Genomic DNA, 72,089 nt, shown 5'->3' with positions numbered 1-72,089 from the left:
CATGTTTGTTGGGCAATCGTTTAAAAAATATTGGCAAGATGGCATGTGATATATACATGTGCAGCAAGCAGAAGATTCACCCTGTTGCTGTTGTGCTTGGAAGCAGCCCAATATGCTTCAGATCCGGTCTGTGTAACTTTGATTCAATTTGTTATTTGGGTTTTGGATCTGAACTGTTCAATCCAAAACTCACATCTGTTAACTATAATCTGGAATCTAAAAATGGCCACCATTTCCCACTCCCTTTTTACATAAGTAAATAAAATTTGCAGGCAAAGGAGACCCTCCAGAATGGACTAAGGCTGTCAAATTTCAGGCAGGCCCATTCTGGGAACTTTTGAATTGTAATGGAATGACATCTGGGTGGCACCACACTGGCTTCCCCAGCATTAGATGATCAGATACCCCCAACTGCATAGAGTTGTACAGAATCTAATACAGTTGAATCCCAAAACATTATTTCAAACGCTCCATTTCTCAATAAATTAGGACATTCCTATGAATAAAAGGTTTTTTTAATTGCTGTAAATTCTAATAACCTCATTTATATTTAGTATGGATATGGTTGGGGAGAGGAGGGAAGAGGAAGCTGGCAAGGCTTGCTTTGATTTTTTAAAGATGATCTCTAGTCTCTTGGCTGAACTTGTCATTTTAATGACTGTCTCTTATTTGGTCAGCAGCAAGCAGTGGCTGCAGGGTGGTTGTGCTGCCCAGGTTTCATTATTGAAACTTACAAGAGTAGAGCCAAATGACATTTTCTTTCCATTTTCCCTGCCTCAGAACCCAGAGGGTCACATTCTGGGACAATGTAGAATGTTGGTGTCTAATACAAATTAAATTCCCTTCCTCTAAGCACAAGACTGTAAGGAAACCTTAAGATCCATGCCAGAGAAGAAGAAGAAGAAGAGAGAAGAAGAAGAAGAAGAAGAAGAAGAAGAAGAAGAAGAAGAAGAAGAAGAAGAAGAAGAAGGGGGGGAGGAGGAGGAGGAGGAGGAGGAGGAGAAGGAGGAGGAGGAGGAGGAGGAGGAGAAAGGAGAAGGAGAAGGAGAAGGAGAAGGAGAAGGAGAGGAAGGCGGCTTAGTTCAGTTATAATTATTGTATCTCTTTTGGGAGCTACAAGCTTTTCTTGTATGATGTGGTTCTTTTGCGCATTCTTAACATGTCATTGTTCCTTTTGGGCTTTTGTTTTGTTATTAATAGTGCATTTGAAACCTTCACACTTATTTTTGCCATTCAGTTTCCCTCTGCACTTATCCTTCTCTTCTTTCTGCCCTCTTACCTTCCTGAGCAAACTGTAATGGACTTACAGAACAAAATAAAGGGAAATCTGTATATCCAATTAATATAAAGAGCTGACCATCCTCATCCTATCCCCCAGGCCTTTCCCCCCCCCCCACAGGGAACTCATCGGAACTCAGTTCCAGCACTTCTCACATGGTTCCGGAACTTCTCGGGTGGGTGCCATTGTCATTCTAAGAGAAAGAGCTCCGGAACCTCTTTTTCTAGAAAAATAGCACTTGCCATCCTTGTTATATTCCTATGTAAAACCACAGGAGATTTTGTCACCTGGAAAACTTTGACATTTACTGCTATTGCGAGGCTAATGGGGATTGTATGAATATCTAGTTTAATCCTGAGAATTGCCAAGTGTTCTTGACTAAGATCCAGATTCCTCATTTCTTCCAACTTTTCATGATGTACTTGATAAATGTCAGCATTTAGTAAGGTGGAATGGGAAATGTGCGGATAGGTATATTGAAGTTTACGGATAGCAGCAATTTGGTCGTATTGAACCACACACCAGTCTTATTGCAAACACAGGAGGGCAAAATAGAGTAAGCCGATCACAAAGTTTGCAATGGTATTTACAAAATAAATAAATAAATCCTTCCAGTAGCACCTTAGAGACCAGCTAGGTTTGTCATTGGTATGAGCTTTCGTGTGCATGCACCCTTCTTCAGATACACAGATGGTATTTACAGGTAGATTTACACATGCCTTCAGGAATTTACACAATTTACTGGTAAAGGTCAACATATACTGGGATGTTTGCAGTTAAACCACCTACTGTTGTTTTTCCTCCCCACCCCCCCCACCCCGAAATTGTGCTGATCTTTCCAAGAAGAAAACAGAACTCACAGAATATTTTTGTCCTAATTTCTTCAGATCTCTGCATCAATATCTGATACTGGGATGTGTCTGTGACTCCAGATGTAAGCATGAACTGTATATGAATATTTTTTGTAAACACTTTTGACTAGTGAAAATCCAGACAAAAGTGAAAATCCAGACAAAGCTGTTGAGATTATCTATATCTATATCTATCTATCTATCTATCTATCTATCTATCTATCTATCTATCATCTTTCACAGGATATGTTTTATGGCACCAACTTCTCCAGAGGACATCCTGATGTGCACACCATATCCTCTGAATATTGAGGGGGCCCAGCTATAGAGCAACAAGCCATGGTAATCACTGGTGGAGGAAGGCAGATGCGGGGGGGGGGGGGGTGCAGTGCGCACCAAGTGTCAGCCGTGAGGGCGGGTGACATCACTGCACCACCGCCCCACACTCGCTGCGCAGGGAGTGGGCTGCTAGGGACGATGCTACCGTGAGCAGCTAGTGGCGCCCCCTGACGCTCACCACGCGGGTTGCAAGGCGTCTAGGGATGCTTGCCTTGTGGGCAGCTAGCCCTGCCCCCACACCGCTCTGGGTGCCAGGGCAGCTAGCGCCACCCCTGCTAGTAATACAAGATTTTAGAATCCTGGGCCAAGAGTCTCCCTGGCTCCCGATCAACACCAAATTGTTTAATCAACAGCAGTTTCCCTGAGAATTTGAACTACAACAAATCAGGGGAAGTCTAGTTGCCTTCTAGGGTGGGCAGCTTTGTGAGTGGGCCCTGAGCCACTCTTGTGAACTGGCAAATGGCAGGCCAGATCGTCTGTCTGCCACCAAATTGGCCAATGGTGGCAGGATCTTGCGGGCATTCTGCTGCGCACGGGACCAACTGCCCCATTGGTAGCACTTGGCCCCGCACCCAGGGCCAGGATATAACGCGGGCAAAATGATTTACCCTTAGGATAAACCAGTTACTTGAGTTCTAATGCCTACATGCTACAATGCTGGAGTTGAAGAAACATCAGCTGATGAGCTCTCACTACTTCCATGCAATTGGGAAAGCTAGTCAGACTGTTACTAGGCAACAACTTCGACATGCCCGCTGTTTATCTTTCCTTCCTTCTCCCTAAGTCAGAATAGAGGGTGTGTGTGTGTGTGTGTGTGTGTGTGTGTGTGTGTGTGTGTGAGAGAGAGAGAGAGAGAGAGAGAGAGAGAGAGAGAGAGAGAGGTGAGGGGGCATTTCTCTCTCTGTTTTTCTTTTTTGCCAATACGCCTTTCGGTAAAGAGAGAGCGATGTGGGACTCAGTGTGCCAACTTCAAAGTGGCTTTCCAGTAGAATGATTTGCCAGTCAGTTGCTTTCTTAGCACTCCTTAAATCATGTGGGGATGAATTCCGAAGCGACACGAGGGAATTGCTTGCTTGACTCAAGAGTTGGTCATCTGCAGACTTTGCTAAAACAAAAGCATCTTTCCCAGGCCATGAGTTATCAGGAGGTCAGACAAAGGCAACTATAAACACAGCAAGGTCAAGAATGTGTTACTGAAACTTGAACAAGAAAAAGAAAACACAGCTGAGAAGATAGCTGTTTAGCCACCACACCAATAATATTTAGTCCTTCTTGAAAATCTGGTGGATGAGATAACGCAACTGTGCCTCAACTATTTTTGACATCTCCCCCCCCCCCATCACTGTTCGAATCTGAACACATTCAAAAGAAACGACGCCTGCTTATTTCACGCAATAAGGTCAGAAAATAAGCACAAATGGCTTTTTGACCCTCTCTTTTCAAAATTGCCTTTTTGCAGTGTTATTTCTGTGGGAGATCAAAAGTAAGAACCTGGCAGCCAATTACGAACAGTGCGTAAATGTGAAATGTCAGCCCTACACATGGTGGATTCACGAGGACAACCTACAATCAAATACTTATAAGGGTTATTAGTGAGTTTTAAAGCAACTGTTATTGTGAGAGAAACAGTACCCTACATTTTTTCACTTCCTCCCTCCAATCTCCGTTATGGTCACTGTTGTTCTGCTGCTACTAACAAAGACACTTTGATTAAGATAAGATAATCTTTATTGTCATTGTCCCCTTGCAGGAACAACAATATTACTCGGTTACCACATCCACTCAGATAAAGCATTCCACATAATCCAAAATTAATACAAAACACTAAGTAAAACAGTGCAATACAATACAATATAACAAGTAAAATAAGATGACTTCAAAGTCTAATACAGTGGTACCTCTACTTACGAATAACTCTACTTACGAACGGAGCTCCGTCCGCCATCTTGGATGCGGTTTAGATAGGATTTTTTTCTACTTACGAATTTTTTCTCCCAATGCATTCCTATGGGATTCGACTTACACATTTTTTTTTGACTTACAAATGTGCGTTCGGAACACATTAAATTCGTAAGTAGAGGTACCACTGTATATAATATTGTGACTGAGATGACTGCCACTGTCTTTGGGTTATGATGTGAAAAATTGCGTTGAGAGAAGAGGAAGACCACCGAATGGCATAAGCTTCCTGTTTCTGCACAAGCTTCCCAGTCCGAAGGCAATGTTTGAAGTTCTATTCCAAATGGGATGGAAGCATGTGGAAACAGGAAGCAGGAAATAACCTGTGCTTCCTATACAACCATCACATCCACCTGAGTGCCAAAGCCACATTTAGCTGCACCAGGGATGTGCCTTTTCTGCATCCATGAAACACCCAGGTAAAGCAACCCCCCCCCCAAAAAAAAAATGGCCAAGGGGGTGACTCAGAGGTTTGCTGAAAGAGAGTCAACAACCCTTGGCAACTGGAGAGGCTCTTGACTCACCTCTCTTTCATCTGTGGAGAAGCAATTGTGTAAGCACTAGCAGGGTTATCTTTGCATGCTAGAGTTCACCATTTCATAGAAAAACAGGACGATCCATTTCAATGATTCAAGGGCACTTTCATATGGCCTGGCTGGGTCTAAATATCACTAGCAGGCCCAGCATCAGCAATACGGCAGATTGGGACATTTGTGAAGGTACCTTCCCTGTCCCCTCCCCTCGGCCTGCCACCACAGCCTTCTGCCGCCCCCCCCCTCAACTGCTTGCCTGGTTCATTGCGGTACTGTCAGGGACTGGGACCAGGGCCGGATTTCGGTTTGATGAGGCCCTAAGCTACTGAGGGTAATGGGGCCCTTTATATGTCCAGCTGTCCTTTGTCAGCAACAAGTTGTCGCTGTTTTTTTGTGTTGAATATATGCTATATGGTAATTTATGGACCTAACAGGTATCTAAAGCCATTTGCACATAACAAAATATGTATTTTATCAAAGTAATTGTTGAACTGAAATACAATTAAGAAGACGTATATTAATAGTGAAATAATTATTAAGCTCTAACTGTATGCAGGTTTTGTTTTATTTGTTTTTTATCTTATATTTTTGAAATGTACATCCAGGTGTTTTTTTCCTTTAATTTTTTTGGGGCCCCCAATAGAGTGGGGCCCTAAGCTATAGCTTGTTTAGCTTATACATAAATCCGGCACTGGACTGTCCTTAGGAGGGCTGCACTGAGGAGGAATGGTGGGAGCCTCCCCCTCCCCCTGCTCCTGATCAGGATCCTGAATCTTTCCAGGAGCAGGAGGACAATATAGATTTGGAACAGTGGTTTGCAGAGGGGCATAGTTCAGACGGCAGAAGCTGGGAAATACTGGATGGAGAAGAAGCACTGAGAGAGAGAGTTAACAGATTCACTGTCTCTGGAAAACACTCATCTGCTCAGCCCAAGGTTAAGAAGAGCAGATAAGGTGGCAGCAGAGAAAGCACACTGGTTACGAGTTCAGGTTACAAGATACGGTAGTGATGTGGGTGACTAGGGAGGAAGTGGGTGGAACCCTTAACTGGGAGCACCTTCATTCCTTGGAAATGGATTATTTGTTCTCTTGTTGTGATCATTAAAGTTTCTAACTGGTAAGAAGACTCCTTTTCCTTTGTTCTGCTTATCTACTGCCAAAAGCGGGGAGGAAGCCGATTCCCTGAAGCCTGCCAGTTACCCCGCTGTTGTATAAATCTGTGAGGTGGAGACTGATGGCTACCCAATCCTCATGAATAAGAGTAAGTGCAAGGGTACAGGCCCAGCTTGTCCCAGAAAGTTCCCCAGTGCCTAAGAAATCCAACCTCCTCCTCTAGAATTTTCTTAACATCATCTTCATCTCACCCATGCATTGAGGCTACAACGTTGGCCTGTATAGCTGGCTCTGTACATCCTGCCTGAAGGCCCTAGGTTTCAGCATCCTAGCCAGAGAAGACTTCCTTCTGCAGCATCACTGAAGAAGCCTCACCTAACAGTGGAACTTGAAGAAGAGGCCCTTTCACTGATCTTAAAGCACAGACAGGGAAGTGGGCTACTTATAGCAATAATAGTGGTAGCAACAATGTTTGTGAAACATGACAGGACTCCTGCAAAAACAGGTGCAAGGCTTGTTATCTCCAATCCTGATTAATGCAATGTTTGCATTTTATTTCATAAAACAAAAGACTTGCCTGATACCAGCATATGGATCCAGCTGAAGTTCTCAAGCCAAATCCAATCAGTGAGCTACATATGCAGTGCCACCTGCAGTTAAGAGCCGAAGAGGGACAGGAAAACCAGATAATGCCAAAGAGAACAAAGGGGGCAAAAAGCCAGGCAGTGACTCCCTTGCTCCTCCTACATAGAAAAGCAAGGGAAAGAAGAGTGGCATGTTCCTGTAGTGGCTGTCACAGCAGTAGCCACTACAGGTGTTGGAGGCTTCCATACCATTACCCACTATATTAAGGATTATAATGTGTGCACTGGTTCTCCGATGGTTTTCACAGCCAACAGTTCAAATATCTTTGCATTTAATTCAAATGCAATACTCACACTTGCTAGAATGTACAACTGATTTTTAAAACAACCCTTGTTAACAGTTCAAAGGCCCTTCCTCTTAAAATACCTTGCCTATCGGAATGCTATGCTCAAGGTTTATAGAAAAGCGTTTAATTCTTATTCAGTGACCCTCTAGCTGATTTGCAGGCGACGTGGATTTAAATTTGCCAGCACATTTCGTCTCCAACAGGACTGTGGGTTCCTGTGCCGGTCAGCTTGTGGGAATTTGCACTTGAAAGTACAAGCTTAGATGTCAGAGGCAGCCGGGGTCATTCAGAAAGTACAGAAACTTTATAAGGATTGGTGTCTCCCCTCCCTCCCTTTCTAAGTCCTTCATCTGTTCCTGCTTATAGCATGCAGAGCGATATAAAGATTGCAGAGAGCCTCCTAAATTGATCAATGTTCCTGTTCTTCCTCAAAGATAATGAATTAACAGCACTGACATGACTAACCGTGATGTGGTCTGTATTATGAGCAAACCAGCAGCAGTCCAAATCTGATGGTGACTCAGAAAGTGGGGGTGAGGAAAGATCTGAGCAAGCTTTATTCACCTACGAGCCACAACACGAAACTTGCTAGCTTGTTCATGCTCACTCTGGCTATGGCACAGTACTGGCTTTTTTTGTTTTCCTTTTTTATGAATGGAGGAGAATGTTTCAAGCTTCAGCAACCGGAAGGAAGGAGATGCAGTGGCCACAAAGCTAAAACATTTCCTCTCCCCAATTCTAGCATGTTATGAAACCCATCCAAGACAAAGTACTCAGTAAAAGTTGAGATTTAAAGAATTCCAGGAATGGTGCCAGTACATTCCTTTTCCCTCTCTCTCTCTCTCTCTCTCTCTCTCTCTCTCTCTCTCTCTCTCTCTCTCTCTCTCTCTCTCTCAAAAAGGGTCATTCTTCTTTCTCCCTATACCCCCTTAAAAAAACCCTAAGCTTTGCAGTAAAGTGATGCAGCCTTAATTACCGTACCACTTCCTTGGAAAGATTAGTGCAAGCAATGGCTATAGTTTTTTTCCACTCACTGGTATATATTTTCATAACGATAACCAGTAGACTAAATCCTGGTCACTTGCCATGTTGCGTTTTTATTATGTAGACATTAAAGGTTTCATGTACATGTGTTTGAAATGTAATGCGAGAGAGAAACAAGGATGTGTTTCATGGAAGCGTGTTATATGTGTGTTCCATGCCAAGGAACATAAACTGGCCACCTCACCTCACAGCCACCACAAAATGTGAGAAACTCTTACTGTAAGCTAGGGTTGCCATACAACCTCTTTTTCCAGGACAAGTCCTCTTTTTTAGGGGTGAAATTTCTGTCCAGGCGGATTTTTTGAATTTGCCAAAATGTCCGGGTTTTTTTCTCTGGCACCAAATTTTGTCATGTCCCTCCCTGGCACCCTCCCATGTCACTTCAGTGTGCAGCCCACCTTTGGCATGCCCTGGCACACATGCAATTATAGCTCTGTGGGGGGGGGACTACAGTTCCCAGAATTCTTTGGGAGAATGTCATGAGCTTTCAATGTGCTTTAAAGTTATGGTGTGGAGGTAACTGACCTAATCCTTTTAGTGCAATCTTCTGTATTTTTACTTGAATAATAATAATTTTATTATTTATACCCCACCCATCCTAGGGTGTCTGGTAGGAATATACTCCCTGGCTGGTGCTTTTAGGGCTACAGCCTCAATGTGACAAGGTGCATTGACAAAAGAATTATTTCAAGGATGTGTAACTTGTGGATCTCCAGATATTATCTGGAGATCCACAGGACCCTACCTGCCTGCAGACTATCTAGCAAGAGTGGTGCATGCTCTGGTTATCTCCCACTTGGACTACTGCAATGCGCTCTACGTGGGGCTACCTTTGAAGGTGACCCGGAAACTACAATTAATCCAGAATGAGGCAGCTGGACTGGTGACTGGGAGCGGCCGTCGAGACCACATAACACCGGTCTTGAAAGATCTACATTGGCTCCCAGTATGTTTCCAAGCACAATTCAAAGTGTTGGTGCTTACCTTTAAAGCCCTAAATGGCCTTGGTCCAGTATACCTGAAGGAGCGTCTCCACCTCCATCGCTCTGCCCGGACACTGAGGTCCAGCACTGAGGGCCTTCTGGCGGTTCCCTCGTTTCGAGAAGCCAAGTTGCAGGGAACTAGGCAGAGGGCCTTCTCGGTGGTGGCGCCTGCCCTGTGGAACGCCCTCCCAACAGATGTCAAAGAGGAAAACTACCAGACTTTTAGAAGACATCAGGGAGGCTTTTAATGTTTAATAGATTATTATGTTTTATTTTTCTGTTGGAGTGGCTGGGAAACCCAGCCAGATGGGCGGGGTATAAATAATAAATTATTATTATTATTATTATTATTATTATTATTATTATTATTAGACTCCAACTTCCATCAATCCCAGCCAGCATGGCCAATGGCCAAGGAGGATGGGACTTGTACTCCAGCAATCTCTGAAAGGCCACCGTCCCCCCGAATGAAATGAAAGTACTTTGTGAAGCTGGAACATGGCAGGCATGAATTCCAGATGTAAAACACAAGATGCCAAGTAAGCAGAGCAAGCCACGGGAGGAGGCAGAAGGATAAAGGAGATGGTAATAAAAACATAGTTCAACATAAACTAGATGTTCCCTGCTGCTGAAAAGTCAAGTACGTATCTGGTTTGGTTAACTGTAAAGTATAAACACTAGGGAAAGATGAGATAAAGACCAGGATTACAAACACACACAACACAGGCCTTTCCCTTGCTGACAGAACAGCTGTCACTTTCCTTGCAACATGTCCCAGCCTTTAGCACCGCTCCAATGCACAATCTACGTCAAGCCCATATGTAGAATAATCCTGAAGGGTGTGAAGAAACAAAAGCCTGTAAATGCTCTCCTTTGAAACGGCCAAGAGAAGGGAACGTAAGCCGTGAATTGTATCTTGCTTGCTGATGATCTATGGTTATTTCCCGTTATTTCCATGAACGTCTAGTAATGTTTATCTTTCTCTTTTGACAAACATGACACTCTTTCTTCCACAGCAAAGCAAACTCCTGTTCTCCAGGAGGCCAGATAGGAGTGTGACGTCTTCTGTGATGTGCGTCTCTCTGTGTGTGTGTGGGGGGGGGGGGGTAGAGAGAGAGACTTCTAGCAATGATGTCACAACTGCTTTCCTGGATCTGACCCAATGCCCATCTGGTCTAGTGCTCCAGTTCCAACAGTAGGCGGCTAGGGTTGCCGTATTTCAAGTGGTAAAAATCCAGACACAATAAGTGGGGTTTTTTTTGGGGGGGGAGGAACACACAACGTTTTTGAGCCAGGAAAATCCAGACGTGTGGCAAATAGTTGCCCCAAAGCAGCTAAGAGACAGGTCAGGGGGTTGGACTGGATGGCCCTTGTGGTCTCTTCCAACTCTATGATTCTATGATTCAGTTTGATCACACTTTTGTTCTTCACATTAACCCAATGTTTCCCAAGTTTGGGTCTCCAGCTGTTTTTTGGACTATGATTCCCATCATCCCTGACCACAGGTGTTGCTAGTAAGGCATGATGGGAGCTTTAGTCCAAAAACATCTGGAGACAACATGGCAGGGGAGAATCTGGGCTAATGTTGCTCCTGGTGTCAACCAACGTAGCCTAAGGATGTTTGCAGGGGCTACTGATCAAGCTAAAATGAAACATTTCTTACCATATGAGTGGGGCAGGGATGGGGAACTTGTGGTTCTCCAGATGTTGTGGGCTGGCAGCTCAGTTGATTATTAGCACTTTCTCTCTCTCTCTCTCTCTCTCTCTCTCTCTCTGTGTGTGTGTGTGTGTGTGTGTGTGTGTGTGTGTGTGTGTGAGAGAGAGAGAGAGAGAGAGAGAGAGAGAGAGAGAGAGAGAGAGAGAGAGAGAGAGATGGTAGTGAAGTAGTGTGTTTTTCTTTGCAGTGTTATTCAGCATAAAGTGCTTCTCCAGAATGTACCAATCAAGCGATACAGTCCTGAATCTGAGAAAGGAGCAGCCCCCAGAGCAAAGCTATTAGTGTGCCACTGGAATTCTCTCTCACACAGCTTCCTGGGTAACGTTTTGAACTTTATATATATTTTAAAGGAGCAATTAATCATAAAGCAGAGATTGAAACCAGTCCAAGTGTAATAAAAGTGTCTTAGCGGAGTCTGCTCTCAGCTCTCACGAGCACGGTTTGCAGCAGCCTGACTTCAGGCCACATGAAACTTTCTGATGTGTCAAGTTTGCAGTTCCCAGTTCCTGCAGGAATCTTAACTGCTAACATCTGTACGGAGGGGGAAGCACCAGAGCAATCTGAGTTTATATGTAACAAGTCCCTCCTTGTGTTTGACTGTAGTGGGGTGGAAGCATGGGAAAATATACAATACATGCCTGCCACTCCCCATAAAAAAACAAAACTTTATTTCTCTCTTCAATTTTCTTTTGTTGAAATTTTCACAACAAACTTTCTCCAACTTGGAATCTGCAACGCCATCCTAATGTGGGTCCCATTAACATGATGTGTGTGTGCACAACTTGAGGGCCTTCCAGTTTGAATCACAGAAGCATAGAATTGTAGAGTTGGAAGGGACCCTGAGGATCATCTAGTCCAACCCCCTGTCATGCTGGAATACGCAGCTTTCCCATGCAGGGATCGGACCTGCAACCTTGGTATTATCAGCACCACGCTGTAACCAACTGAGCTATCCAGGCACTATCCAGTTAATGCTCCACAACCAGAGTATTCATTTGCTAGCATAGGATGGGACTATATGACTGCATTTTGCTTCGATTGAGAAGCCACACTGTTTCTGCAACAATCAAATCCTGTATGTTACAGCAGGGATGGGGAACTTGTGGTTCTCCAGATGTTGTTGGACGCCTGCTCCAAATCTTCTAAAAGTGCCGTTGATTTGTTTCTGTTGGACTGGATAGGCTCGCTCCTGAGGCCCCTACCAGCAGTCCCAAAGATGGTGCAACTGGGGTGCCAAATTGAAGGAAATATTGGGGGCAGGGGCAGGTAAGCCCCAAACTGCATAATCCATCACACGATGCGACACACACACACTCCGTTTGAAAGGCAATGCCCATCAACTTGGGGGGCCTAGCCCCCTTCAAATATTTTATTGAGGAGGGGCAAAGGGACCTCAGCCCCTAAGAGTTGCCCCCTATGTGGTGCAACGTTACACGCAAAAGAACTGGTGTTAAAACACGCAGTGTTGGAGCCAAACTAAGTTAGCCACACCTCTGTCCTACTGAAATCAATGCAGCTTCCAGTTAGTAATGCATAACATCCTATTGATCTAGGTAAAGGTAAAGGGACCCCTGACCATTAGGTCCAGTCGTGACCGACTCTGGGGTTGCGGCGCTCATCTTGCATTACTGGCCGAGGGAGCCGGGGTACAGCTTCCAGGTCATGTGGCCAGCATGACAAAGCCGCTTCTGGCGAACCAGAGCAGCGCACGGAAATGCCATTTACCTTCCTGCTGTAGCGGTACCTATTTATCTACTTGCACTTTGAACTACATGCTTTTGAACTGCTAGGTTGGCAGGAGCTGGGACCAAGCAACAGGAGCTCACCCCGTCGCGGGGATTCAAAGTGCTGACCTTCTGATCGGCAAGCCCTAGGCTCAGTGGTTTAACCCACAGCGCCACCCATGTCCCTCGCCTATTGATCTAGAGAGGACTAAAATATGACTAACTTAATGAGGATTCAATTATCTTCATGCAATCACCACTATTTCCCTACAGCCACGGCAAGGAATAGGATGGCATTTCTCTATGCAGCCAATCGCAACTCATCAACAGGGAATGTATAACCGAGCATGGATCTCATGTATCAAGAGATCAACGGCAAGACTTTGGCCCCATTTGTTTGCTCCTATTTTGAAATTTTAAGAAAGGGACAACTCCTAGACATCCCATAATTTTCACACCAGAATGTCCATACGAACATAGAACCAGAGCTCATACATCACAAGGCATTAAAAATATCCATCGCACTGCAAAGAGAAGTGACTCTTCATTTATACTGACTTGACTGGCACTGACTTTTAAGCATACAGAAACCCACCACAGTTAGTTGAAATGTGCATTTTCTAACTTGGGATGGTGGTGGTGGGGGGGGGGGAATTCACAGATAATCTGTGTAGAAATTGCCTCCTTTCGCAACCTAAGCTTTCCTAATATTTAGATAGTAAGTCTGATAGTTTCTGAACTAAGGATCCACCAATCATCAAATCATGCTTCTGTTATATCGTATAATGTATCAGCCTCTTTAAATCACTGTTACAGTCCCCTTTCTCTGGGATGTTTAACTGGACCAGTATAACAGGATTTCAGTCTAAACAATGAATCCACCCTTCTGTCTACAAGTCTAATAAAGAAACTACTCAGTTTCCCACAAAGATAAGGAGATGCCTCACCTTCGCTTGTTTTGGGATCCCTCACATTAGCACATTTCTGCTGATCACTTCACATAACCTTTTGTACTCAGTCCTGAATGAACTGCGTTGTCCATTTTTGCCATCTCTGATCTGTTTTATCTTTTATTTCCTCTTTTATATCCATTTCATATTTTACCCCACTTCCTTTTCTCAGGCGTCATTTTTATTTTTAACATTCGTTAATTGTTGAAACCTCTAAGTGGTGTTTGAAACTTAGTTAGGCCCCAGATTGCTTGTTCTGTCCTTTCCCCCTCAACTTCACTGTATGCTTGGAATACTCACCGAGATGGTTAATGTCTGGGATGCTTATTTTTAAAGTGTCTTTAAAACAAATGCTGTCTTCTTAATTTGGCTCTTATATGTTTCTCTCTCTTTTTCTCCTTTAGCTTTGATTTATTTTAGGATGTGTTGAAGAAGCGCTGCTTGTCTTTCACAGCAGGTGGTTTATTCTTGTAATATACTCTTTGCACAGTTTTTGAGTAGCTTCATAATCTTGTTTTCCTCCTTCCCCGTTGATTCACTTATTTATTATTCAGTCCATAGCATTTGTAGCCAACCTTTTTCTGAAAAGAGCTCAAAGTGGGTGTACATGATTCTTCCCTCTCCTCCATTAATTTTCACAACAACCCCGTGAGGTAGGTTTGGCTGAGAGGTAGTGACTGGCCCACGGTAAACAAGTGAGCGTCATGGCCAAGCAGGGATTTGAACCCTGGTCTCCCAGGTCCTAGTCTGACACCCTAACCGCTACACCACACTGGTTGTGTTCCATGGCCGTCTAAATTGTGATCCATTAAAAGCCTATTCTTTTGAAAAGATGCCTCAAAGTTTGGCTGGTAGTAGTTTGTAGTAAGTGTTCTCGTGCCATATAACACATTAGGAGCAGTTGTTTCCCAGTCTATCTCTGACTGTCACACTCACCGTAAGTGCATTAAAGAAAAAAGAAAAAGAAAAGAATTGCCAGGGAAGACAAGTCTCAGGAAAGGGAAAATGTGGGGAGGACAAAATAGGTCCATTTCCGCACTGGGCATTTACTGTCAAATATTTGTATGCCATGCAAAGCATCACCTTGTCATGTTTTCTCTGCTCGGTTTCTGTGTTTTGCTTTTTCTTTTCTGCAGCTTGGGAAATCCCTTTTCTTTTTTTAAAAACAGAATGTAATAGCTTCACAGTTTCCCCAGGTGTAGATGGCTGTGAGATTGCTCTAGTCATTTCCGAGAGAGCTCCTCTGGGGGTCTGTTTCTTCCCTCTAGGAATCAACCCAATCACTTTTTAACTCTTCCCTTGGCAAATAGCATTGTTTTATACTAATTGCCTACAAACACACATGGCGTTGTGGGATGTGTGGGGGTGGCAATCATGGTCCTGGATGCAGCGCTTGGAAGTACTTAATACCATGATCCCAGTGAAAATCACCCCCTCAAACATTTGGAGAAAGGGGAACTTTCCATGGGTGCAGAGTGCTGAAAGTCTTAAAGCAGCAAATACTGGGTTCTGCTAAATCATCCATGCATGGAAGTACCTTGTGGCAGGAAGGCTAAAGTTGGAAGGTTGAGTAGTGCACATCCTCCTTCGCTCACCATCCATAGTCTTATACCAAGCATGGTGATTTATCTCTCTCTCCCCCACCCCACACACATAGAAATCCTACACTGCTAAGCAACAAAGCGGGCAGGTCTGATACATTCTCCAGTTGTGGCCTTGCTCATTCTTCACCCAGCTTCTAAAAGGGGGTGGGGGGTAAAGGACCCCTGGACAGTTAAGTCCAGTCAAAGGTGACTATGGGCTGCCTTGCAGCGCTCAATTTGCTTTCAGGCCGAGGGAGCCAGCGTTTGTCCACAGACAGCTTTCCGGGTCATGTGGCCAGCATGACAAAACTGCTTCTGGTGCAATGGAACACCGTGATGGAAACCAGAGTGCACGGAAATGTTGCATACCTTCCCATCACAGTGGTACCTATTTATCTACTTGCACTGGCATGCTTTCAAACTGCTAGGTTGGCAGGAGCTGGGACAGAGCGACGGGAGCTCACCCCGCCGCAGGGATTCGAACTGCCAACCTTCCGATCGGCAAGCCCAAGAGGCTCCGTGGTTTGGACCACAGTGCCATCCACTCCCTCACCCAGCTTTGATGGCCAGCAGTACCTCCCCTGTGTCTTAGAATCTGTCTCTGTCCCTTTTCTTGGTAGCAAAAACACCTCCTTTTGTGGTCACCCACTTGCCATTGAACTCACCGCTGGGGCCACCTCCCCTCCCTTTCTTCAGCACTCCCCAATATTGAAATTTCATGGGCCTGTAACTGCCTGATTAGATGTTGGCTTAAAGGAATGAGTAGCAGATGTGGCTTAAAACCAATGTCTATCTGGCACTGTAGAAAGTGACTTTCTCCCTTGCCGTTATAACTACTGCTAATTATAACTAACGCTACTGTTGAGTGCACTTAATGGGTAGCTCATGTGTGTGTGTGTATAACAAGCAAACCACAAGTGCCATCAAGCTCGCTCATGTATGCAGCTCGCGAACTAGTTTAACAATGCAAGTGGTATTAATACCGGCATACTGTGAAACAAAGGCAATTGTATATAAGAGACCAAGGGGAAATGGCACAGCTGTCCTCACTTCGGGGATATTGTCCCTGTCAACACAACAGGGAAGAAACGCTTCTGAAAATTATGCAGGGAAGTTGCTTATTCTCTTCTCTGGCATACTTCCAAAAAGGGAGGCTTTAACTTTCTGTTTCAACTTGCATGAGGTGGCTTGCATGGGCACATGGTCTTTGGGAAGAAATTGTGAAATTTATCTCCTCGCAAGCTGCTGACTGAAATGGGTGCAGCCTGCTCCTATGCTTGTTTATTCAGAGGCAAGTTCCACTTGTGCACACATTCCCATTTATTATGGCTCCCACATCCCACCACTGGCTTTAGAATCTATGTGTACACAATGTTACCCACAATACCTGAAGGAGTGTCTCCTCCCCCATCGTTCTGCCCGGACACTGAGATCTAGCGCCGAGGGCCTTCTGGCAGTTCCCTCGCTACGAGAAGCCAAGTTACAGGGGACCAGGCAGAGGGCCTTCTCGGTAGTGGCACCCACCCTGTGGAATGCCCTCCCACCAGAGGTCAAAGAGAACAACAACTACCAGACCTTTAGAAGGCATCTCAAGGCAGCCCTGTTTAGGGAAGCTTTTAATGTTTGATGGATTTCTGTATTTTAATATTTTGTTGGAAGCCGCCCAGAGTGTCTGGGGGAACCCGGCCAGATGGGCGGGGTATAAATAAATTATTATTATTATTATTATTATTATTATTATTATTATTATTATTAAGAGCCATGCTGTAGCTTCTTGAGAAATGCTGTTGTTCTTAGAATTTTGTCAGGCATAGCTCTAGTGGCTTTAGCCCAAACGTAGCAGAGTTTTCCTGCACAGCGCAGAAGCTAGTTGAGGTGGAAATGACTAGTCGGCTAGACACAGAATAACTATTTACAGGTTTTATTAAAAGAAAATAAAACCAGCAGAGTTTCTGCATACAAAGCAAAGCAAAATAAATCCTTACTCTCTCTCTCTCTCTCCCGAACCATACACAGCACTCCTACTCCTAACACCCACAAGAAACAACTGTGCGAGCATTCCTAGATAACAGAGTTCAGTGCTGGTCATTAACCAATGAGAGAGTTGTTGCCAGGCCAGGCAGACCTTGGCTTTCTGCCAAGAGTAAATTGACACTGCCTTGAGTTAATTGTGTGAAGCAAAAATCTGTAAGTTTCCCATGAGAACCAATTATCAGAAACCGAACAGTTGTTCGATGCGTTTTCCCTTCAAACCAGCTCCAATCTGCAAGGAAAACTTAAGCCACGTTCACTTCACAGTTTAGCTGAGGTGTGTACATTTGAGGCAGGCATTGCAAAGTGCGGGTGACAACAGACTGTCCAACAGTTGGAGAGCCCAAACTGGGACGAGCATCTTCCAGCATGTGTTCCTGGGGCAAGTCATGTGACCCGTGCCTCGCATTCACCCCCAAAAGTGCTTTATTCTGCAGCAAAAGCACAGTGTGAGAAGAGAGAGAGACAGAGAGAGAGAGAGAGAGAGAGAGAGAGAGAGAGAGATTGCAGCGCCCAAAATGGCCACCACAATCTCATGTAAAAAAACTGGGTGTCCTTTTTCAGTGCCACTTGGCCGATATACAGCTGCATATGCACAGATAACAGCTTCATGCAGGAAAACGAAAAAGGTAACACACATTTGCTCCCTCTCTGGTGTTTACTACAATGTGCAAATGCACCTTGAAAAGCAGCAGGGGACAAAAAAACTTGCTGTGTTTTAAGCTACTAATGTATACATAACTTCAATTTGCAATCCTAACCCCAGTTACCTGGCTGGGAGTAAGTGCCAATGAACTTAATAGGAATTCAGTAGACATATTGTAGGATTGTGCTTTTACATTCGTCAGTGTGCATAGGATGAATAATAATAATAATAATCAGGAAGTTTTTAATGTTTGACATTTTTTATTTTGTTGGAAGCCGCCCAGAGAATTATTATTATTATTATTATTATTATTATTATTATTATTATTATTATTAAACCATTAGTCATAGAACAAAGAAATCTGCCTTACACTGAGTCAGACCATTGATTCATCCAACTCAGTATTGTTTTGGGTGACTGGCAGCTGTTTCAGGCAGGGAGCCTCTCTTAATCATAGAATCATAGAATTGTAGAGTTGGAAGGAACCTGAGGATCATCTAGAGCAGGCATCCCCAAACTGCGGCCCTCCAGATGTTTTGGCCTACAACTCCCATGATCCCTAGCTAACAGGACCAGTGGTCGGGGAAGATGGGAATTGTAGTCCAAAACATCTGGAGGGCCGAAGTTTGGGGGTGCCTTATCTAGTCCAACCCCCTGCATAAGGGGATTGAACCAGCAACCTTGGCATTATCAGCACCACACCAACTGAGCTAGCCAAGCTGCCATACCTAAAGATGCCGGGGACTGAACCTGGGACCTTCTGCATACAAAACAGATGTTCTACCACCGAGCTACAGCAATTTCCCAAAGCACACTAAGTTGGGGTGTCCATTTTTACCCAGGGAAGGGAGAGCCTCCTTAGCTACACCAGTGACTTAAATCCCTTGGTTGCTGTGATCAACCCTCAGGTTGGAACTGTGCCATAGTTGCAGCAGTGGGTGCTGTTAGGACAGGACTTTGGTGCAGATTGCGGTTCCCAGCAGAATGAGTAGGAAACAGGGCTGGCTTTCCATATTTTGAAGTAAGAAACCACCCAGAGAGGAGGCCTCCTGTAAGAAGCCAAAATCCCCTCCTTGCACCACAAGAACAGCGTTCTCCATCACTGGATCTTCTGCCTGGAAAAGCTGAAAAGTGGACTCATTTCTGCTTGTCATGCAGGTATGTATTCCAGCTCCCAAATGATCATTCCAGCTCCTGAATGATCAAAAACCAGAAGTGAGTGTTCCGGTGTTCGAACATTTTTTTGGAAGCCGAACATCTGGCGAATGCATACCTTTCCGTTGATATTCAATTCCCATTGGACTTCCCTTCGACTCTTCCATGGTTTCCCCATGTCTTCTACTGTTGCTGAGTATTATATTTATTCTGTACCCTGTTCTGTCCGGTTATTTCCATATACATATTTTACTTCTGTTTTTTATTCAAATCCTGCCTGCATTTTTACATGTTTACAATAACTCTTTAAATATTCTACCAAAACCTCCTTAAAACCAGCCTCTTCTTATATGTCGTTGCATATAAAAACAAGCTCATCAGCCATTTGGGAACATCCGCCCCGGTTATCCCTAAAAGAAATGCTTCTGGGGGTTTTTCCCCCCTGGAAGAATCACCTTGAATATTTTCTTTAGTTCATGCAGCTCTTAAGGGCATAGTGGGACATGTCTTGTGAAGAAATGTGGCACTGTGTGTGTGCGAGAGAGAGGTGGGTGGGGGCACCCCTCCAAGGATAGTCTAGGACTTTGATCTCATTCATTAGAACTGGGGAAGGAGGTGTGGCTTCTGAGTCCCAGTTTTCTAGATGGTTGCAGACAGGAGCCAAGGGTCTGTGACTCAGCAGCAGGAAGGTGCTGCTATAATTATGGTGTCAACCAGGCTTATTTCCACTCAGTGACTGCACATGCCCCCGGGCCATGTATTATGTGAGGCAAGGGACATTCCGATGCATGTAGGCTGAAGGAGGGGCAGGATGTGAGGCCATATGTCACCAATAAACTGGATTAACAGTGAGATTTGCCGTGGCAGCTTGTGCCTCTCGAAAGCAGAGGGGTCACTGGTTTCCCTCCAGCGTGCTCCTGTCCCACCTTCCCTTAGCTCCTGTCCTACCCCAAGCTCCTCCTGCTGGTTGTATCTCATTTCTGACCATGAAAGCTTAATGCAGGGGTGTCAAACTCAAATTCATCGGGGGCCGCATCAGCAGTTTGGTCACCCTCAAAGGGCCGGTTGTATCTGTAGGACTATGTGTCCACTCTTTATTATCATAAATTATTGTCACTGCATTCAATTATTACTGTTTTTTTGTAATAATGTAAGTAATAACTAGCTCTGAAAGCAGAAACATAGTCAGAATAATGGCAAGTAGATATTCAAATGTACAATTATTGTACAATTTATTGAAAAATGATTTTTGGTAACTGCACTGGGTGGTGGAGGCTCGCTAGGGTTTCATGCAGGACCTTTGCAGAGCTACTAGTACCTGGAGATTCTGGGGGTCCTTCTGCATGCAGGACAGATGTTCTGCCAGTGAGCCACCACCCTTCACCAAAGGGACTGGCTGAGGTTGACTCACTGGAGCTGCTCTCCTGGTTCCAGGGTTTAAGGGCCAGAAGTATGAAGCAGCATCCTATGTTTCTGAGGAGAGGGAGAGAGAGGGGAGGGGAGGGAGGGAGGGAGGAAGAAAAGAGGGAGTGGGAGGGAGAGAGGAAGGAAGGAAAGAGGGGAGAGAAAGAAGAGTAGGAAATAAGGAAGGGAATAAAGAAGGAAAGAAAAAGAAAGAGGGAGAGAAGACAGAAAGGGAGAAATAAGGAAGGAAGTAGAGGGAAAGAAAGAATAAGAATGAGGGAGAGGAAGAAAGATGGGAAGGACAGAAGGAAGAAAGGAAGGAAGGAAGGAAGGACGGAAGGAAGAAAAGAGGGAGCAGGAGGGAGAGAGGAAGGAAAAAGGTGAGAGAAAGAAGAGTAGGAAAGAAGGAATAAAGAAGGAACGAAAAAGAAAGAGGGAGAGAAGACAGATAAAGAAGGAAGGACGGAGAGGGAAAGAAAGAATAAGAACGAGAGAGAGGAAGAAAGAAAGGGAAGGGGGGTCGCCGCCTTGATTCAGCGCCAGAAAAGAGCGCGAAGGGACCCAGGGGCAAAAAGCATTTCCCGTGCAGCCTGAGGCAGCGGGTGTCTGTTTTAGGAGAAGTGCGTAAAGCCTCAGAGCTGCACGTTCGCGAGGCTGAGCCGCGGCAGGAGGAGGAGGAGGTAAGGCAAGAGGAGGAGGAGGAGGAGGAGGAGGCTTGCCGGGTCGGTGCCCGGCAGCGCCGTGCGGAGAGTCCCGAGCCTCTGGGACGCAGCAGTGCTCTGTAGCACTTTGAATCCTCCTCCTCAACGTGGCGCTGCTGGGTGCTTTGTCTGTGCTTCAGCAGCAGCAGCAGCAGCAGCAGCAGCCGTTTCCAGGCGCCGAGCCGTGGCAGGAGGAGGATTCAAAGTGCTACAGAGCACTGCTGCGTCGCAGAGGCTCGGGACTCTCCGTGCGGCGCTGCTCCGGCCGCCTTTCTACCCCCCCCGGCCCCAGCTGTTTGTCGGTGCTTTGTCGGCGCGGCGCTTCAGCAGCAAGGTCCCGCTGGCTGGGGCGCTCGGCGGGCCACAGGACGAGGTCTGGCGGGCTGGATTTGGCCCCCGGACCTTGTGTTTGACACCCGTGGCTTAATGGAACCTCCATGTTATGCAGCATTCTACCCCAAGATAACCAGAACGGAAGAAGGCTCCTTTGTGTCCTGTTCGTAAGATTCCCACTCTGAGAGGCATTTGGTTGGCCACTGATGGAAACAGAAAGTTGGACCAGGTGGAGAAACGTTCCTTGCTCGGGGTGGGGGGCAGTGAGCACAAATGCAAGACAGAGATGGAATCTGAGCCCCCAAACATCAAATCCCTCCTTCAGTCCGACACTTGCTGCTACAAATAAGCCATACCCCGAAAATAAGCCATACCCAAAAAATAAGCCACAGTGATAGGCAGTTTAACCTACACGGCTCGGCGCCTTGTAGGTTAAACTGTACCATACTTAATAAAATAATAATAAAAGACATCCCCTGAAAATAAGCCACTGTGTGGTTTTTTGAGGAAAAATAAATATAAGACGGTGTCTTATTTTTGGAGAAACACGGTATTTTACATAAGGTAAACGAGTGAGGCAAATGAATTGTGACCCCAAGCCACAAACTCTGCACAATCTTTCAGCCTTAGATGGAATCACCTTTCTTGTAACTTGAATCCATTGGTTCTGGTATACCTGAAGGAGCATCTCCACCCCCATCATTCAGCCCACACCAGGCCCGGCTCTAGGGGTAGTCTCGGTGGCGCGGGGCGGCAGGGTGCCGGGCCAGCAGGAGGGTGGGGGTGCCCAACCGGCTTGACCCTGGCCCAGACACTGAGGTCCAGCTCCGAGGGCCTTCTGGCGGTTCCCTCACTGCGAAAAGTGAGGTTACAGGGAACCAGTCAGAGGGCCTTCTCGGTAGTGGCACCTGCCCTGTGGAACACCCTCCCATCAGATGTCAAGGAAATAAATAAGTATCTGACTTTTTAGAAGACATCTGAAGGCAGCCATCTTCCATGTGACAGCACTTTAGATACAGTGGTACCTCGGGTTACATACCTGATTCGTTCCGGGATGCGGTTCGTAACCCGAAAAATACGTAACCTGAACAAACGCGAAAGCGCGCTTCTGCACATACGCGAACTGCAGAGAATGCTTATGCGCATGCGCAGACCACGCACGTGGTGAAAAATACTTCTGGGTTTGCGGAGTACGCAACCCGAAAGTACGCAACCCGAAGCAAACGTAACCCGAGGTATGACTGTATTTGAAGATGGCTATCATATCTTGGCATGTGGTGCTTGGTTATTGATGGAAAGACACCAGTCAGAAAGGTACAACCCATTTCAGAGATTTTCCCCCTCATGCATATAGACCAGGCCTACCCCTACCCCCAAAGCCCCTTTATTATCAGAGTTTCCTGGGGCAATTTCAGTTCCTGGGGCAATGCACTTAGGAGCTTCCCCTTGGGACCTTTCTGCTCAACGTGGGGAGGTTGTGTGTGGTGCTGGTTTGCCTGACACCTCCTCAGTTTGTGCTTCAATGTCTAAAGAAGAATTCCATCTATCAGGCCATTCGGACTTGAGGCCATTCGAACCCACTTCCCTGGGAGCAAGACCTCTTTCATTCAGCGGGACACGCTTCTGAATAGCTCTGTACAAAATCATGCTGTCAGGCAGGTATAGACAGCTCTTATAGCTCTTAGCTCATGCAGTGCTCCTGCCAGTGTGTTTTCTTCCAAGGCTTCTGATGAAAGTAGCAGTTAAATCCCATGGCTCAGGTCTTCTTTTGGCATGGATTAGAAATATGACTACATAGTTTAATAAGCAATAAAACAAACGGTTTAAGGAACACGGGCTTGCCTCTACGTATCAAGCAAAGCAAAGCTTTCAATGCCTTGAAGACTCACGGAGAACTAAGGCAAGATTTATCTCGTCGATATTGTTAATTCGCTTCATTAGTATGGGAGTGAAAGATGAGCCGGAAGCTGCTTTCTACGGCGAAATTGCTTGGAAAAAATGTGTTTCATTAGTCAAAACTGCAAACACAAAATGTGTTTATGAGGAGAAATTCACACTAAAATGCTGAGGAATATGTGTGAGAATTTGATGTGTGTGTGTTGTTGTTTTTAAAGCAAATGATTAAATGTGGGGAACTCAGTTTAAGACTGGGGGAAAATGAGAAACAGAAAGAACTGAAATGGACAGATTCTTCAGGCCCCAATAGTAAATAAGCAGTGCAATTTATAGATGCTTTTAAGATGATGCACAGCTTGGGGCAGGAGGTTGGTTGGTTACACAGCGAATAACTGTGTGTGTGTAAATTATTGCAAGAGGCCTCTCCCTTGTCTGCAAAAATTAAATAAATAAGCCTGAATAACAGTGACTGGTGGATTAAGCAATAAATATGTTCAGACTCCATACCCCCTGGGGCTGCATAATGCGAAGAAAGTTAAAATTACAGAAGTTCTCTTTCATGTGACTCCTTCAAGGCAACCCTTTGCTTTTTTCACTTCCCATATGTTTTCTGAGCAAAGCTACTCAAGGGCATAAGGAATCGTTCTTTTCCTATGTGTTAGAAACCATTTGTCAGTGCATGCTAGCAGACCCTCCAAGTGTCCCTATTTTCCAGGGGCGTCCCTGATTTAGAGAAGCCATCCCAGTTTCTGATTTGATCCCAGAATGTCCCACTTTTCCATAGGATGTCCCTATTGTCATTGGAGAAATGTTGGAGTTATCCATCTTCTAAGCCATCGGAAGACAATCCTGTACAGGGTATAGAGAAGATTTTTTTTTTTAAAAAAAAAATGTTTGCTGTTTTATGATGCTTTTGTATATGTTGGAAGCTGCTCAGAGTGCTGGGGAACCCAATAAGATGTGTGGGGTATAAATAGTAAAATTGTCATTCTGGAACGTCCCTATTTTCATCGGAGAAATGATGGAGGATATGTGCTAGCAAAAGGGTTGCCCACTGTCCGAAAAAACACTGACCAAGCCCAAAGGTTTCTCTGTGTGTGCATCCAGTTCTAGTGTAAGAAATTTATAGAATCATAGAGTTGGAAGAGACCACAAGGGCCATCCAGGCCAAGCAGGAAACACCATCAAAGCATTCCTGACATATGGCTGTCAAGCCTCCGCTTAAAGACCTCCAAAGAAGGAGATTCCACCACACTCATTGGGAGCAAATTCCACTGTTGAACAGCTCTTACTGTCAGGAAGTTCTTCCTAATGTTTAGGTGGAATCTTCTTTCTTGTAGCTTGAATCCATTGCTCCGTGTCCGCTTCTCTGGAGCAGCAGAAAACAACCTTTCACTCTCTTCTACAGTATATGACATCATTTTATATATTTGAACATGGCTATCATATCACCCCTCAACCTTCTCTTCTCCAGGCTAATTCAGTTCACTGCTGCTAAACCCTGCCATCAGTTTCGGCTTTAGGTGTGATCAGCAAGCTCAGTGGTTTAACCACAGTGCCACCTGGGTCCCACAATAGGGAGTAGGGTGGCCAATAATAGTAGTAGTAGTAACAACAACAACAACAACAACAACAACAACAACAACAACATATTTATACCCCACCCATCTGGCTGGGTTTCCCCAGCCACTCTGGGCTTCTCCCAGCAAAATATCAAAAACACGATAAAACATCAGACATTTAAAACTTCCCTAAACAGGGCTGCCTTCAGATGTCTTCTAAAAGTCAGATAGTCATTTGTTTACACATCGCTGAAAAGAAAAAGGGAAAAGGAAACACATCTCCCAAAACGATGGCAAAGGAGGCTACAGATTACATATGGAAATTTAGGAAATAATTACTAGAATTTATATACAGTACAGATTTTATATATCATTTTATATATATATATATATATATATATATATATATATATATATACATATATATATATATATATATATATATATATATATATATATATATATATACACACACACACATACATACAGTGGAACCTCGGTTTATGAACACCTCGGTTTATGAATTTTCGGTTTATGAACGCTGCTGACCCATCTGGAACGGATTAATTCATTTTCCATTACTTTCAATGGGAAAGTTTGCTTCAGTTTATGAACGCTTCAGTTTATGAACAGACTTCCGGAACCAATTACACCCATGCTTCAGTTTATGAACATTTCAGTTTAAGTACTCCGCGGACCCGTCTGGAACAGATTAATCCACTTTCCATTACTTTCAATGGGAAAGTTTGCTTCAGTTTATGAACGCTTCAGTTTAAGTACTCCGCGGACTGTCTGGAACGGATTAATCCACTTTCCATTACTTTCAATGGGAAAGTTCGCTTCAGTTTATGAACAGACTTCCGGAACCAATTGTGTTCATAAACCGAGGTACCACTGTAATTTCTATGCCATTCTTCTGTGGATCACAGGGCAGTTTTCAATATAAAAATAGAAAAACACATAACATAGGAACAAACAAACAAAATAAAAACCCCTCCCACTTTAAAAGGCCATAGGTTGTTTAATAAGCTAAAGGCCTGGGAAAAGAGGAATGATTTTGCCTGGTGCCTAAAGATATGCAATGAAGGCACCAGGCAAGCTTCCCCGGGGAGAGCATTCTTCAGGCAGGAAGCCACTTGCAGGAAAACGATGTACTGTATTGATTGCTGTGTCCTATGCTCCTTGCTCAGTGTGCTGTCCGGCACTGCACATTGTTGATGCAACTTCAAGGGGTTTGATCTCCCTTCATATGGTTCTTGATCTTTAAATCAGACTTGGAGCAGACAGCTCTTCAAATGGAGAGCTGTCTTCTGAGAGCCCTTCAAATAAAGTACAGCCCTCTGTAAATTTGGACACGTGGCCACCATAGCGGGGAATCTCCTTTCTAAGCTGCCTAGGGGGAGAGCAGGATGAGACTGCAAATTAGAAGAAGGCAAAGAAGAATTGAATTCATATGCCCAAATCCATAGTGGTCTTTTCTCCTGGATGAAAGCAAAATGTTCAAAATTCTCCTGTGAATATTCGCCTGGTTCAAATGGTGCTCTCCTGCACCAGGCATTAAAGAGAAAGGCCTTTCATGTGAAATAAATGGCTTCCAAATCTTTACACTAGGTGTGCTAAAGAAAAAAATAAATTAAGCAGCTGGTTACAGGTTCTGAATGACTCACCATCTTTCCACGAGCATTTCACATTCTATTAACTAGTTTGTGCAATGTCTCTGGAAGGTTATTTGACTTTTTAGAGGAAAAAGACAAACTTTAACACTTATATCTAAGAAACATCAACTTTCTCTATGAATGTATGACTGGCTGTAACCCACTGGGCAGTACCACCTTCTGGGGACAGGTGGATTTTCTAGGGGGACACTGGAGGTGGGCCTTGCTAAGCGCATTAATCACTTATTATTCAATGAAATGAATTTTCAGTTGCAAGGAAATGAGGTCAATTTCATTGAGGCCAAATAGGTCATTTCTATGTTTATTTCAAAGTTTACTCTGTTCAAATACAATATAGGCCAGGGTTCCCCAAACTACGGCCTGCAAGGCTCATTCATGCGCCCCCCACGGTGACCCCCGCTGCTGCCACCCGCTGTTACCGGCACGGTGCGGCGCGGCTGCCCACTTCCAGGTCACCGGAGCATTGGAAATAGCTTGTGCGCATGCGCATCATTTCCGGCGCACTTAAGGGCCAGAGGAAGCCCATGCACATGTGCCCAAGCTATTTCCAGTATTCCGGCAACCCGGAAGTGTGACAGAAATTGTATGTGCGCACGCGTATGGGTGCGCGCTCCCGCGCACTCCGGCCCGCAGCACAATCGACACTAGCAGCACCGGCCCTCAGCAAGGTAAGTTGGGGGACTCCTGATATAGACTATCGCGAGCCATACCAATTTCTAAGCCTACCTGAGCTAGAAGATACAATATGATGATTGCAAGTTTTTTTGTAACCATTATAAAGATATGTCTGAACAATTTGAGGAAATTCCAGATTGGGTGATAAAGTTGGGGAAGTGGAGGAAGAACTAATTGAGCTAAAAAATAACATTTTGCCAAAGTTTAAGGAATCATACCAAGAGTTTGGGTTAGATAACTCACTGTCCTGCACTACAGACAGTGGTTAAGTAGCTCCTTGTTGCATTTCCAACTTCGTATTTGGTGGAATGCGGTTTTAGTTCAACTCCTCTCCAAGCAAAGAAATCAACTCCAAAAACATGGTGATTTAAGACTTCTGCTACGTGACTTTAAACCAGACATTGGGAAACTGGTATCAGTTCCTCAAGCTCATCTAGGGCTGTCCCAAGACATTTTCCCACTTAAAGCAGAACACTGCACTGCCACTGTTATCTGAAGCATCCTAGGAAACCCTGATGCACTGAAGGCAGTGGGGAAAGAAAAAAGGAGACCAGATAGGAGCAGGCAGTGGTGACCACATTTACACCTTGCTGAGAACTCTCCGCTGTCTCTGAAATATAAAATGCCTCACTGCAGACTGTAACTCCAAAGCACCTTCCCCAACCTAGCCTCCTCCAGGTGTACAACTCCAGTGAACCCTGATCCTTGGCCATGCTAGTTGTGGTTGATGGTCAGTGTAGCTGAATAACTCCAGACCAGGTTTGGGGATACTGCAGCCTTCCAGATTATGTTGGATTACAATTCCCATTTCCCTTATCAGTTGGGACTGATAAGGACAGAAGGTCAACTTCTGGGGAGTCATAGGCTCCCCATCCTCTCTCTATCATCTAGAGGGCATGGTTCCTTCAAGGAACTCACAGTGGAATGCTCGGCTCTCCCCACATCTTTTTTTTTTAATTCTCGCAACAACTCTACGAGGTAGATGAGTCTGATAGACACTGGCCCATGATTGCTGGGTTGTTAAGCAGAAATTTGATTGTTGGTCCTACCATAGCTGCCAAGTTATCCCTTTTTTAAGGGATTTTCCCTTATGCTGAATAGGCTTCCTCGCAAGAAAAGGGAAAACTTGGCAGCTATGGGTCCTACACAGCTGCCATTACAACACACTTCGCTTGTTTCAGTCATAGTTTGCAAAGTTTCTGTAGTCATATTTGCTCCATAAGACTCCACAGTTCACTTTTAGGTCCAAGCAGGCATGCTGGCAGTGTACTCAGGAGCCAAGTTGGCAGCATGTCTCTGATGCCACCCCTTCTTATATGCAACCCACATTCAAACAGCACCAGAGATTCCCTTCCTGATAACAGATGGGCTCCCAAGATTACCTGGAAAATCTGATGATGCTGACATCATGTTTCCCCATAGTCAAAGGACCAATCACAGCATGTACATTTTCATATAGCCAATTATGGTAGTAGCCTTTCTCAGATCACCTGCGTTAAACTGATGGAAGCATGAGAGATTTTGGTTCTCGAGGAGCAGGGCAGATGATACCTCCGAGGACTGAGCGGCACTCATCTTGCAAACCCAATGGGTAAAAGGCAGAGATAGCTTAAAGAGGGAAACATACATGAAAAGGGTAAGGATCTAGCTAATAAGGCCTAATATTATTTGCTAATCTATCCAGTGTGCAAGGTGAGGACATGCTGGCTTCCCATGGGGCAATCTTCACAGGAACCAACTTAATACAGTGGAACCTCGGTTTATGAACACCTCGGTTTATGAATTTTCTGTTTACGAACACTGTGGACCCATCTGGAACAGATTAATTCACTTTCCATTACTTTCAATGGGAAAGTTCGCTTCAGTTTATGAACGCTTCAGTTTATGAACAGACTTCCGGAACCAATTACACCCATGCTTCGGGTTAAGTACGCTTCAGGTTGAGTACTCCACGGACCCGTCTGGAACGGATTAATCCACTTTCCATTACTTTCAATGGGAAAGTTTGCTTCAGTTTATGAACGCTTCAGTTTAAGTACTCCACGGACCGTCTGGAACAGATTAATCCACTTTCCATTACTTTCAATGGGAAAGTTCGCTTCAGTTTATGGACGCTTCAGTTTATGAACAGACTTCTGGAACCAATTCTGTTCATAAACCGAGGTACCACTGTAATACAGCACATTACTTCAAGCACTGCACAGTATGTATGGCCATTGTACTTTTACATCAAATTATTTCCTGCTTGCTTTGAATTCTTTACCAAATTTGCGAAGCTTTCTTTGAGGAAACCAGTGGCCTGCCAAACTTTTATCATGTCCTCCAGTCCCACCCAGATTCTGTGAGAGTGAGGGAGATGCGGATCCTACCATACATTTATAGCATAGGGTGGGGTGGGGATATCCACCGGTAGAGAAACAACCCATTTATTACCCTGCCATGTCACTGTGAAAATACCCACCCATCTGAATACTCCCTTGAGATGTTCTCTGGTGGAATTTCACTGGTGGAATAGCTTCACTGGTAGAACTTTCCATCAGCATGGGTGGCAACGTACAGTGACATATTTGTTGTCCCATTCTTATGCCACTTCCTTTGGCCCCTACTGCATTCTCAATTTTTAGATAGTCCTAACCACCTACCATTAGATACACTGGTAGAGGAAGGTGGGTGTGGGGGGCGCACCACTCCAGGTGTCATCCCTAAGCGGGGGTGACATTCGGTGCTCCGTCCGCCCACATCTTGGGCTCCCACGCCTACCACGAGCTGTCGGGGGAAGAGGGGAGCTGCTGCGCCGTTTTGCCGGTTCCTTCCTTCCTTTCCCCTTCCTGCTCACCTGCCTCCTTCCCATCCTCTCCCCTGCCTGCCTCCTCCAGCTGGTAGTGGGGCGGAGCAGCTCCTGATGGCTAGCGGTAGGCGTGGGAGTCACGAGCAGGCTATGTGCCATTGCCCCATGCTCCCGGTAGGGGAGAGGATGAGAAGGAGGCAGGCGAGTGGGAAGAGGAGAGGAAGGAAGTGGGATCAGTGGGTGCGCACCTGGCTATCCCATGCCTGGGAGGGCACCCTCTGTGCCCCTCAGGAGCACGCCCCCATGCCCCTCGGGAATGCGCCTGCTCTGGGCAGCGCGGGCATATGCTCCGCCACTGATTAGAAACCTAGAGAGGAATGCATGTGGCATGTGTGGGATTCAAGCTTTTGTACAAGGAGAAGTGCGTGGGTGAGGGGGGGGGGAGAGAGATTTCTGTCTGGTTTCAGATCCTCACCAGGCGAGCTCTGTCAAGCTGGAAGTAAAGGATTGGTGCTAATGTGATTCCATTCTTTCTGTTACTCTAGTTTCACTCTTACTGGTTACAGAAGGTAGAATAAAAAAAAAGTACAGAGGTGGTTTGCCTTGGTGGTTCCGGTTCTCAGATCTGTGAATCTGTCAGATGAACTTGTTCTTGCAGTGTTGCACTTCCCTTGAAGGAACAGGAGCATAATTTGTTTTTTAGTGGGGTGGTGGAGGTTCCAACTGCATCCAGCTTTGTCCCTGGAGGGTCAGGTATCTTCAGCGTTGTGAAGTGCCTTCTGCAAGCTTCAGTTGTTCAGGCCAGCTACGGCTGCTCCTTGACAGGAACACACTGATCGCTGTAAGGTACTTTACATGGGGTTTCTTTTGAAGTTGATACAGAAAGTTCAGCTGGTGCAGCTCAGTAAGAAACTCTGCTCTTGAGTGGGGCAGCTAGCCAGAGGCGTAAAGCTGGTTCTTAGGAAATTTCCCTCCTGCCAATCTGTTTCCTGTCTGAATTCAAGCTATTGTCAATGACTTATAGAGCCCTGAAGGATGTAGGACCTAACTGCTTGAAGGAGGGCCTCTGCCTATGTAGCTCTGCCTGAATATTAAGATCTGTTGAGGAAATACTGCCTTCCTGCTTCCTTTTTTTTAAAAGCAATTTATTAAATTTTTCTAATAAACACATTAAACATTTTAAACAAAACAAAACATTCAACAACAAACACAACACACACAATTTTTCTCTTTTTAACACCTGTTCATCTATCTCGAATTCCCGATGCTCTGCCGAGCTTTGACTTCCCTCCCTCCCCTCATCTGGTTTTCTTATCCACTCCTATCTCGCAGTTCCTGTATTCCTTCTACTTAAAGTCAATTCGTAGGATTTATTTCAGTCCTGCAAGTGTCTTTAAACTTCTACAATTCCTCTCCATATAGTCCACAAATTTACTCCAGTCTTTTTGGAACTTTGCCTCTCCCTGGTTTCAGATCCTGCTAGTCAGTCTTGCTAATTCAGCATAGTCTATCATTTTTGTCTGCCACTCTTCAATTGTCGGTAACTCCTGAGTTTTCCATTTTGGGGCTAACAAAGTCCTTGCCGCGGTTGTCGCATACATAAATAATACTTGATCTTCTTTTACAATCTCTTGTCCTATATGACCCAATAAAAAAGCCTCTGGTTTTTTGGGAAAGGTATATTTAAAAATATTTTTCAGTTCGTTGTATATCATTTCCCAAAATCTTTTAATTTTTTCGCATGTCCACCACATATGATAAAATTCACCCTCCTTCTCTTTACATTTCCAGCATGTTTTACTACTCATCCTATACATCTTGGCTAATTTTACTGGTGTTAAATACCATCTGTACATCATCTTCAAAACATTCTCTTTCAGGGCAGTACATGCAGTAAATTTCAATGTTTGGTTCCACAATTTCAACCATGCATCATATTCAATATTATACCCAAAATCTTTTGCCCATTTTATCACCACATCTTTTGTCAATTCATCCTTTGTATACCATTCTAACAACAAATCATACATTTTTGACAACAATTTTGTCCTGCCTTCCAACAATTCTATTTGAAATTTGGACCTTTTATCTTCAAAACCTATTTTCTTATCATTTATAAACACATCATTTACTTGGTGGCCTTTCTGCTTTCTTATAGCATGTAGAATATTAAATATCAGATGCGAGAAACAAAATGACTACACTCTATGTGGTATACCTAGATTCTAGGTGTGGGATTAGTGGAAGTGGAGGTGAGAGTGTCCTTAGACACATGAAACCGATATCCTTTCAACCAGTGCTTTTTTCGGGGGGGGGGATGTTAAGGGTACTCTCATTTTGACTCTAGAAAACCACCATTTTATAGTTCAAATCAGGAAAAATAAATACAGTAAATGGACAGAAGTATAAAGAACATGCAATTACAGTACTCATATTGAAATACTGCCCCAAAATGAGGCCAAACTTTCATCAGTAAAACACCACACGTCCACATTCCACACTGCTTCACACATTAAATGTTCGCTTCCGCCTGAGACTCAGGAAACACCGGGAAAGGAAATGAGGCCGCCATTGGGGGTAGCAATGCACCTGACGATTTACCTTGCTAGAGAAGAAACTTTTAAAAATAAAATAATTTTCTTCTTCTCCCATTAGATTCACAAAATGTTTAGGGGTATGCGTACCCCTTTGTACCCCCCAGGAAAAAAGCACTGCTTTCAACCAATATTGGGTTGACCAAATGCTGGTGTCGGTTTCAAGCTGTCATATCATATTATGATCCTGGCCTTGGGTGATAACCATAGCTTGGTGAAGGAACAGGCATAGAATAATCTGCATGGTTTATGTATTGCACTCATTGCACATTGTACTGCAAATCTGAAGGCCTCTTGCATTGGCTTTCATGTTTGCTTTTGACGTAAATGAATCTTCCTGTTTGCAGAGTCAACCACAGGTACATGATGGTGTGTGCTAATGGTAAACTGGAAGACTAGCAAAAAGAGATCCAATTTGCACGGTCCATTTCTCTTTGCTTTTAAACTCAGTCTAGCTCCCTCTCCCCTCCCACATCAAAGAACAAGGATATTAACAAAAGGACCAATCACTATACAGCCGTTTTCTTGTTCAACCAAGGTTCGCAACCCAACAACAAACCGGATCATGGTTTGTTGGCAGTAAATATATCATTGTTCAGCCACTGTGCAGGGTTCACACATAACACTAAGCCATGGTTTAATAAATAATAATAGACCATGGTTTCGTGTCATGTGAAGGCCAGGACAATGAGTTGCCCTCCCATGTTTTCAAGCTTCCCATGTTTCCCGCGTAACAGGAGGAAAGCCTACAATTTCTTTATGCTGCTTTCTGTATTGTTTAGTTGAAAGGAAGCCTTGGGCCACTTTCCTCTCACCCTCAAGGAATGTGGTACTATATAGATGCAAGAAAAACATTGGCAGGGTTTATTCATGCCAGGGCACCTTGCCCATTTGGGGACACGTGCGAGAGAAAGGTCAGCCGTATCCCTTGAAAGCCACGGCAAAATGTCAAGAAAGAGCACGGAAGGGGAGTTTTGTACCTAATTCTAGAGCCCTGGTGTGTGAGGTTTGGTGTCAAAGAGCTGGCTGCTCCCTGCTTCCCCTGAAATTGAGGTGAGCTAATTATGTCGCAGAGGTGCTCTGCCTTCCATGCAATGCAGTTCCATTAGCTGGAAGAATCCTGTCTACTGCATAATGGCTTTCCCCGAGGAGGAGCTGTCAACAGCCGTGTGGGCCAATTAAATAATGGCTTTTTCCTGAGGAGGAACTGCTCTAACCTGGTATAGGAAGAAGCAAGTATGCTCATTGTACCTGGCAGCCCTGACCTGGGCAGAAAAATAAACCCACAGTATTGTCAGCTTGTTCGTAGAGCCTTTCCGCAAGGGTAACCAAGCGCATCTTCCTCATTATATTACCAATATATGAGGCTGAACTGTGTGAGGCTAGCAATAGGGGGTCAAAAATAGAAGACCTCTCTTCCCGGAGCAAAGAAAGAAAAATAGAACTCATAACACCCACTCATCCCAAGAGACCAACTTGAAAATCTTCCCGGTTCTTTATTCACTGGAATATCCATTTCGAATGGCGTGGAGGGATCTAATATTGATTCCAAATGTTTTATTGATAAGGCATGCATACAGGAGACTTTCATTTGTATGAGATCAGCGTGTCGAATTCCAGCTCCCCAAAAAATTATGCCAGTTTCGTGTGAGCTGATCTTTATCGCCTGCAAAGAGAATTTATAGTGAAATAGGAATGATGGCCGCTCTTTAGAGTGCAATCCTAAACATGGTGATTCACAGGTAGGTCCCGCTGAGCTAGCTCAGTGAGGTTATCTCATTGAAAAGTTGGTTAATAATACAGTGGTACCTTGGGTTACGTTACCTTTGGGTAACGTAATTTCGGGTTGTGAACGCAGCAAACCTGGAAGTGTATGCTTCCAGGTTTCTTCGCGCACATGCAGAAGTGCTCTATCACGCCGCACGCATGCACAGAAGCTGCGCCTCTGGATACAGACTTTTCAGGGTAAGTAAAAAATTATATGTACTGTATATTTCTGGAGATGGATAGCTTTTAAATAATACCTGATCTCTAATTTTCATTCTTTTGCTCCATAAGTCTCTGAGATTTTGTTCAGGTTCTTAAAAGGTGTTCATACTCCCTCCCCCCTCAAACTATGAGCTTCAAAATACCTTCAAATCATGAATTTGTTGGCATTGCATAGTAAATGTGAGCCAGAATAGAGTAGGATGAAATTCTGGGCAGTAGAAGTGATTTCTGAGACCCAGAGTGCCCTCAGGCTACACACCAACTGGGATTTGGGCATGCTATAGTTTGCAGTGCAATTCTCCGGCCAAAGAATGTGTAGAAAATTGCATATATTGGAGTAAAAACGTGCATAGAAATACATATATTAGTGAAAATAACATTCCAAAAAGTGCACTATATTAGGTTACATACCGTGTGTGTGTGTGTGTGTGTGTGTTAGGAGAAATTTGCACTAAATGCTGATTACTTTTCCTGGGGATTTTTTTTTAATCACAGACTGCAGAACTGAAAAACAAGACACTGAAAGAAACTGACATGGCCAGATTTCCCCATCCCTATGTGCAGAGAGTTGGAGAGCATGGACTACTTGTGGAGAAACCGGAGTCAAAGGAGGACTTTGCGAGAAGGCTCCTGAGAGGAGATTCCAGAAGGTGACACTTTCCTTGTGCCAGCGGCACTACAAGAGGGCAGACTGCACCTGTTGACATTTCCTCTGCAGCAACAATGGAAGGTGTGTGCAGGAGCCCCATATTCTACTGAAAGCGGGCGTCACATTAATTCATGTGAGCCCAGGCCCATGCTTTGGGGGAGAGCCCTGCAGTGGGGAATTTCCCCGTGGCTTCCTGAAACACGATCTCTCAGACAGCAGGAGCCGCTCTGCTCCTTTTCCTGATGAACTACATGGCATGAAAGAGAAGAAGGGGCATCTAGGTACGTGTTTGGGCTCAGACTCCGATGTTGTGGGAAGGCAAGCACAGCGAAACTATAGAATCTGGTTTAGGACACCATGTCAACTTTTCAGTGTCCTGAAAATTTCAGCTGTCTTCGTCAAGGCAAATGTCTGTTGCTCCACAAGTGAGCAATCTTTTTCTCTTGAGGACAACATACTCTCGGGGGGCATCTGTTGGGGTGGGGCAGACACATGCCAGAGGTGGGTGGGGGTCAAAGACAGTATTCTGAATTAATTGATCTGGGGTGCAGACCAGTTTGCTTCAGTTCCCACTATGGCTACCCCATATTAGAATTCCCTGGCCTATGCAAGAAGTCAGCCCAGACCACGGGTCGGCAATTTTTTTTAGCCGCGGGCTGGTCCACTGTTCCTCAGACCGTGTGGTGGGCTGGAGAAGCGGCACTGGGGGGGGGGAAGCTGGAAGAAGAGGTGGGGGGCAAGCAGTCCTCCTCCCCACTCCCCAGCCCCAGCCCCAGCCGCTGCACTTACCTTCCCAGGGGCTGCCGCCGCCGCCGCCGCCACTGCTTCTCATGGGTAGGCAGAGAGAGCTCGTCCACTCCGCTCTCTGGCCCACAGGAGCACCAGGGTGGTGGAGGGAAGATGAGCGGCGCGAAAGGGCTAGCTCCAGAGAGGGGCTGCTTAACCAGCTCAGCCCAGCCCCCTTCCTCCTCTAGGCAGGGCGAGGAGAAGCCAGGAGGAGGGAGGGAAGAGGCGCCGTCACAGTGTGTGTGAAGGAGAGAGGGGGAAATGGAATGGCGCAGCGGAAAAAATGGTGCAGCCCAATCGAACAGAATCCCCACGCCGATCCACGGACAGTCCACGAGGGGGGGGGAGTGAGGGCTGAGGCATTGGGGACTTCGACACAGTGTTGATTAATTTCTTTCCCTCATTAATACAGGCCTCACTCAGAAACAAGTTTTTCCTGGTGCAGCCTTGGTCCTGTTGATGGCTTTGAGTTGTGGACTCAGGTCTTTGCAGAGCAAACCTTCCTGTCTTGGCCATGCAGAGAGGTAGGTATGGGAGAAGCATGTGGCGCCATCTAAAGGCGAAGGCAGACAAGAGATTTCCAGAGCACTGCAAGCAAACGGAAAATGTGTCCTCCCTGTGTTCAGTCCAACAGTACTTTCTCCTTCCACGCTGGAGCTGTGGAAAAACGGGTTCCCCAAGGTTGCAGCACAAGCCAGCTGCAGAGAACACTGATTGGCTGCTGAGGGTCATGGCATTCGGAAATCTCCTCTCAATTCCCAGTTTTGCACTTTTTCTTTTGGGGGGAAATGTAGGATGGTTGTTGTTGTTGTTTTTTTGGGGGGGAGTTATTAACGGGGGGCAGATCTGACATACTTAATGGGGGGGGCAGAACTGACATACTTCCAGTATTTTATTTTATTTTTATTTTAAAGGAAGGCTGCCTACCTGATACATAGAAAGAAAGGCAAGATTGATGGCTGAAGCAGGGTTTGCAGATATGTATGCCATTCAAACGATGAAGCTGGGAAGAAACCGCATTCAGATCATGACTAATGGACCCACTGTGAGTTTTCTGTCGGGTAAGAGCTGTAATTCAATGGCAGAAGGCTTGGTTGGTAGAGCTTGAGACTCGTAATCTCAGGGTCATGAGTTTGAGCTCCATGTTGAGCCAAAGATTCCTGCATTGCAGGGGGTTGGACTAGATGACCCCCACGGTCCCTTCAACTCTATGATTTGATTATTCAACCTCCAGCATCACCAGATAAGTGATGGGAAAATCCCCTATCTGTTACCATGGGCAACCACTGCCATTCTGTGTAGACGATGTTGAAGTAGACGAACCAATGTTGTGATTTGTATGATATTTGAATTATGCCTGTCTGTACTCCCAAAGGGCCCTGATGGCAATCAATCATAACTCACGAGAGCAAAACAGGGGAAGTGTTTCCTAATGTTCTTCAAACTTCACGTTAGTATCCCAAGGTTAGAAGGTTAGCATTTTGCCAGATTGGATAACCTTGAGCAATATTTTGCATAGTGCAACCTCTCTGTGAGTTGTTAAAAAGAAACAGAGAGAACACCCTTTACTATGTATGGGAACAACTTAAATCAGGTTTTCCCACAAGTGAACATACCTGCTCCTTACAGCTACCCTGTCACCTGGATAGGTATATTTAGAATGACAGAAAACCCCACAGTTTACCTGTGCATCATTCTGTTAGTGCACAGGAGTGTGTGTCATGCCAAGAGTCTTATTGACGGCACATTTTCAGCTCATTCTCATATGGTCACATTCTTTTTATACAATGCCACCTGTTTGAGTTAAAGATAATTCAGTGCCCCCCCCCTTTTTACGGAAGACGGGGGTTTGGCAAGCAGACTGGAGTGTGCTTTCAAAAAACCCAGAGACAGATGCTTTGAGGCAGAGCTTATTTTAAAAAGTGCTTGTTGTTGTTGTTTAGTCGTTTAGTCGTGTCCGACTCTTCGTGACCCCATGGACCATAGCACGCCAGGCACTCCTGTCTTGCACTGCCTCCCGCAGTTTGGTCAAACTCATGTTCGTAGCTTCGAGAACACTGTCCAACCATCTTGTCCTCTGTCGTCCCCTTCTCCTTGTGCCCTCCATCTTTCCCAGCATCAAGGTCTTTTCCAAGGATTCTTCTCTTCTCATGAGGTGGCCAAAGTACTGGAGCCTCAGCTTCACGATCTGTCCTTCCAGGGAGCACTCAGGGCTGATTTCCTTAAGAATGGATAGGTTTGATCTTCTAGCAGTCCATGGGACTCTCAAGAGTCTCCTCCAGCACCATAATTCAAAAGCATCAATTCTTCGGCGATCAGCCTTCTTTATGGTCCAGCTCTCACTTCCATATATCACTACTGGGAAAACCATAGCTTTAACTATACGGACCTTTGTCAGCAAGGTGATGTCTCTGCTTTTTAAGATGCTGTCTAGGTTTGTCATTGCTTTTCTCCCAAGAAGCAGCCGTCTTTTAATTTCGTGACTGCTGTCACCATCTGCAGTGATCAAGGAGCCCAAGAAAGTAAAATCTCTCACTGCCTCCATTTCTTCCCCTTCTATTTGCCAGGAGGTGATGGGACCAGTGGCCATGATCTTGGTTTTTTTGATGTTGAGCTTCAGACCATATTTTGCGCTCTCCTCTTTCACCCTCATTAAAAGGTTCTTTAATTCCTCCTCACTTTCTGCCATCAAGGTTGTGTCATCTGCATATCTGAGGTTGTTGATATTTCTTCCGGCAATCTTAATTCCGGCTTGGGATTCATCTAGTCCAGCCTTTCGCATGATGAATTCTGCATATAAGTTAAATAAGCAGGGAGACAATATACAACCTTGTCGTACTCCTTTCCCAATTTTGAACCAATCAGTTGTTCCATATCCAGTTCTAACTGTAGCTTCTTGTCCCACATAGAGATTTCTCAGGAGACAGATGAGGTGATCAGGCACTCCCATTTCTTTAAGAACTTGCCATAGTTTGCTGTGGTCGACACAGTCAAAGGCTTTTGCATAGTCAATGAAGCAGAAGTAGACGTTTTTCTGGAACTCTCTAGCTTTCTCCATAATCCAGCGCATGTTTGCTATTTGGTCTCTGGTTCCTCTGCCCTTTCGAAATCCAGCTTGCACTTCTGGGAGTTCTCGATCCACATACTGCCTAAGCCTGCCTTGTAGAATTTTAAGCATAACCTTGCTAGCGTGTGAAATGAGCGCAATTGTGCGGTAGTTGGAGCATTCTTTGGCACTGCCCTTCTTTGGAATTGGGATGTAGACTGATCTTCTCCAATCCTCTGGCCATTGCTGAGTTTTCCAAACTTGCTGGCATATTGGGTGTAGCACCTTAACAGCATCATCTTTTAAGATTTTAAATAGTTCAGCTGGAATATCATCACTTCCACTGGCCTTGTTATTAGCAGTGCTTTCTAAGGCCCATTTGACTTCACTCTCCAAGATGTCTGGCTCAAGGTCAGCAACCACACTACCTGGGGTGTACGAGACCTCCATATCTTTCTGGTATAATTCCTCTGTGTATTCTTGCCACCTCTTCTTGATGTCTTCTGCTTCTGTTAGGTCCTTACCACTTTTGTCCTTGATTATGGTAATCTTTGTACGAAATGCTCCTTTCATATCTCCAATTTTCTTGAACAGATCTCTGGTTTTCCCCATTCTATTGTTTTCCTCTATTTCTTTGCATTGCTCATTTAAGAAGACCCTCTTATCTCTCCTTGCTGTTTTTTGGAAATCTGCATTCAGTTTCCTGTATCTTTCCCTTTCTCCCTTGCATTTTGCTTGCCTCCTCTCCTCCGCTATTTGTAAGGCCTCGTTGGATAGCCATTTTGCTTTCTTGCATTTCCTTTTCCTTGGGATGGTTTTCGTTGCTGCCTCCTGTATAATGTTACGAGCCTCCATCCATAGTTCTTCAGGCAGTCTGTCCACCAAATCTAAATCCTTAAACCTGTTCCTCACTTCCACTGTGTATTCATAAGGGATTTGATCCAGATTGTATCTTACTGGCCCAGTGGTTTTTCCTACTTTCTTCAGTTTAAGCTGGAATTTTGCTATAAGAAGCTGATGATCTGAGTTACAGTCAGCTCCAGGTCTTGTTTTTGCTGACTGTATAGAGCTTCTCCATCTTTGGCTGCAGAGAATATAATCAATCTGATTTCGATGCTGCCCATTTGGTGATATCCATGTGTAGAGTCTTCTCTTGTGTTGTTGGAAGAGAGTGTTTGTGATGACCAGCTTGTTCTCTTGACAGAACTCTATTAGCCTTTGCCCTGCTTCATTTTGAACTCCAAGGCCAAACTTGCCAGTTGTTCCTTTTATCTCTTGATTCCCTACTTTAGCATTCCAATCCCCTGTAATGAGAAGAACATCCTTCTTTGGTGTCATTTCTAGAAGGTGTTGTAGGTCTTCATAGAATTGGTCAATTTCACTTTCTTCAGCACCGGTAGTTGGTGCATAAACTTGGATTACTGTGATGTTAAAAGGTCTGCCTTGGATTCGTATCGAGATCATTCTGTCATTTTTGAGATTGCATCCCATTACAGCTTTTGCCACTCTTTTGTTGACTATGAGGGCCACTCCATTTCTACTACGGGATTCTTGCCCACAGTAGTAGATATGATAGTCACCCGAACTGAATTCGCCCATTCCCTTCCATTTTAGTTCACTGATGCCCAGGATGTCGATATTTATTCTTGTCATCTCATTTTTGACCACATCCAGCTTACCTCCACTCATGGTTCTTACATTCCAGGTTCCTATGCAATATTTTTCTTTACAGCATCGGACTTTCCTTTCGCTTCCAGGCATATCCGCAACTGAGCGTCCTTTCGGCTTTGGCCCAGCCGCTTCATCAGCTCTGAATCTACTTGTACTTGTCCTCCGCTCTTCCTCAGTAGCATGTTGGACGCCTTCCGACCTGAGGGGCTCATCTTCCAGCGTCATAACTTTTATATGCCTGTTGTCTTTGTCCATGGAGTTTTCTTGGCAGGGATACTGGAGTGGCTTGCCAGTTCCTTCTCCAGGTGGATCACGTTTAGTCAAAACTCTCCACTATGACCTGTCCATCTTGGGTGGCCCTGCATGGCATAGCTCATAGCTTCTCTGAGTTATTCAAGCCCCTTCGCCACGACAAGGCATTGATCCATGAAGGGGTTAAAAAGTGCTAGTTTTTTTTAAAACTTGATATAGCTCAGGACCTCGTACAATTAAGGGTTGCAATATTTTGAAGAGCAAAAAAGAGGACACATTTGCCGACTTCTCCTTTTTAACTGTGGATCACCGTGACGGCTCTCATTTTACATACCCATGAAAAAGAGGACATGTCCTGGAAAAAGAGGACATATGTCACCTTTCCCCACATGAACCTGCCTGGACCCTGAGATCATCACCCAAGGCCCTTCTCCATGTGCCACCTGCAGAGGTCCAGAGGTTGTCATGGAAATAAGAAGCCTTTTCTGTAGTAGCTATGAATAATAATAATAATAATAATAATAATAATAATAATAATAATAATAATTTATTATTTATACCCCGCCCATCTGGCTGGGTTTCCCCAGCCACTCTGGGCGGCTTCCAACAGAAAAATAAAACACAGTAATCTATTAAACATTAAAAGCCTCCCTGAACAGGGCTGCCTTCAGATGTCTTCTAAAAGTCTGGTAGTTGTTTTCCTCTTTGGCATCTGTTGGGAGGGCGTTGCACAAGGCAGGCGCCACCACCGAGAAGGCCCTCTGCCTAGTTCCCTGCAACTTGGCTTCTTGCAACGAGGGAACCGCCAGAAGGCCCTCGGTGCTGGACCTCAGTGTCCGGGCAGAATGATGGAGGTGGAGACGCTCCTTCAGGTATACTGGACCGAGGCCATTTAGGGCTTTAAAGGTCAGCACCAACACTTTGAATTGTGCTCGGAAACGTGAAATGTTCTTCCTTGAGAGGCCAGCTCTGTCACCATTTTTGTTATGGGGCAGGTGGACAGTGCTGGTGCCGGGTGCCGGGCACTGCTAGTTTTCTAGAAGGTGCTGGAACTCACCCTGAACATCTCCCTCGTTCTCTTAGAATGACAATGGTGCCCACCTGAGAGGTGCCGGAACTGAGTTCCAGTGAGTTCCAGCTGCACAAAAGCCCTGGTTTGTGGGGAGGCCACCCTCAATACCCTAACCTGAATGAGGCAAAACATGCAAATTATCTTAGGCTCCATCTTATCTTCTTGTATACTCTATGGTATGGTGGGGTCCTCTTCTGGGCTTAAGACCCTGGCAAATGTCAATACTCCTTTGGGAGGGATAGAAATTTAATGCTCACAGGAGTTAAATGATCTAGCTATTTTCCAGGAGTCATGCAGAGTGATGCAGTACTCGAAGCCCTGGTGATGAGGTCAACTCTACACACAAGACTTTCAAGGTGACTCTTTTACTTGCAGGATGGCAACTATTACAAGCAGTATCATAGAATCAGAGAGTTGGAAGAGACCACAAGGGCCATCCAGTCCAACCCCCTGCCGAGCAGGAAACACCATCAAAGCATTCTTGACATATGCCTGTCAAGCCTCTGCTTAAAGACCTCCAAAGAAGGAGACTCCACCACACTCCTTGGTAGCAAATTCCACTGCAGAACAGCTCTTACTGTCAGGAAGTTCTTCCTAATGTTTAGGTGGAATCTTCTTTCTTGTAGTTTGAATCCATTGCTCCGTGTCCGCTTCCCTGGAGCAGCAGAAAACAACCTTTCTCCCTCCTCTATATGACATCCTTTTATATATTTGAACATGGCTATCATATCACCCCTTAACCTTCTCTTCTCCAGGCTAAACATACCCAGCTCCCTAAGCCGTTCCTCATAAGGCATCATTTCCAGGCCTTTGACCATTTTGGTTGCCTTCTTCTGGACACGTTCCAGCTTGTTAGTATCCTTCTTGAACTGCGGTGCCCAGAACTGGACACAGTACTCCGGGTGAGGTCTGACCAGAGCAGAATACAGTGGTACTATTACTTCCCTTGATCTAGATGCTATACTCCTATTGATGCAGCCCAGAACTGCATTGGCTTTTTTAGCTGCTGCACCACACTGCTGACTCATGTCAAGTTTGTGGTCTACCAAGACTCCTAGATCCTTTTCACATCATACATGTACACTAAGTCCAATGCAATGTGTTTCACTCCCTTGAGCCCAAGAGAGGGTCTTCTTGCTTCCAGAACTCCTTCGTAACAGTGCATAAATTATCAGTCCATATCTTGCCTGTCCTCACAAACTCCTGCAGACACAGCATCTGCTTGAAGTTTCCACAGTCAGCAAAACAACGGCTTAGCAACCAGCCAACTTCCAACTGCCACCCTTCCTATCTATGACACACACACACTTTTAAAGGGATTTAACAAATTAGCAAGGCAATGATCCAGCATTTCTGTGACCTTAATTGGGGTCACAAGATTTGCATTCCCGTGACATAGGTTTTCTTTTCCCGCAGTACAATTTATTATTGGTAAAATACATTTTCGAATAAATATAGCACCACTAGAAATATTAACGTTAAAACCCAGTCTGCTCACTGCATACTCCATCCACAAAGCCAACTTCGCCTGAGTTCACCGTTGCCATTTTCCTGGTGTAAACTCAGCTGGGTTGCTGACGTCAAGGGTTGAAATCATTGGCAACTTAGACCGATGAGTTTTCTGAGCAGTCAGGTAGGCTCCCTGTCCTGAGCTCATCTGTGATGGCTGGTGGTCCTCTGCAGGTAATGTGAAGCGGGGTGTAGCAATCTGAGTTTTTGACTAGGACTGGAGGTTCAACCCACATCCTCAGACTTTAGCCTAATCAACACTCTCAGCCTAACCTACCTCATAGGGTGTCAGGGACTGGGCAGAGGAGGAATGGTGGAGACCGCCTCCCCAACCTGACCCAAGGAGGAGGAAGAGGAAGACAGTATAGATTTACAACAGGGGTTTGAGGGAGGTCGTAGCTCAGAGGCAGATGAGGGGAAAAGTTGGGAAATCGTGGAAGAGTTAGAGCGAGCAGCAGCTGGCTGACACGTCATTAGAAAGCATTCCAGACCCTCCATCTCCCAGAACCCGGTGAGCCTTAAAAGTAGGAGAGCAAAGAGCTCAAAGACAGAGGGCACATAGCAGCACCCATGGAGGAGGTGATGATGATGATGATGATGATGATGATGATGATGATGATGATGAATGAGGAAGTGGGAGAGACGGAGGAGGGTGGAGATTCACTTGGGACAACATCATTATCCAAGAGGCTGGGTTCTATAGCCTCTCTCTGTAAAGACTGAAATAAAAAAGGACTATTAAAAAAACTTTTCCTTGTCGTTATACTTTCCTGGGCAAGCAGCCGGGAGCTGCTGACAGGCTCCTGACATAGGGCTATTATGAAGATAACATGGGGCAAAAGGAGTTCATTGGAGGAAAGGGGATATAATATGTAATAAATAAATAATGGGACCTGTAGGTTGCAGTCAGAGGAGCAAGGGTTCACCCAAATCCTGGTCCCACCCAAGTTTGACACGTCCCATGGGTTAATTTTAGCACGTTGCTTAATGCCGAATGACTCATTTGGGTCGCCTGGCTTAATGAATCATACAACTGCAGCAATGAGAATAGAATGAAAATATGAGTGGAGCAGCTGAAGAAAGAAAAATGCAAGTTGGAATCCTCAAGAGAGACTTTGAAGGGGGTGGCCACCGACAATATCCATGTGCTTGCTGTTGTAGGAGCTACTAAAGTTGTAAGCACCTACCCAACAGCTTCTGATAGTTTGGTAACAAGCAGGGCTTTTTTTCAGCCAGAACTCGCTGGAACTCAGTTCTGGCACCTCTCAGGTGGGCGGCCATTGCCATTCTAGGAGAATGAGGGAGGTGTTTGTGGTGACTTCTGGCACTTCTTTTCCTAGAAAAATAGCACTGGTAATGGGCAAAGGATCCTATGTGAACCAGACCATCGACATAGTGCAGGGATGGAGAGGCTGCACTATTTATTTTAATTTAATTTAAATTTCACCTTTCTACAGTGGGCTATCTTCTTGACATATTTGCATACCCCTCTCTATCATCTATGCAGGCAGAAAGCCTCAGGGTGAAAAGCAGGGCCAGGGTGGAGTGTAGCTTGGAAGCATCCCAAGAGCCAGCTAGAAAGACCTAGAGGGCCACATTTGGTCCCTGGGCTGAGGTTCCCTACCCTTCCCATAGTGCCTCCCTGCTCAGAGCCAACCCAAGTCATTTTGCTGCCTGAGGCAAATGACAAGGCAGCACCCACCCCCAAAAAATTCATTGTACTGACATTTGCTGAATCTTCAACACCGGTGACAGGAAAGCGTGCTCTGCTGCACCTGAAGGCAGTAGACTAGTTTAGCCGGTGTTGGGCAATCTACATGATGCGTCCTCCTCAGACCTCCAACACCTTACCCTCCCTCACTCCCCTTCCACATTGGCTTCTGTATTTTCATTTGGAAGGGGGAGAAAGTCAACATTTGACAGCATCTGACAAGGTCCGAATACAGACTCTCCATAGCATTTGGTATATTTCACATTAACCTCAGTCCTCCCACAAATAATACTCTTCTGGAAAGATGAAAAACCCCAACCCTCCAAGCACTGGATGCCAATTTCAAAGTTTGGAAAGCGTGCAATATTTCGTTCTGGATTGGGCAAATGATTTGGCAGGTAAGCTCCTGCAACTCTGTCCGTCCAGTCTTTGATTCGAAACATCAGGGCGACCCTCAGATTACCCTCCTTTCTAGCTCAAATAAATAGTACATTAGGCCTCTCGGGCTTAAGATATTCAGTAGCGCTAAGATTTTAATGAGACAAAGGGCTTTTGTTGAAAAGACAGGTTGGACTCGCTGCTCTTTCACTTCTTTCCCTGGTAAGAAAACATTGCTGGGACTAGGGAAGATATGTCAGCGGGTGCTCACTCGTCTCGACAGGTTTTCCTGGCTGTTGAGCTATTATGTGCTCAGGCTGAATTTCAACCTCTGCACAACTGGAAAATTTAGCCATGGGATAATTCCTCACAAACAAATTACAGGGCCTGAATTGGTTCCCATCAAAAAAAGAAAGGAGGAGCGGAGTCTCGTCAATGGAAAACATTGTTAACCTTTTTTTAAAAAAAAAAAAAGAATCGTGATGGGAAATACAACATCCATCCTCACAGTATATCTAAGAGATGAAGGGCTTCGACTTTTTACAGCATCCCTCTGAGGTAGGGAAGCATGCTTGTTCCCTTTTATATGGGATAAGCGGGAATTTCAGGCAGCAAGCCTATATTCAAGAGAGAGAACAGACACGTGTCAGACTTTGCTGGGTAATTTAGGACCATAACAAGAGGAAGAAACCCTTGGTAGCTCCTGGGAAGTTTTCTAGTTAAAATGTGTAGGCGTAACTAATGGCAGGCGGTGTGGAAGATGGAAAAGGTCCACTGCACCACCCCCAAAATTACATGACACATAATCATTTCACCATTACCACCATCTGCCCCATCGGGCCATCTATGTGAGGACTACTGGGATAGCTCAGTCTTTAAAGCATGACACTTCTAGTCTCAGGGTCGTGGGTTTGAGACCCAAAGATTCCTGAATTGCAGGAGCAGATGATCCTTATGGTCTCTTCGAACTGTACAATTCTATCATTCCCCACAAAGTCCATGTTAACTATTCTGCAGGGGGGTCAGGGCCCACTGGGTGGGGTGCACGCTGGGCTTTGTCCAGGGGTCAGATGTGCCCAATGTATTGAAGTGCTACGCAGTGACTGAACTTCTATTGTGGAAGGCTGCATTCCTGTGCATGTTCACTTGGAAACAAGTCTCACAGCATTTGGTGACAGGTAGGTAGCCATGTTGGTCTGAGTTGAAGCAAAATATAAAAATTCCTTCAGTAGCACCTTAAAGACCAACTAAGTTTTTATTTTGGTATGAGCTTTCGTGTGCATGCACACTTCTTCAGATACACAGATACACTGAAACAGAAGTAACCAGACCCTTATGTATATTCAGAGGGTGGTGGGGGTGGGTGGGAATGGGTGATAGGCTGATAGGAGTGGTAAACCTGTTGATGGCTGTTAACGACTGCTGATGACTGCAATAGGTCCTGCGGGGAAAAAGCAAGTGCTGAGGCACTAAAGAAAGCTTGATCATGCATAATGAGATAAGAATCCTATGTCTTTGTTCATCCCAGGTGGCTCCATGGTTTTAAGCTTGGTAATGAGTTCCAATTCAGCAACTTCCCTTTCCAGTCTGTTTCTGAAATTTTTCTGTAATAAAACAGCTGCTTTGAGATCTTGTATAGAATGTCCTGGGAGATTGAAGTGGTCTCCTACTGGTTTCTCTGTCTTGTGGTTCCTGATGTCAGATTTATGTCCATTTATCATTAGGCGTAGGGTTTGGCCTGTTTGTCCAATATAGAGAGCTGAAGGGCACTGTTGGCATTTGATGGCATACACAGTGTTAGAAGATGAGCAATTAAATAGTCCTGAGATGGTATGTTGGATGTTGTTGGGGCCAGTAATGGTGTTTTCCGGGTGTATGTGGCAGCAAAGTTGGCATCTGGGTTAATAAACACCCGATGGCCGCCGGGCATGCATAGAAGCGACTTCCAGTGCCGCTCTGCCTGATTTCCGGTGCCCACACATGGGAAGAGCGGCCCCGGAAGTTGCTCCTACGCAACTTCTGGTGCCGCGCCACTGCTGATCCCACATTCTTCAGCGGGAGACTTGGCAGGTATGAAGTAGATAAATAGGTACCACTGTGGCAGGAAAGTAAACGGCTTTTCTGTGTGCTCTGGTTTCCATCACAGTGTCCCATTGTACCAGGAGTGGTGCATGACCCGGAAACAGGGTTTCACAGCATTAATACCCCAAGAGTGCTTTGTTTTGTCCACAGCCACAGACTTGGATTTAAACAGAAATCAAACATTGCTCTGACTCTCTCCAGCTTCCCAGTCTGAAGCTTTTTCTTTTAGCTTCTAGCTCACATCACTCAATTCTCTGTTCTCAACTCTGCCTTTGTCCTGAGGGAGGGGGCCCCATCCATTTGCCATCTCTCATCCAGTCCCTTCCTTTGTTCCCGTAATGGCCCATCACCCAGGCTATCGCCTCACCTGGCTATTCCAAGAACATAGAAGTTGCCTTATACTGGGTCAGTCCATTAGTTCATCTAGCTCAGCATTGTCTACCTTGACTGGCAGTGGTTCTCCTAGGGTTTTGGACAGGGGGTCTCTCCCAGCCCCACCAGGAGTTGGAAGGAATTGATAACTTTGAGCTCTGCATGCAAAAATATGTGTTCTGTTATTAGTCAATGATCACAACTAGTGATGGACAAATCTGTAAATCTGAAAGCCGTTTAACCCACCTTACAGATGACCTATTCATTGTGCATCCTGATTCGCATGTGCACAGTTTATGCAGAGTTTAAATCAGATGAGCCTATACTGACCATTTGTTCTGATTTGTTTTGCTGGGATGTTACAAGACCATGAATATTTCTCCTGCTTTCCTTCTGGTAGGCTGTTGGGGTGTTTATATATCTTCCTGTTAATCATTCCTTCCTTCCATCTGTTTCAGTACCTTTCCTCATCACTTTCAAAACCGTGAAAAGTTCCGTTGTTGTTTTTAAAGGGGGTTCAATCTGCTGGAGAACCGGGGGGGGGGGTTAATCCACTTTAGTTGTGTAAACTTCCAAGTTCCAGTGTGTGTTTAAATTCACCCTACAAAATAGTGAGAGTTTGGGTACACTTCAAGTGAATGTCCACCAGCTCTACATCTTGTAACTAGGCACTCCATCGGTTAATTATTCATCGAATTAAATCATAGCAGAGTGAATGTAAATAAGGATTAAAAATGCAAGCTTTGAGATATACTGATATGGAAAGTAACAGCAATGATATTAATCTGGATTGCAACTTATTTTAATGGCTGCATCTTCAAGGCACAGAGCTCTCCCTAGTGATAAGTACTACAATGGCCAGCTTTCTCTCACGCATGGAGTTGCTCCACCTGAAACAGTTGTTAAGGGAGCTGATCCAATGCCTCTTGCAGCAGCCATCAATTTGTACATGTTGATTGGCTCGCCCCCTTAGAAATTTTTGAGGATCTTTGATCACCAAAGAGCCTTGGGTGGCATTCAACTAAGTTTTACTCAAAGTGGTCCCTTTGAAATTAACAAGCATGATTAAGTTCAGCTCATCAATTTCCATAGGTCTACTCTGAGTATAACTTAATTGAGTGTCACCCTTCTGCACATTTGAGTACTCCTTGACTTCTGAACAAGAATCTAGCATAGTGCCTGGATAGCTCAGTTGGTTAGAGGATAGCTCACTTGTTAACAGCAAGGTTGCAGGTTCAAACCCCATATGGGACAACTGCATATTCCTGCATTGGAGTGGGTTGGACTAGATGATCCCCAGGCTCCCTTCCAGCTCTACAATTCTATGATTCTGTGATTTGTGTTCAGGTTTGCCAAATAACTGACCCAAATCTTCCTCCGGGTTTCCTCAAACCTTTGCCACAGACACAGGGTTAAAAGAGGGGGGCCCTATGGCTCTTTCCTTCCTTGTCACTTGCCCAACAGGCCACCACAAAACCACTTGCTCATGAGAAAGCCCATGACCTCCTGAGTAGCATTTTAGCATTTTCAGCATTTTCCAGGCACTGCCTTTGCCTCCGCCTTCCCCAGACAAGCAGCAGCATGCCAACCGTCGATGATGCTATCCTGCCACATTTCAGTGGGGCGGGGGGAGGCAAGAGAAATGGGCCGCGGCTTATCAGGGTTTGGCTTATTTCTGCATCTGTGTAACTGGAGCACACCGTGGACAGTAATTGCTGGAGGTGTAATGCATAAACATCACTCACAGAATGGAAACCACAACCGAGGTGGCATTGGCATGGCTTCTAGATCAGGCACTGGAGCATGAGTTATGTTTATCCCACTGTAGGTTAACAGCCAAAATGAGGCTTAGAAAAAGAGTCTCCTAGGGCAAAACGAATCCAAAGCGATTTATCACCACTGTGGTTTCCACCACAGCCCTCTGGTTCTCCCCAGTAGACAGTTCTCCCAAATGTTGGACTCATATATATTTTTCACTTCGTAACTATGTGCATCAGAGCAAGAATTTCTGCTTGCCATAAGGAATGGTGTCCACTCTCTTCCTCCATGCGCTGTTTTTTTTGGGGGGGGGGAGTTTTCCCAGCCCTCCAGAGTGGATCTGGAGGAGGCATGGAGAAGTGAGGAGTGGGGGAGAGCTCCATTCCACTAGTGGGAAAAGTTGAACTGGCTTCCTCTAGCACCTCAGGTTAATTGAGTCTGGCCATGGCGTGTACACAGCCTAGGAGAACATTGGGAATTGGTTATAAGTATTTTGACATGTGTGTGTATACTGTGTTTTCTTTCAGCCTTCCTCTATCGATAAGAACATGCGGGCAACGTCAGCAGATGGAGCCAGCTGCCTCAATACAGCTGATGCTGCTTCCCTGAAAGGTAAATCTGCAGTCCTTTGTGTTTTATCTCAAAGTTTACCTTTACACAAACAATGCTGAGCATGGGAACACAAAGAGCAAAGAGGAGGTGTAGAATGGAGAAAGGAAAGTAATTTCTGGTGCCTTGAGTTGGGAGAGGCCGCTCAACGAAAGTTGGCACAAGTCAAAGAGCCCGAGGGCTGTGAAACTGCAGAGGTGGAGCCATATCCCTTCCAGACTGAGCACAAGAGTTGTGGAACAAAATGAGCACCTTATGTGGAAGAAAAGCAATGCTACACATTGGGGGGGCGGGGTGAGCGATCTTTCACAGCTGTATGGAATGTGCATGTATTGTGGACTTCAAAATGGAGCATGGAGGTCCTAGTGGGAAAATGCAGTCTTCTTCTTCTTCTTCTTCTTCTTCTTCTTCTTCTTCTTCTTCTTCTTCGGCGATCACTCGTAGCCGAGTAAGATTGTCTTCCATAAACATGATTTTAACAATGGGTCCATAAGTGACTGTGGAGGCCAATTCTGGATCCACACGTCCTTCCCCAGTGGGGACATTGGTTTCCAGGTGGGAGTTGATCACGGTGTGGATTTGCCAAGCGTGCCTTCCTCTTAAGCACATTTCTCCCTTGCGTCCTGAGATCGAGTTTCTTCAAAGCCCATGACACCTTTGGTAAAGGCTGTTCTCCAATTGGAGCGCTGGCAGACCAGTGTTTCCCAGTTGTCAGTGTTTATACTACATTTTTAAAGATTTGCTTTGAGACAGTAGCCATTTTGCATTCAGGTGTCCCTATTTTCCAGGGACAGTCCCGGATTCACAGAGTCTTTTCCGGTTTCGACCCTAGAATGTCCCACTTTTCCTTAGGACGTTCCTATTTTCATTGCAGAAATGTTGGAGGGTTTGGAATTATGTGACCCACCTGGGGCCAAGGAGATAAGACATCTGAAGGCAACCCTGTATAGTTTTTATTATGTTTTATATATGTTGGATGCCGCCCAGAGTATCCGAGGCCACCCAGTCAGATGGGTGTGGTATAAATAATAAAATTGTTGTTGTTGTTGAATAGGATTGACCCTATTTTCATCGGAGAAATGCTGGAGGGTATGTGGCTGGGGCCCATTTGGACTGGTGGGGTGGAAGCCAGGGAGGCCAACAGTAGGTGGATCCAGAGCCCAGGTGCGCCAGGTTCCACCCAACATTGTGGACGCCTGGCGTGTGCGTGTGACCAGGGCCAGCACGTCCATTAAGGCGAACTAGGCAGCTGCCTAGGGTGCCAAAATGGAGGGGCGCTGGCCGGCCTGCCCGCCGCCCCCCGGTGCTGCCTGGAGCCGCCTCCACTGCGCCTGTCAGCTGTTGAGAGGCTTCAGGCCGCTATCCCGAGGCGTGCGTGCCTCCGGAGAGTGGCCTGAAGCCGCTCAACAGCTGACAGGCGCAGTGGAGGCAGCCCCAGGCTTGCGCTCCCCGTGCGAAGCTCCAGAGGCGCGTGGGGAGCGCGAGCCTGGGGCTACCTTGCCGAGCCTCTCAGCTGTTTTTTTCTACTTTTTTATTTTTTATTTTTATTTTTTCTATTTTCTATTTTTATTTTTTCTATTTTCTATTTCTATTTTATTTTTTATTCCACTTTTATTTTTTCTAAAAAAGATCGACAACTCTGGGAAATGGGGAGGGGGCGCCAGAAGGTGATCTTGCCTAGGGCGCAAAAAACCCTACAACTGGCCCTGCGTGTGATGTCACACACAGTGCATGACATCACAAGCCATTGCCGCAGCGGAAGGGCCCAGCCACCCAAGGCCTCCTGGAGATGGTGCCTATTCTAGAGACAAAGACAGGAAGAGGCAACTAATTCAAGTGTTGCCGCTGTCTTCCTCCATGTTGAGCTTGACACGGGCAACACTGAGACTTGTGGAAGAGGAAACTGACCAGCACTGCTACCCCTTGGATCAGCTGCAAGTATGAAGATGAGGGTTGGCTGAGGGCAGTCTGAGGTTAATATGAACTAATGGAGCAGCTTCCACAATTCAGGTTTAGCCTACTGCAGAAAAAATGGGTCCATTGCAGCAGATGTGATGGCAGTGGATCAGTAGGGGGTGTTAAATTTTTTCAACTTTCAAATTCCAAAGCTCAGGGGTGCTCAAAAGTTGTAACATGATTTGGGAATTCGAAAAATATTTTTGTTAAATTAATATGATTTAGCTTTGCTTGGTACGTAAAATGTGTGTAGAATTGCATAGAAATCATTAAAAAGGATATCTATTATTATTATTATTATTATTATTATTATTATTTAGCATTACCTGACATTACTTAGCTAAATTGCCACTCCACCCCCCCCCTTGCTTCAAAGCTGCTATTAGAATTGAGAAGTGCTCTGGGGAAAACAACAAGTCCTAGCTTCGTACGCACCTCTCAATATTCCCCACTTCTCTGTCTCATGGCCTTCATATATAATGCATTGACTTTGTTTCCATTTTCCTTTCATATTACGAAAGTTATGAGCTGTGTAGGGAGTCACCGGCGTGTGTCAATAAATTGCACGGCCATCTTGTATAACTTAAATAAGTAAGACACAGCAGCAAGGTGTTTGCTATGGAACAGTTTAATCAGCATTTTCCATAAAGAGTAGCATTATGTATATCTGTGGCTAGGCCGCCAGCTTGCCGTCCCTGGGTGGATGCATGGCAGGGCATGATGCAAAACCCTTCCACGGGCAAGACCAGATAATCCTCAGCCTTTGTGATGGGGTGGAATGGCAACAGGCATAAATAAATGCATCATTATTCTAGTGGGAGAGGTATTTACTTAGGCTAGACATTCAAAGCCATTACTGGATACAGAGGAATAAAGCGAGAGATGCAAATGTAATTAACATGTGGGTTACTCTATCGTCTTATGGCCATGCGCAGGGAAAGCACATAATTGCACCAGTACAAATGAGGGCAGGCAAGGTTTATGACTCAGAAGGGATTGGCTAACATACGGGAGCATGATGCGTCTTTGAGTATTGCAAAAGGGCCTGAATTTTGCAAGCGAATTTTCAAAGCCCATTTGCTGAATTTTGTTTGCATCAGGGTGGAGGAAACACGGTGGTGATGTATTCACTGTAAGCTACCTGTAGGGGTTTTCACTGTGGTTTAAAACACAACAGTATGATCTTTGTGATAAACAGTTGGCTTCAGATATTTTGCATGCTTACGATGGCAAGGTTGCATGAAGAAAATGGCTCGGACGATTCTTAAAACAGCTTTCAAGTTCTCTGGACTGTTGCTGTCGTAACCGCCCAACCCCAAGGGTTGAGTCACACATCTCTTGATATCTCACCCTGCAATGTCTCATTTTGGACTAGTCTATACATGCAGCAGAATAAGAGGAGAGTGAGATGGTAGAATGGAGTTCACCACTTTAGACTGGGGGGGGAGTGTACTATTTTTTTAATGCTCTCCTGCCTGGAGGTAAAAAACATCAGTGCAAGCAGAAAACTAGTAAAGCAAGGAATGAGCTTAACTGGAAACTTCCCCCCTGGTGTGTCAGCGTACTTGTTGCTGTTGTTTTTCTTGTAGGGATTTTTTTTTTTACTAGGACTTTGTTGTTGTTGTTGTTGTTGTTTAGTCGTTTAGTCGTGTCCGACTCTTCGTGACCCCATGGACCATAGCACGCCAGGCACTCCTGTCTTGCACTGCCTCCTGCAGTTTGGTCAAACTCATGTTCGTAGCTTCGAGAACACTGTCCAACCATCTCGTCCTCCATCGTCCCCTTCTCCTTGTGCCCTCAATCTTTCCCAACATCAGGGTCTTTTCCAAGGATTCTTCTCTTCTCATGAGGTGGCCAAAGTATTGGAGCCTCAGCTTCAGGATCTGTCCTTCCAGTGAGCACTCAGGGCTGATTTCCTTCAGAATGGATAGGTTTGATCTTCTTGCAGTCCATGGGACTCTCAAGAGTCTCCTCCAGCACCAGAATTCAAAAGCATCAATTCTTCGGCGATCAGCCTTCTTTATGGTCCAGCTCTCACTTCCATACTGATGGGCTGTGGGCCGTGGCTTCATTCTGCAGCCAATGCAGCTGCATCTCTGCCTGTCACATCGTATGTGGCATCAGATGTGGGCAAGGTTTAGGGGAAACAGCTCTGCAGACCAAACTGGAACCCGTGCTGGGTTCTGACCCATGGGCAGAGGTTCCCCAAATCTCTATGTATATGTGTATGTGCATGTTATCAATACCCGTATCTAGATCTTTTTCAAGCACTTTGTCACAGTGTATGACTGCAAGCACAATCCAATAATAAGCTGCAAGATCCCTGCCCAATACCTATCTCTCTCTGCCTGAAGATGCAGGATTCATAACCCAAGAGGCGATGAATCATCTTCTCTAAGCATTTAGTGAACAGTCACATTTTCAAATTATTACTTCAACCTGAAACCTGAAGGGAAATCAAAATAAATATGTCAATAATAATAATAATAATAATAATAATAATAATAATAATAATAAATTATTTATACCCCACCCATCTGGCTGGGTTCCCCCAGCCACTCTGGGCGGCTTCCAACAAAATATTAAAATACAGAAATCCATCAGACATTAAAAGCTTCCCTAAACAGGGCTGCCTTGAGATGCCTTCTAAAGATCTGATAATTGTTGTTCTCTTTGACTTCTGGTGGGAGGGCATTCCACAGGGTGGGTGCCACTACCGAGAAGGCCCTCTGCCTGGTTCCCTGTAAGTTGGCTTCTTGTAGCAAGGGAACTGGCAGAAGGCCCTTGGCGCTGGACCTTAGTGTCTGGGCAGAATGATGGGGGTGGAGACGCTCCTTCAGGTATACTGGACCAAGGCCGTTTAGGGCTTTAAAGGTCAGCACCAACACTTTGAATTCTGCTTGGAAATGTACTGGGAGCCAATGTAGGTCTTTCAGGACCGGTGTTATATGGTCTCGGTGGCCGCTCCCAGTCACCAATGACTTGCATTGCATGACCCCTGGATCCCTTGTTGCCTTCTTCCCAAAGCTCAGAAAGCTTCTGCCTGGCTTAGGGAAGGAGGGAGGAATGAATGGGTTTCTACACATTCTATTTTGTTGCTTCAGTCTAGCAAATTTTATTTTGATGAGCAGAGGAGCTCCCATTCACTTGAAGATATGGGACAACTCCTTCCAGGGAAGTAAACAGGGAAGCCTGCGGACACAGAACCTCCATGCTTACCTGCTGTATATATAAAATTAGCTAAAAACCTCACAGAATTCTAGCTCCGTGAGAGAACATGTCAGGAGGAAGGTCCTTGCCCCAGCCTTGGTATGTGCAGGAGCTGAAGATGAGGAAAAGATCATGCCCACCATCCCATCTGCACAAAAGATAAAAATTAGAGGCTTGAACTGTATGTGACAGGCAGCTGACCTTACAAGTTTCTGGACAAGTTAATTTTGTTTGAGGTTTTGGGCTGGGGTTCAGTGATGTATGGGATGCTAATCACTAACTTTGGCAAGTACATGGTCTCTACCAATTGGTTGTATATGATGAATCTGAACAGAAAAAATGTGTGGTTTTTTTTTGTTTTGTTTTAAACCATTTAAGTTATTGTTATTCCTTGTTATAAAATTCAGAGATATGTGTTCAACTTTGCATGGAGAACAAAAAAAACCCGGCTTGATAGCAATGTGTGACTGAAAAATGTTCCTTCAGAGAAGCTACTGAGACAACCAAGGAAGGAATGGTAGTGATATGAAATGAGGCAAATAGTGATGGCTTAGCATGGATGTTTAAAAATGTAGCATTTCTTACACTAACATGTCATATATTGAGATTAGTTCATAGGACTAATACATCAGAGAAATATGTCTGGATGGAAAAACTCTCCTGCAGTTTAGAAAATAAGTTTGTTCCCACACAGAGGGAGTGGATTTCGACTAACTAAGCCCCGTTGACTCCAACACATACATGGACACGGGCAGAATGCTCCTCCTGGTAATCATGGCCCCCAGTCATGGCATAGTTTGTTTATTTTCTCCTACACTTTTATTTCATGGCTGAGAACTGTGGTATCCCATCCTTGCACTTAATCATTTCTAGCTGATGAAGATACTGCTGGAATGATACTGCTGGAATGCTTAGCCTCTTTAAAAGGCTGTAAAAACCTTTAATCCATGATATCTCTGTAAATGCTCAAATATTTTTGTTGCCATCGCTGAAAGGAAAGTTAACTGCACGTACACCAAATTCCTGTCAAGGTCTGTCCTGCTCTATGAGCCACCAGATTATGTGGAGCACAGGGACCCATCTTGACCCATTAGATCCTATTCTGCCTCTGTCCAGAGGCATGTGGTTATTGGACTAGAGCAGTGATGGACAAACTTGGCCCTCCAGCTGTTTTGGGGCTACAATTCCCATCATCCCTGACCACTGGTCCTGTTAGCTAGGGATGATGGGAGTTGTAGTCCCAAAACAGCTGTAGGGCCCAAGTTTGGCCTTCACTGGACTAGAGGGACTAGGCTAACCCACTAAATTTCCCCCTGGTTGCCTCCTTTCTGAAGTCCGGGAAGCTTCTGCCTGTCTTGGGGAGGGAGGCAGGCACAATGCTCACCTGTGCAACATCACAACCTTGCCCCCTTCCAATCATCACCCTCGCAAGCTGGCGCCTCTGTCCCTAACTGTTGCCCTACGAAAAATTTCACCACATGCCACTGCCTCTATCAATGATCCCCAGCTTTACACTTTTGTCCCCACCTGCCCTGCAATACAAGTGATTTGATATTTGGTAATACAAGTGGTATTTCAGCAATACCAGTATTGTTGAATTTTTTTATAAAAAATAATAATCTGAAATTTTAATTTTGTCAACAGTTCTCAGTGATCCCTGTCTGAGAACTGTGATGTGGATTCAAGGTGACACCCATAAACTCATCAGGTTTATTTATTTTCAGGCTTCGGGGAATCGACTTCGTCACCACTGTGACAGTAGATAAGAGATCAAACGAAAGGAACGTCTTACCAGTTAGCCACTTCACATCTGTATATTTCCAGACAAACAGTGCCATGTTTAAAGTTTGATTCCTTTCTTTTCAGACTCTGCCATCTGCTGTTGAAATGGCGAAAACACACTGAACCTGCAATTCATCTCAACAAATTGAACTCTTCGCTGGTACAACTATGTTATCCACTAAGATCAGATGAGACTGGCATCAGTGTTATTTTGGTGATGGCAGTAGTCCATTTTTTTTTGGAATAATTTTGCCCATAATCTGGGCCATATTTTATTGCAAGACAATTCTGTATTTCCCAAGAAAACCTTTAATAATTTTTTTAAAAAGAGACAATCCCATATTTCCATAAATATTTTACCTGCCATTCAATTTGCTCAAATTTACAAGGCAGGAAATTACAGCCAAGGGTTGTAGAACTTGAAGTCTCCCCCCCCCCCATTGTTATAGTTTATAGACCTTGTTTACAGAAATCAAACGTAGATTGATCAAAGCAGAGTCTGCCAGAATGGCTAAGTGGTATGAAATACTTTGCTGTAGGATGCCACAGTCTTAAATACAGTCTATGCATCTTAGACCATGGGTAGACAAACCAAGGCCCGGGCCCAGATCTGGCCCAATTGCCTTCTGGATTCAGCCCGTGGACGGTCCAGGAATCGCTGCGCAGATTGGCGTGGGGATTCTGATCATTCGGGCTTCGCCATTCCCCCCCTCCCTTTCACACACTGCGGCAGCACCTCCTCTCTCCCTCCTCCTGGCTTCTCCCCGCCCTGTCTAGAGGAGGAAGGGGGCTGGGCTTTGTTGAGCCTTAGTTTGCTAAGCACCATTTTAAGCAGCCCCTCTCTGGAGCCAGACCTTTCGCGCCACTCATCATCCCTCCGCAGGGACGTCACTCGCAGGGCACATGTTAGCAGCCATCGGGGCTTGTCCGGTGCTGTGGAGAAGAGAAGGGAGAGTCAATGGGGGGATTTCCCCCCAAAAAATATAGTCTGCCCCCCCACATGGTCTGAAGGAAAGTGGACCGGCCCCCTGTGGGAAAAATTTGCTGACCCCTGTCTTAGACAATACATTTTTTATAAACATAATGGAGAAACCAATGGCTTTATTAAAGAATGAGAGGTATTGGGGGAAGGGACGCAAGAGAGGTATGGGAGACTCGGGTTTCACCGGTTTGTTTCCACCTCCTTGTTTTGCATACTCACACAGTTTTCAGCTAAACATTTTTTTAGATGAAATCATCAAACACAAAACCTCTTTTTTTCTTTCTCATATAAACCACATTACCTGCCCATCAGTAAAGAAAAGCATACTGGGGAATTCAAATGGAAGTAAACACAGAGGGTATAAATTCTCTAAGCACATTGTTCTGTTTAACTATTATTAAGAGTTTGGGTTTTTTTTAAAAAAGCATGTTTATTAGTAATGAAATCAAAATTGCTAGGCATCCAAACCTAAATGAAAAGAGCTATCTGTAAAACTGGCTAGAAAGCAAACAATCTTCATACTTAAGACGGTAGGAGGAGATAGGTCAATTACCAGTACATGTTGGAGGGTATGGAATAAAAGTAAAGATAAAGGGACCCCTGACTGTTTGGTCCAGTCGTGGACGACTCTGGGGTTGCAGCACTCATCTCGCTTTACTGGCTGAGGGAGTCGGCATTTGTCTGCAGACAGCTTCCAGGTCATGTGGCCAGCATGACAAAGCCGCTTCTGGTGAATCAGAGCAGCGCACGGAAATGCAGTTTACCTTCCCACCAGAGTGGTACCTATTTATCTACTTGCACTTGACGTGCTTTCAAACTGCTAGGTTGGCAGGAGCAGGGACCGAGCAATGGGAGCGCACCCCATTGCGGGGATTAGAACCGCTGACCTTCTGATCAGCAAGCGCTGATGTGTTTAATTAAATGAAAAATAAGGATCACTCTGAACGATAGTCAAACTACAGCTGCTTTCAACTTGTTTGAGGAGTTCTCCACTTTTGCTGTGTTATCGGTCAAATATCTCATAGAGACATGAGTATTTAAGTGCAAATATGAACATAAAATATACCAAGAGACTAAACAGTAACAACCCCCGTTAGTTTGTCCTTCATTAGCTAGGTATAAAGCTGTCTAGCAGAACAACATATAAAGGGGAAGATGTTAAATATTTCACACATAATAAATAAACATCAAATGCTTGGACTCAGAGCATGTAATAAACCAGGCTTGTACAGGTTTCAAATGAAATCAGCACATCTCTGGTTAGCGGGGGGGGGGGCTGATAATTTCTGCCTGCAGCATCCAGGTGTATCAATGCATCACAACAGCCAAACACCTGCTTATCCTGAAGAGCAAACCTCTGCAGATAAAGTTCACAAAGTGAATTTGAAAAGGTAATTATCCCCCCCCCCCAAGTCTGGGGGAAAGTTCTCAAATTGGCAATTTTCAAATTGTGGCGGGTGCTCTCAGATTCCTTAACAAGGAATTTTGCTGCCGCTGCTTCTGGCTCTAAGCCAGGAACAATCTTCACCTTCGGAAAATGTACACGCTAACACTCTTCCGTTGGGTTTTGTATTTTTTAATGTTTAATTTAATGTATATGACTACTTTTGCTACGTTGTAGTTAAGTATTTTTTCATGCTGTAAGCCACCTTGAGCATAGTTGGAACTGTGGAAAAGCATCATACAATTAAAAGTATGTATGTATGTACAGGGTGGGATGATCCAATGCCCTCACATCCCAAGTCAAAATTCCCCGAATGTGGAAGTCTAGCATTTCAGGGAAGAGTTCCAGTCTAGCCTTTGACCTTAAACGTTAAGTGTCTGTGTGCAAAAATAGGTGGTTTTTATACGAGGAAGCTTTGAGTCGTGCAGTTCTCGCCATGCACTCTGTGGTATGAGGTGCCAACAGGATTTTCTGGGCAAAGTACACGGCATGTTGATTAAGCCCTCTACAAATAAGAGAGAGTGGCTAGAGGTTACACCATGCTTTGCTATGTGCACAGAGCTACAGTTCTCAGAGAAGTTTAAAAGTCAATACCTCGTCTCAGAGAATGCTGGCAATTGTAGCTCTCTGAGGAGAATGTTATGTTAGCACCCTTAAAGGTAAAGGGACCCCGACCATTAGGTCCAGTCGCAGAGGACTCTGGGGCTGCGGCGCTCATCATGTGTTATTGGCCGAGGGAGCCAGCGTACAGCTTCCAGGTCATGTGGCCAGCATGACAAAGCCGCTTCTGGCGAACCAGAGCAGTGCACGGAAACGCTGTTTACCTTCGCGCTGTAGCAGTACCTATTTATCTACTTGCACTTTGACGTGCTTTCGAACTGCTAGGTGGGCAAGAGCTGGGACCGAGCAACGGGAGCTCACCCCATCGTGGGGATTTGAACTGCCAACCTTCTGATCGGCAAGCCCTAGGCTCAGTGGTTTAACCCACAGCGCCACCCGAGCCAGCATCCTTACGGCACTACAGTTCCCAGATAAAGAGCACCTGCGCTGCTTAAAGATTGGTTTTCATTCCACCATGATCCTCTGCCTTTGAAACACAGGTTTAGGACTTTTCTTCACCTTCGTTTAAATCAAAAGAAAAGCTTTCAAGATTTCTTATGGAGAAACGTCAACTACCATATCAAAACCGAACAAAGCCAGAATTTATAATAAGAACCCAAAGGGGCTTTGAAAAAGAAAGATCTAGAACAATGTTCTGTGGAGCTAAGAGGATTTTCCTTATTCCATCCCTTTAGCTTTCCATGACAGCAACAAGTTTCGTTTGCGGGTGGTATTTTACCAATAGGCCAATGTACTCTTGCATATTGTTTAGCAACCATGCAGAAGAACAAAAAATTCTTGATACAACTGATCATACACAGTGGTACTTGGAATTAAGAACTTAATTCATTCCAGAGGTCCGTTCTTAACCAGAAATTGTTCTTAACCTGAGGTGCCACTTTAGCATAATGGGGCCTCCCGCTGTGTGGTGTACCACCGCCACACGATTTCTGTTCTCATCCTGAAGCAAATATCTTAACCCGGGATACTATTTCTGGGTTAGCGGAGTCTGTAACCTCAAGTGTCTGTAACCTGAAGCATCTGTAACCCGAGGCACCACTGCAATTACATAAAGTGAGCTACGTATTTTTGCAAAATTATATCAGTTCTAAATTACACACACACATCAGAAGAAATTCACTGCTCAAGAATAATCTTGGAGTAATCACAGACTGTATATAATGTATACAATCACAATGTAATAATATATTGTACTTCATATAACGATGTGTGTGTGTGAATATGTAATAGATACTTATGTAACATAATAATGTGTTTGTTTGTTTGTTTGTTTGTGTGTTATATGTTGAGAAACATATGTTTCTCAATGTGCCCATATGTATCATTAATAGGAAGAGGAACTGTGAATGGTCAACACTTTGCCCAAATTTAGAAAAGAAAAGAAAACCTGGACAATGGATTGATTGCTAAAGCTTCTGTTCCACTTCAGCATCAAGGCCAGATAATTTGGAGTTCAAAATCCAGGGAGAAAATTTGGTTGGGGAAATTTCAGAAGCCATCCAATTTCAGAAGCCATTCAAACATTTTCTCCATGGTGTCCAAATTGGGTTCACATCCCACAAAATCACAAAAGTGAAGCATGATAGCTCAGCTGGTTACAACGTGGTGCTGATAGCCCCAAGGTAGCAGATTTGATCCCCGTATGGGAAAGCTGCATATTCCCGCATTGCAGGGGGTTGGACTAGATGATCCTCAGGGTCCCTTACAACTCTATAATTCTATGAGTCTATGTTTTGAAAAGCAAGTAGATTATAGAATAAAAATCTAGAAATACTAGAAAGGACTTGGGAATGGCACTTCAAAATATTTGGTTTATCTTTAAAAGAATGACCAACTTCCAGTTGGGCTGTGCCAATTTTACACGGTGACCTAGGAGGGAGTTATGTCAGAATGCAGAAGTGGAGGAAATCTCTAGGGCAGTGGAAATCAAATATGACCTAATGGGTTTGGTGTTGCCTTTGAGGTCTTGACTTGATCAGCTAGCAGCTTATGACGGACAAAGATCCACACTGGATGTTGTAGCAAAGGAGATATATGCAATCAATTTTCCCTTGGCCTACCGGCCTCACTTCCAGAACCCCACAACATTTCTGGTTGCACAGGAGATGCATTTCACCTGTCAGGCCACAAGAAGAAGATTTTAAAAAAAGAGTTGAGGATCATTGCCCAGGAGATTCAATATCACCTGTGTATGAAATTTCATGTTAATCTGATAAAACATACTTCAGACTTACTGGCAAGACATTAAAAGAAAAGGCGGCCACTACCCCCAGGCTCAATTCATCTTGACTAAAAGACATTAAAGGCAAGAGGTGATAAACAAACATGAAGGTGATACTTGGGTGGAAGGGGGAAAGCCCCAGGGTTTGATTGTGTTCCAAATAAAATAATTCCGCCAAAAGGCCTTCCCTTCACTCTTGACTTTAGAACCCTTTCCTTCAGTGTTTTCCCTAAAGTGAAGAGGGCTCCAGACAGTCTCAGGCTAGGCTAGGTTAATACTCCGGCAGCTTTTACCTTGAATTGACACCACTTGAAATTCCCCTGTGTTTGGTTTGGTGGCTTAGCCTTAGAGAAGGAAAAAAAATACAAGATAATAAATTTGGTGCAACTGTACCAAACTTGATTTCTCTCTCACATATGCACATAACGTATCCTGTGTCAGGAGCAGTGCTACTTTTCTAGAAAACCATGAATGCTTCCCTTGTTTTCTTATAATGGTCATGGTGCCCATCTGAAAGGTGCCCATATGGGAAATGGGGTATGCCCTGCTTCCCTGCCCATTAGTTGTTTTTTTCCAAAAAAAATTAATTAATTTTATAAACATCTATTAGAAACAAAACACTACATCCACAATACAAAAATACAAAACAAAACATACAGAAGAAAAATACAAAAAAACCAAAAACAAATAAACAACAACAACAAAGGTACAAAATTTCATAAACTTAACCTCTTTTCTAATCCTTTTAGGGTGACATCCTCGAACCACCCATACTGCGATTCACTGCAAATCCTCTTTAGCAATTTCTATTTCTTAATCTTTTGTCATATTTTCTATCTATACTTAGTTTTAATTCTAAACCATTATCTATCATTTTTCCATATTTTCCTTAATCCTAAAACAAATTCCTAAACTACAGCATTATCTGTATTTCCGGATCCATTTCATACTAATTAATATTACAATACTTCTTCAAATAAACCTTAAAACTCTTCCAATCTTCTTCCACCAATTTTTCTCCCTGGTCGTGAACCCTCCCAGTCAGTTCAGCTAATTCCATATCTTCAATCATTTTCAACTGCCATTCTTCCACCGTTGGTATTTCTTGTGTCTTCCAATTCTTTGCTATCAAAATTCTTGCTGCTGTTGTGGCATACAAAAAGAATATAACATCTTTTTTGGTTATTTCTTTCCCGACTATTCCCAATAAAAAGGCCTCTGGTTTCTTAATAAAGGTGTTTTTAAACACTTTCTTTAATTCATTATAAATCTTTTCCCAGAAGTCTTTTATTTTGGGGCAAGTCCACCACATGTGGTAAAAGGTTCCTTCCACTGCTTTGCATTCCCAACATTTATTATCATGTGTATGATAAATTTTTGCTAATTTAATTGGGGTTAAATACCACCTATACATCATTTTCATCACATTTTCTTTCTTGCCTACCCATTAGGATTCTCCAAAAAGTTTGCAACTTTTTTTTAAAGAACATACATTAAAATAAAATGTTGTGCTTGTGAAGGGGAGGGGGAGGATTGCTGAAAATAAAGCTGAGGATGTGACAGCAGACTCTGCTGGATTCAAAAAGCAGAAGAAGATGAATGAATGAAAGAGAGAGCAGCAAAGCAATGGTGTGGAAATAAAGTGTATGCAGGGCAAGAGCTGAAGTACAGGAAAGCACATGACAAGGTAAACGAGCCCTATAAGAGGATGAGGATGTGGAAAGATAGGAGTGGTTACCACAAAAGTGACCACAGATATGAAACCTGACATCATTATTAGCTTGTGTAAAACCATGCATGGAAATATATTGATGCACAAAGTCAGCAGGAAGATCACCATTCACTTCCTTCTTCTTATGAAGCTCCCTTCTACTTACCATCTTCTGCAGAGATGAACATCTTTGAAGCAATCGCCACTGAGCATGCAGTCATTGTTTTCTTTCAGGATGTCTGAAAAGAAAGAAAGAAAGAAAGAAAGGAAGGAAGGAAGGAAGGAAGGAAGGAAGGAAGGAAGGAAGGAAGGAAGGAAGGAAGGAAGGAAGGAAGGAAGGCCACACTCACACTATACATTCAATGAGCTGCGGTACCACTTTTCAAACACTTTAAATTCTGGGAGCTGAAGTTTGTTAACAGTGCAAGACAGTTGTTAGCATCCCAGTCTCCTTCCCAGAGCTACAGTTCCCAGGGTGGTTTCACATTCAATCCGTTTTCACAGGGAACATGGGCAACTGTAGTTCTGTGTGGGGAATAGGGGCCTCCTAACAAATACCAGCACCCTTAGCAAACTATAGCTCCCAGAAGCAGCTGTTGATTAAGCAGTGAGTATGCAAGTAAATGCAAGTAGATAAAATGCAAGTAGATAAATAGGAACCGCTACAGTGGGAAGGTAAACGGCGTTTCCATGTGCTGCTCTGGTTTGCTAGAAGCGGCTTTGTCATGCTGGCCACATGACCTGGAAGCTATACGCTATACGCCGGCTCCCTCAGCCAATATCTACACTTTGTATACAGCAAAATAAGTGAGTTGGGGATGCCCCCTGCCCAATTTACTACTAGGGCTGAAAATATTTGCTTGTGGAGGTCCCCAAAACCACCCCTCAAATAACTCACACCATTGACAGAATTTTTGTTTAATGGCATGAATTTGGCCACAACTTTTATTGAAATACAAATATAAAATAAGTGAGTGGTTGCATAGGCATTGGTTCTCCAACTGTCACCTAAGGACAGAAATAAACTCGCCTTGTCAACAAGGGGAAACCCTACAGGGAGAGACAGGGAGTTGGGTGCAATAGGCTCTCCCCTCTCCCCTCAGGCTCCCAGGGGCTCATGCGTGTTGCTGGCCCCTGACCGGGGTTAGGGACACTGCATAGAGCCCCTGTATTCCTGACTGGAATTTCCCCAACACGCAGGCATTAACTTAAGGGGCCAACACAGTCAACAAGACCCCATATACAACCAATAACCAATGCCTAACCGCCAACCTTACAAGTTGTGACTATTTGCTATGCAGTAGGCAAAAACCAGATGGTCCCAGCCAATCAGCCAAATGGGAAAATTCCTACCAGGCCCCTGAATACAGGCGACCCCATGAGAGGCACAGCAATGTCAACACAGAGGCCTAAAAACAGCGGAGGGAGGGTGGGGATCTGAAAACGCAGCCAAAGAGAAAGAGAAACCTCTCTCATTGGCTTAAATACCCACCTTTGCAGCTCAGGAGTGGTTTGTTAAGCCCCCACCGCAAATCGTGCTCACCATGATGGTGAACCCGCATTACATGCAAATAATCAGTGCACCCCCACTTAAAGTATCTACTAGGGCTTTGAGACAATCAGGCAGATTATCAAGGTTTTAATGTGCAGCGAGACGCAAAATGTGCCGTTAAGAAAAAAGTGTGCAGTTGAAAAGTGGATAATATATAGTTTAGAAATTGGAGATAGGAATGCTAAGCAACAGCGATGGCTTCCAACTTGGATAGCTTTGTCTTTGGATAGCTTGGAGATTGATATGGCCACATCCTTTGTTAATGCTGGATAAAATACTTTCAGTAGCAGCAGCAAGGCTGCAGGATGAGGGCTGAATGTCGTCCCTCCCTGACAATTGACAATTGGATAAAGGTAAAAAATAAATAATTTTTTTTTAAAAAAAGTAAAGGACCCCTGGACGGTTAAGTCCAGTCAAAGGCAACTACTGGGTGTGGTGCTCATATCGCTTTCAGGATGAGGGAGCCAGCATTTGTCCACAGACAGCTTTTTGGGTCATGTGGCCAGCATGACTAAACTGCTTCAGGTGCAATGGAACACCAGGACAGAAACCAGAGCACACGGAAATGCCATTTACCTTCCTGCTGCAGCTGTATCTATTTATCTACTTGCACTGGTGTGCTTTCGAACTGCTAGGTTGGCAGGAGCTGGGACAGAGTGATGGTAGCTCACCCCACCGGAGAGATTCGAACCGCTGACCTTCCGATCGGCAAGCCCAAGAGACTCAGTGGTTTAGACCACAGTGTCTTATGTAGCTAAAACAGCGATGGAACGTTTTGCTTTAGAATAATAATCTCCATTTCCAGCTCCTCTAGGTGAGATTTCAGGACTCTAGGTGATGGATAGCTCCTTTGGAATCTGGCTAAATGTTTGAAGGCTACACTGAAGACAAACCAGGTTGAGGTTGCTCCCAGGTTGGCCACTAAGTAACAAGCCACATCTTGATGTTTCTGGAAGTTGAGGTGCTTTGGGGTTAAAAGTGCTATCTACATGCTTCCTCGATACAATCAAAAGCACAGCCTGTCCTTGAAACAGAACTTGACACCAGAAATGGCGGCAAGCTTTTTTTTTATCCTTGAACTTTGTTGTGTCTAATTTGCTCATTGCATCAGCATCCAGCACTCTGAGACAAGCTGTGTACATTTTCCTGAACTGAAAACAGGCGCATTTATCTGCATTCTTCTCTATCTGTTCTACATACAACAGATGGGCAAAACGTAGCGTGCTAGCACTGCATTCCTTTTCGGCAAGTTCGGCCTTGAGGCTGCCTGTAGATTTTGCATGGTTTTCAAGATGACCTCCTGCTCCAGAGAGCCAGTGTGGTCTAGTGGTTAGCATGTCAAACTAAGGCCTAAGAAGCCTGGGTTCAAAGCTCCATTCAGCCACGAAGCTCATTGGATGGCCTTGAGCCAGTCACTGTGTCGTGATCTGGCAGGACTACAGGCAGGAGGAAGAGTAGGAAGAAGTTCCTGGAGAGGAGTATAGCCGGCACTGGGAAACACCAGGACAAGCTGGGGATGGGGAAGGAGATGTTGGTGTAGGAAGCACTCACAGGGTGACAGAGGAAGATGAGGGAATGGGGGTCAATGCACAGGAACCAGAGCAACAGGCCCCATCACCAGAGCCAGAGGGCCCCCGTCTCCATGTACACAGTGGGCTCTGAGGCGTAGGAAGCAGCGATGGGTGGGGACTTCAGGAGGCTGAGGCAAGCAAGGGCCCACAGTGGAGGTTCACTAGCTCTGGGAGGAGGTATGTGATTCCTCAGCTAGAGGAGGCTGGGAGCAGGTGAGAGTCCCATGTCTCATCAAGCCCAGATGCTGCAGTCAGCAGACATAGTATAAAAAGGCAGCAGAGATGCAGTGCTGCACCTCCTCAGCTGTTCATGTTGAAACACCTTGACTTGGATGCTCCTAGAAGTGGGACTGTATCTTTTTCATATATATATATATATATATATATATATATATATATATATATATAATGAAAACACGACAGGAAAACAGAGGGGGGGACAGATTATACACAACAAAACAAAACACCAACATTACAATAAAAAACAATATCAAATCAATCTTATATCACAAATCTTTGTCAACTTCCTCCATTCCCTCTCAACTACGTTTCCTTATCTTACTTCCTTAGTACTTTACAAGTCTTAATTCCATTCTTTTTACCAATTATCTAAACCTATGGTGGCGCTGTGGTTAAACCACAGCCTAGGGCTTGCTGATCAGAAGGTTGGCGGTTCGAATCCCTGTGACGGGGTGAGCTCCCGTTGCTTGGTCCCAGCTCCTGCCAACCTAGCAGTTCAAAAGCATGTCAAAATGCAAGTAGATAAATAGGAACCGCTACAGCGGGAAGGTAAACGGCGTTTCCATGTGCTGATCTGGTTTGCCAGAAGCGGCTTTGTCATGCTGGCCACATGACCTGGAAGCTATATGCTGGCTCCCTCGGCCAATAATGCGAGATGAGCGCGCAACCCCAGAGTCGGTCACAACTGGGGTCCCTTTACCTTTACCTATTTATACACTTAATGGCTTATCAATACTATAAATCTCTTATACCTATCTCAAGATGCAATTCTATTCTAATTATATCTTAAAATTCAGTACAGTAATAACACTTAACTAAATCACAATACATAATAAACTTAACTGACAATCTTCTACAACCTCCTTTTACTTCCAAATCTTTAGCTAAGAACTACAAATCTTACAATTCTTTTCTAAATAAACTTTACATTTCTTCCACTCTTCTTCCACCGATTCTTCCCCCTGGTCCCAGAGTCTCCCGGTCAGCTCGGACAGTTCCCTGAATTCTATCAGTTTCATCTGCCAATCGTCCACCGTAGGTATATGTTCAGTTTTCCAATTCCTTGCTAATACAATTCTGGCTGCTGTTGTGGCATACAGGAAAAACATGATATCTTTCTTGGGTAATTCCTCTCTAATTATCCCAAGTAAAAAAACCTTCTCGTTTCTTAACAAACGTGTTTTTCAACACTTTCTTCAATTCATTATAAATCTTATCCCAGAAGCTCTTTACTTGGGGACATGTCCACCACAGAAGTGGGACTGTATCTTGGCTACATGGATTGACCCTGAACCTCATTTCCTCACCTTTGGACTTTTGCTTGTGCTGATCAACCCTCGGATTTTGAACTTGGACTTGGCACACTGACTGGTGGCCAGGTGTTGTCTGGGGCAAAGACGGCACGACTCGAGGCAGGTTGAACTCAATGGGAAGGCGACCAAGAGCAGAGCTCGAGGGCTTCCTTTTATTGAAAGCTCAGGATGACAGTTAATCATTACAATGACAGTGTAACTTCTAGCCAATTACAGCAGTGCAGTCCCATACAAGGTGATGTTTCCTGTAACGTCACACCCGGTCACTCCCTAAGACATCCTCCATAGCCCACGTGTTGTTTTGCCATGCCCTCTGTCCATGCTCCAAGCACATGTCACTCTGTAAACACCCCCTCCTTATTCCCATTGTGTTACCCTCCTTGGCTTGACCCATCTGGTTTGTCCTGATTCATCCAGTTCCATCCAGATCCTCCTTGATCCTTCTAGCTCTGTTGTGACCTGTTGCCCTGCTGACCTGAGCCTCTGACCTGTCCTTCTTCACGTGTCTCCCATTCTGACATTAGCCGGCTTGCCGTGCTAATACCCACACTCTCGAAGATCGGTGTGGCTTGCCAGCACCAGATCTCAGTCATTCCCACACATGCCTGCACAATTTCTTCGTGTAATCCCCACATCTCCCCTTTTTTTGTTTTTTAAATATGAGTCTGAAATATGAAATAGATGAGTGAGTGAGTGAGGGGTCTGTAAACCTTTGACATGTGCAAAACAATCTTGGAACAGAGGCAACTGTCAGCTGTCACCGCTTGTACGGGTTAACCTGTCAACTCCTGAAACTCTTTCCTTTTAAATAATACCTTATAAACCTTATAACAAATATTATAAAACTTTGCATAAACTCTTGTATAAATAACACAAATGAAACCTTGCAACAATGTCCATGAAAATAGCAAAAGTAGTCAGTCTCTCGGAATGCGAGGGTATAACAGCTTAAGTTCGTTCCTTCAAGAAAGATAAACTGCACCCCTCAACGGAGGAGAAATTTTAAACTTTAAACTTGTGGTCAGTCTTTGTCCTTTACTGCGACTTGGTATGCTCATGTTCACACACTCTTGCGGAGTTGATAGTGAGGCATGAGAATACAGCCAAAAGCAAGCGAACACGATCACGGTCCCTCTGTGGATCCTGTATCTGAAGCCTTGCTAAGTCCGGCAATGAGTTAGACTAGTCCAGAATGCTGGGCACTGGATTGGGCACTGGGTTCTGCTGTCCCTGGCACTGAAGCTGAATCCCTTTCCACCAAGCCATCTCTCCACAGTCTCACACTTCGAACCAGATGCCAGATAGGTTTACCTGTAGAAGGCAGAAGGGGGACGGGTCCTTGCCAGAGAGAGAATTAGGTAAAGCCCTGTGTCTAACCAAGGGCTGGAGATTACTCACTGCTATTAATAAATTTAAAATATGAATAAATATTTAATGTAATAATAATTTGTGTTTAGCCATAATAATTTTCCAGGGTAGTTTCCCCTTTCTTTTTTATATTTGTGAAGAGAAACTTTTGAAAAAACAGTAGTTGCAAAATTAATGCATTTAAACCAAAAACAAGAAACTAGGCCAATTTAGGGTTTAAGATTGAGAAATCTGTAGCTAAGAACAGCTCACCCAGTGCTAAAAGAGAAAGAATTAAGTCCTGAAGGAAAAAACATTAGTTACAATATTACTGGAATTCCTGTAGAAAAATAAATTCGAGTCAGAGCTTGGGCAATCTGAAAAGAACAAATCCTGTAAAAAGCAATCAAAAATAACTTCTGATTGAGCAGAGTTAAGACTCCCATGCTCACACCTGTGAATGAGGAATAGAATATACAAAACCTAGAAAATCAGTCAGTTTTGACACCAGATGTACTGAAAAATATGATACTTGCAGAAATACTCTGTTGTGAGAAATAATAACAAAACCCAAACCTATTAATACTTGAATAGGTATAAGGTAACCTATGCATTTGAAAAGGAATAAAAATAAACTAATGTGTAGCCAAGAAAGTCAACCCTAGGAAGAAGTGCTAAAAGGAAGACAATGCAAACTGAAGTAAGAAATAGCAACACACTAAATCTAAGCCTATTAATGAGTATAGGATTATTTATTTTGACAAAAAGCTCAAAAGATTACAGGAAAATCTATTATTTAATCCAAAAATCTGCATTTAAGAGAAAGGTAAAACCTAAACACTATCGTAGAAGGAATCCCAATAAATTACACAAAAGAGAAATTGAAACAGAAATCTCCCGCCTTCCTGAAGGCCCAAAAAGTTAGGAGGATACATTTGAAGTAAAGTGTGCGAAGAATGCTAAAATGAAGAAAAATCCTAAGAACTATGTTACAAGCTGTTTGGTTAAGCTGCATCCTTACTTCCAGAAAATAAGGAAGAAATGAATGCTATCAAGATCTAGTGACCCAGCCTTGCTCTATGAAGCTATGCTTGGGCAGAAATATATCAATTAGCAAGATGAAACCTTTATAAAAATGAAATGCACACAGCAAGACTTGGACTTGTTTCCAGACTTGGAGTAATGTGAGCACCTTACAAATATATGAGGTGAGTGTGTGAATCTCAGTTTCACAAACTAGTAACTAACCAGGAACAGATAATGTTGCCTTTCATACGATACAGTGTTACCAGAAGAAAATGAAGAAAAATGCTGACAAACTGAAGAGAAAAGTCTAGACTCCAGAACTAGAAAATTCCAAATGCTAGCACAGTTTTTAGACTAAGTTTTCTCCCAATGAAAACCCTTTTTAAAACCTGTGCCATGAATTGCTGGCATATCTTAGGAAATGGTGGTCTGTAACGTTTGCCAATCCCAAAAGCTTAATGGAATGCTGTTTGAACGATAGTGTTGGCAAAATCAAGGAAATTCAGTGACTCCCAGAATATTTCTGAGAGGATGTTGCTAAAATCCTCCTGACTCCTTACTCCAGACTCCTGAAGCCAACCCAGAGCTTAGCTCCAGCCGGAGCTTGCAAGTTCCCAGCTCTGTGTTTGCTAAAAGCCCTGAATGAGGGAGAAATGCAATTCTGCATTGAGTACTTAACAATGAGCTGGTAAAAGACTATGGGGAATAGGTGGCAATGAGAGACACCCTCCCGCTGCAAGTCAGATTCCCAGAACGTGAAGGT

General features: G+C 44.5%; 1 long non-coding RNA gene across 1 annotated transcript; it reads left to right on the top strand.

Moving 5' to 3' along the window:
* The first annotated feature begins 36,828 nt into the window (after positions 1-36,828).
* On the top strand, positions 36,829-59,153 carry LOC132591827 (uncharacterized). Its single transcript, XR_009557241.1, has 3 exons — positions 36,829-36,951; positions 50,269-50,353; positions 57,383-59,153. It is a non-coding gene; the product is annotated as an uncharacterized LOC132591827 (long non-coding RNA).
* The last annotated feature ends 12,936 nt before the right edge of the window (positions 59,154-72,089 follow it).

This window comes from Zootoca vivipara, chromosome 3 (genome assembly GCF_963506605.1).
Source record: "Zootoca vivipara chromosome 3, rZooViv1.1, whole genome shotgun sequence".
Taxonomy (NCBI): Eukaryota; Metazoa; Chordata; class Lepidosauria; order Squamata; family Lacertidae; genus Zootoca; species Zootoca vivipara.
The sequence above is the reverse complement of the archived record's forward strand: the minus strand, read 5'-3'. Positions and strand labels throughout refer to the sequence as shown.